Source organism: Thamnophis sirtalis, unplaced genomic scaffold (assembly GCF_051295495.1).
Source record: "Thamnophis sirtalis isolate CommonGarterSnake01/CBP01778 unplaced genomic scaffold, rThaSir2_p1.2 scaffold_5, whole genome shotgun sequence".
NCBI lineage: Eukaryota > Metazoa > Chordata > Lepidosauria > Squamata > Natricidae > Thamnophis > Thamnophis sirtalis.
The window spans coordinates 56,878,919-56,951,007 of NW_028261385.1; the positions used below are offsets into that span (position 1 = coordinate 56,878,919).

Consider the following 72,089-nt stretch of genomic DNA (forward strand, 5'->3'; position numbering starts at 1 on the left):
GAAGCATAAAAACCATAAAGACCAAAAATGCATTTGGGAAGAAATTGTTATTTCATGAATATTGCTACACTCAGGCTAATTCTTTCGAGGGACTATTACTATTGCTTTGGGTTTCTAAGCTATCCAAGGTTAGACCCTGCTGATTAATGGAGTCATTAGAATTAATTAAATGGACATCTTGCTGAAGCAAGAAATGCTCCAATATCAGTTGTCTTTGTGAGAAACAAAGTATGAATAAAACTGTTTTCTCTGAAGGCTTACTTGTGGACCTCATTTAGAGACAAAAGATCTAAAAATCAAAGATTTTTAAAAATGTAAGTTTCTAATCTGATTGCAGAGAATTTTAATTACCTTTAGCAAGATGATGTCTATTGTTTGACTCTGAACATAAGGTAAGAGCTATTAGGTGCCCAGAAAAATCTAGATTCACCTGAGATTTTGAAATCCCCAAGACAGCCAGGAAGAACATTCAAAAATCAAGTTAATTGTTCCCTTTTTCTGAGCTGTGAGAAGTTCAGGTCCTGCCCAAACCACTAGCCCTTCCCAGCCATTCAATCAGATGCCAAGTAAATAAAGTTATATTGTACCCATGAGTACAAGTTCATGAAGGTTTCCTTACAGGAAAGGGACTTTTATTTTAAGCACTACAATGATGACTTTTCTTTCCTATTGATATAAGACTTCGCAACCAGTTCCTTCCAGGCCTTTAACATAGAGATGAGGTTAGGTTAGTGGAATTTGAGTTGGATGGTTTTTATTTGGCCTTCTTCACGTTCATCCTTAGTTCGTTTTTTAAAGCTTGGCTATCATTTGAGTTAGCATATGTACTAAATTAACTGCACAAATAAAGGGATTGCATTTTTACCAGCTCTAGTTTGAAACTGAGAATCCCAAATGAGAAAAACTGTTATACAAATACTTATGTAAGTCACAAAATTGTTAGCAATAGCAATAGCACTTATATAACCTCACAGAGCTTTACAGCCCTCCCTAAGTGGTTTACAGCGTTAACATATTTCCTCCAACAATCTGGGTCCTCATTTTACCAACCTCAGAAGGATGGAAGTCCTAGTCAACATTGAGCTGCTTAGAATGAAACTCCTGCAGTGAGCAGTGAGCAATGAGTTAGGCCTGTAGTACTGCATTCTAACCCCTGCACTACCACAGCTCTTAGACTAATTAACACGCAAGTCTGGTTTATTTTTTGACCTTGAGATCTGGTCACAGTACTGATACACTTGCATTCAGATGCATTTCCCCCCACATTTCTCTCCCAACTTAGTTATATGTGCAGGCTTCCCTGCAGAAACTAAAATTAATTTGCGTTAGTTCTCATTTGCTGATAAAGAAAGTAGACAAATAGCAATTCTGATAGAAAACTTCTTATAGGAGATAAAAGGTAGGACATATGTAGATTTGCCAAAAGATATAGTCTTAGAATAATTAGAGAGAAGTATGGGAAGCAAAAGTGGCATTAAGAGAATTGCTGACAACTAAAAGAGGCAACTCAATGGCTGCTGAAAATTTATAATTTTATTTATGAGCTACTAAACCTAGTTGGATTGGGTAAATATTAAGACTGCTCAAGGGTTTTTGTTTGTTTGTTTAAACAGAAAAAAACTGTTCTGTGAAATGAATTGTTGGACACGGGCTAGAGAAACAAGTAAACGAGTAAAAGAGAAACATACATTGCATGATGTGGTCTACCTTATGCAGATGATTCCCTAAGCCAGGGCGTCAAACTTGCGGCCTGTGGGCCGGATCATCATACTCTGGCCACCCCCACTCCCAGTTCAGCAAAGGGGAAAAAGTTGTGACACATCATGTGACATCACCATGACAATGTGAGTTTGACATCCCTGCCCTAAGCACTGAGGAGAGTGGAAGTCTACTTTTATCTTAACACTCAGAAAAAAACCCACCTGTCACCTGAGAGAGAGAAAATTGCCAAAAATGTCTGTAAGCGCTGTCTTAACTTTATAATTAAGAAGTTGAGTTTAAAAATAGTGCATTGTATCCATAAGTTAAGATCACATCATAATAAGAAATATACATGCTTAAAACATTTTTATATAGAAAAAAGTTCTCACCTTCCAGTTTAAGCCATTTATCAAGTGAAGCATGAAATTCAGGAAGTAATTCACAATGGAGTACGATGCAATTAGTTGCCTGCTAAGTGAGAGTAAGAAAATGAAACTGCTCATCCTTCTTTCCTTAATATCAATAGCAATAGCAGCAATAGCAGTAGACTTATATACCGCTTCATAGGCCTTTCAGGCCTCTCTAAGCGGTTTACAGAGAGTCAGCATATTGCCCCCAACAATCTGGGTCCTCATTTTACCCACCTCGGAAGGATGGAAGGCTGAGTCAACCCTGAGCCGGTGAGATTTGAACCGCTGACCTGCTGATCTAGCAGTAGCCTGCAGTGCTGCTTTTAACCACTGCGCCACCTTGGCTCTAATATGCTTCTTAATAAAATGATTTTTTTAAAAAAAATAAAAATAAAAAATCCTCCCTTTGTAATATCATTAATCAAACTGGATGAATGAAGATGCCATTGTCATAGTCCTAATATAAGAAAAAAGATTTGGCAAAATGAGAAATGCCGAACTTAGAATCTGCAGCTGAATCTGACCAGCCTTCTACAAGACAAGCATTACCTTGCAGAGGAAATAATTATTACATGTTGTTCCATGCAAAGACAGATACTCCATGAACATACATGGAGGTGTAACAGCTGAAACCCATGAAAAACCAAGTGAATATTAGATTTGACAAAAGCAAACCATTAGGAAATAAAAGGGTACAGGGCCTCTTTTAGGCCCAGTACTCTTCAACATCTTCATCAATGATTTAGATGAGGGGGTAGCTGGAGAACTCATCAAATTTTCACATGACACCAAGCTGGCATGAATAGCCCATACTCCAGAAGATAGGCTTAAGATGCAGAAGGATCTTGACAGACTTGAACATTGGATAGTATCAAACAAAATGAAATCCAATGGTGAAAAAAGTAAGGTTCTACATTTAGGTAAGAAAAACCAAATGTAGAGGTATAGTATAGATCAGGTCTCTCAAACTTACAGACTGGATACGTCATGCACTGGCCATGCCCATGCCAGTTTAGTGAAGGGGGGGGGGGAAGTCCCGATACATCACGTGATGCCACCATGATGATGTTTGACACCCCTGGTATAGATGGTACTGTCTCAATAGTAGTAACTGTGAGAGAGATCTTGGAGTCCTAGTGGACAATCACTTAAATGTGTCCCAGCTGTGTGCTGCAGCTGCCAAAAAAGCCAACACAGTTCTAGGCTGCATTAACAGAGGATAGAATCAAGATGATGTGAAGTGTTAATACCACTTTATAATGCCTTGATAAAGGCCACACTTGGAATATTGCATCCAGTTTTGGTCACCACAATGTAAACATGATGTTGAGACTCCAGAAATAGTGCAGAGAACAGCAACAAAGATAATTAGGGTACTGGAGGCTAGAACGGTTGTTGGACTTGGGTATGTCTATTTTAATGAAAAGAAGAACTAGGCGTGACATGATAGCAGAGTTCCAATATCTCAGGGGTTCCCACAAAAAAGAGGGTCAAACTATTCTCCAAAGCACCTAAAGGCAGGAGAAGAAGCAATGGGTGGAAACTAATCAAGGAGAGAAACAACATAGAACTAAGGATTTTTTTTTTTGACAGTTAGAACAATTTGACAGTGGAACAACTTGCCTCCAGTCTGAATGCTTCACCATTGGGGTTTTACGAAGAGTTTAGAGAACCATTTGTCTAAAATGGTATAGAGTTTGCTGCCTAAGCAGGGGATTAGACTAGATGACCTCCAAGTTCCCTTCCAACTCTGTTATTCTGTTAAAAGGAAGACTCTTCTCATATTTAGTAGATTTAGTTATTGTGCCATTAAATTAAAATGTGGTTGTGCTGTTGTTATAGGGCTAATATTGCTCCAGTGGGACATGAACCCCAATCTTACATATTAGGCAGGAAGTACACTTGAGGAAATGTAACTCAGTGATGGTAAACCATTTACTGCCTTCCTTCTGATAACCACAGAATTTCATGGGGACCATCTGCTTCAAATTCAAAAGAAAAAAGATCAAAATTTTACATTGGCCTTAATACCAACCATTTCTAGTCAGGGACAGTAATTTTAGCATTAAACAGTATGCAGTCAAAAGATGTAAGACAAAGAGACTGGTACTTGAACAATGCCTCTCTAGGCCAGCAAGACTCAGCCTCCGGGAGAACCATCTCTCAAATCTGCTTTGTTTGGGAGGCAGCATTTTGTAAACAATACTTTGAATTGGGGCCCTGTGACTGAATTGCTATTGAACTTTAAGTTATGATTCAGCACACCACTCTCAGAACAGAGCACAAAACATTAAACACTGCCAGATGGTAGTTCAAAGTCCATCAGATACAGATTCCCTTTTCTTCTCTACAAAGGATTGGCAAAGCTTCAAATCTGGGATGGGGATGGGGGAAGGGAGACTCCATTAGATAAATGGAGCTGATGTGGCTGTTGTCTTGCTAGGCTATTCTAAGAAAGTCATCTGAATGGGTCAAATTGCAAACAGAGCCTGGATCAAAAGACGGCTAAAGCAGTAGCAGGTCAAAGTGATTCACGCTATGTCAACTGGATCAGCAGGAAACCCTGAGCTACAATGCAGCTGCTCTTAGGAAGGGGTTTAACATTTGGCTAATTAGAGGAAGGGAGCTTCTCTTCTCCTGCAGGTTAAAACAAAACAGCATTCAATTATTTTACTGCCTAGTTTATCAGAACTCATTTGCTGCTCTATAAACCAGTTGGGAAGATGCAGCATTTTACAAGAAGGGGGAAGATCCTTGGGAGAAGGGAAAGACCACAGCACACACGTTTTGTGCTCCAAAGCAAGTCTATCATTTTCCTTGGCTCGATTATCCAAAACCAAATTTATGCACCTTTGCAGACTGAACTCAAGTATAATTTCATCAGATGCAGGGGAAGGTGATTATCTTTTTATTGGTGTGTATAATGCAGTTTCTTATTGGCAGGATGACAATCAGCTCCAGAAGAAAATCAACACGAGGTATGCTTAATTTTAATTCACAAAGTATGCTAAGCCATGTGGTAGGTTTTTTTTATAGGCATATTGTGGCAACCTAGCCTACAGCTGCTGGTTGTCTTATCTTGTAGGAGCCCAGACTATTGTGGTATATTCATTGGATTGTAATTAAAGCATAGCTCAATGTGCTATTTGAATTTGTCTAGTATCCAAGTCTCACCTTGCACCCCAGATCTACAGAATGCGTTCACAAACATCCATCCATATTCAGGTATATAACCACAGCTGTGTAAATGAAGTGTGGACAAGGTTGTGGGATCGCTGGGGCCATGTTATCATTCTCGTTTTCTTGCAATTCTCAACTTTACTGTTTCCTGGTTAAAGCCTTAGCAATCTCAGCCTATTATGGATCATGAGAGATGAAAAGGGATAAATGATGTCTTTCATCCTGTCATTTTAATCAGAGTAATAAATTCTTACATTCTTTTAGTTTTGTTTTAAGGGCTTTTTTTGTCATAAATGTAACATCATCAATTGAGCTTGACTCACAGAAGTGAATTCCCGTTGGCTCTTTTTAGCCTCCAAACCTGGAAACTCTTGATATTCTCTTATCCAAATTATTAACCTGGTATGGCATTGCTTAGCTTTTCAGTATAGTCATGGGTAGGATTCTATAAACATTTTCATTAGGCAAAATAAGAGAATTATGATAGCCAGCAAATGTTGGAAAAGAAATATGTAGAGAATTTGAAAGAAGCAGCACTTTCTTCACAGGCCATACATTATCTTGGACTGCTCCAATCTCATTGAGTGATTGAAGCATGTGTTCTCAAGCTTGAAGCATGAAATCCAATATCAATCACATACTGCACAGAAACAGAAGTTCTGATCTATATTAGCATAATTACAAGATTAATATTTCACTGTTAAGATATAAGAGAAAACATCCAACTCTTTTAAAAAAGATTATAATCCAAGATAGTCTTCTCACTGTATTAGGTATTGGGAAATGACCCTACCTTGGTTTTTTTCTCCAAATCCTTCATCGTCGGCTTCAAAATATGTACTTGTACAAAGAAGATTACTAAGGTTTAATAGAGATGAAAATGAATTTTGAGTGAGGGATTTAAGTTTCAAACATTGAATTAGAAAATTGTCTTCCTCATCTTAATGGATGAAAGTTAATATATGGGGTTTAACAATCCATGACATCATATGCTTACTCAATTCAAGACCCAGTATGATCAACAGACTTTACTCCAAAATAAATGTGCATAAGAGGTTGCAACTTCAACTTCTATCTTTAGATCAGAGATCACTGAGAGTTCATAATGTAGAGTGAATTAAACTGGAATGGGGAACCTCTTGCCAAATTTAACTGTTTATATCTTCTTTTGTTCAGAATATTTTTCAATACAATGGTCTCCTTTCATCTTTCTAAGAAAAATAAATTTCCCAAACTTTCTCAAATTTCACCTATATAATGTCATCTCATGTAGATTAAGGTGTCCATATCTGGGCTACAAAATATAGCTACTTACTGGGTCAGTTTTCTGTAACCCTTTGCTTCCCCAAATGGTTTTCCATCTTTTTGCAGCCCAGATTCAATTCTTCAATATTTATCTGCTATCAGAATATATTACATTAGAAATTAGATTAGAATTCTTTATTGTCCAAATGTGATTAGACACACAAGGAATTTGTCTCCAGTGCATAATCTCTCAGTATACCTACAACAATAGTGATATATCATTTTAAATTTTAAATTGGTTAGTGTGCTATAACATTTATAACCATTATAACTTAAAATTATGTTACAAACGGAAATTTCCTTATGAGTATAGAAGGTTTACATTCTAGAAGATACAATGGATACCAGGGGCCTACTTTGCAATAAAAATTGGCTTTTTAAATGAGAGATCTGCCTTCCCCCCCCCCTCAGCCACAAACATTTCTCTTCTTCCCTCTTTATCAAGGGTTTAGGCAAATAGAAATTCCAGAATAAGTCAAATGCTGAATGTATCAAAGCATTTGATCATTTTTAACAATTCAGCACATTACACAGGCGGCAGATGTGCTGGTGAAGTGGGAAAAGGACAGTCTCTCTTCTCAGTCCTGTTCTACTCTGTGTTTCTATTCATGGGTAAATCAGCAAACGTTACAAATGCCTTGACTGTGTAATGGATGGGTTCTGGGTTAGTTACTGTGCTGACAACAGGTTTTACATTCTATTGAGTTAGGCACGACAGAAGGTGAATAGGGTAGAATTACAGGAAAGGATTAATGAAGGGTTTCTTGCTGAACATACTTGCAGTGATGTTCTAAATCGCTATACCAAGTAGGAGCTGATTCCCTCCGCCTCCCTCCCTCTCTCTCTTTTTCCCTTGTGCCTTAAGGCTCACGGAGTAATAGCCTAAAATAAGATCCTTTAAGCAAATTTGCATCACATATTGTCTATGTGAGCCACTTCATTGGTTTCCACAGAATTACTTCCCCAAATGCTCTTCTTTTTTTTCTGAAGCAATTTTTGTACTTGAAAATGCATTACAAGGAACATTGGCTGCAGCTACAACACCATTATGTATAATACAACAAGCAGTGTTTTAATCAGGAGGAGCCATAACAACAAATACCCTATGCATACGGTGGCCTTAATCCGCATTTCCTGAGATGCTTCCTGACTTCTCAAGGGTTATAATTAAAACCCATTCCTTTGGCCTTTTCAAAGTATTCCTTTTTATTACTAGGTTTTAAGGATTTGCTCATAAAGACTGCTGTAGCTTCTACATGAGATTTGGGAGAGTGATTAAGATGGTTGGTTGAAACTGGGGAGACATAGGCTTAAATCTAGTCTCAGCCATGAAGCTCTCTTAAGCCACCCTTGTATTTCAAAATCCTTTTTATTTTGAGGGAGTGCTGGGTATGCACACTTGAGCTCCTGACTAATAAATAAAATATCTATACAATGCTATAAGTCCTCTCCAATGTCCATCTTCCCTAACTTGTTAACCAGGGTTCCCAGCTTCTAGCTAAAACCAACCCGTTTTCCTCTGATAAATTTCAACTTATTGCTATATATGTACATATATAAATACCCATGGTAGAAGCCATACTTGGAAAACAAAAAAGGATTATAACAATTAAAATTTCTGTAAAATTATTCATAGATAAATTTAGTATCTATCCTAATGTGTCTATCATTTTTTCTCTAACACATAGAAACATGCTAATACAGTACATATACATTTCCTTCAGTAGGTTCTGAGCAGTTCTGGAGAACCAGTAGCAGAAATTTTGAGAAGTTCGGAGAACTCGTAAATACCACCCCTGACTGGTCCCGCCCCCATCTATTCTCTGCTTCTCAAGTCCTAGCTGATCTTGAGGAAATGGGGATTTTGCAGTAACCTTCCCCTGGAATGGGGAGAGAATGGGGATTTTACAGGATCCTTCCCCTGTCACACCCATTAAGCCATGCCCATCAAGCCATGCTATGCGCACCAAACCACACCCACAGAACCGGTAGTAAAAATGTTTGAATCTCACCACTGCCTTATATCTGTATGTATTTTCTGAGAAAAATATCCTGGGCTCTGCCTATATTCCAGTCTGGTCATATGACTGGGAGGAGGGGTGTTTAATGTGGATCAGTCATCAACATTCCAAACTAATTTTTTAGCATATTTTTCTTTTCAGTTCCTTACCTATTTTTTTTAATCTTGCTATTTTTTCTGTTGTCTTTCTTTCTTCCCCATAACTAATGTGTTATACTTGTTATGTGTTTGTAAGACCAGTAAAAAAATGTATTCATAAAAAATGAATGGTTAAATACTAGAGCCTATTTCCAGATTTCTCTACAAATAAGATTTGTCTTTTTCAAATTTAAACCAAATTTCATGCTGTGGCAACAGGACTGAGCTGATGAAACAGCCACCACCAGACACCTGATCTAATATTGCATGCCACACTCACCCATTGCTTGCTGCCCATAGTTTTAGCTAAGGAAGATAAATTGAGTTCTGGTAGTGAATATATTGGATAGATTCTTACATTATGTCAAGCTATCATGGACTTTGTATGGTTTTGGCTTAGCGGATTGTTTGAATTCAGCCATTAAGAATTAGAAATCATAATTCATGGTTTAGTTGAGTAATTTGTGAATCCAGAGTATATGTATTTCAGAAATTAATACATATTACGTGTATGGGTTGTTCAGGGAGGGGTAGCACCTCTGGTGAGTGGCATGCTGTGTCCTTTTAGGGCAGTTCATTTTAGGGTAGCTTTTGGGGCAGCTAATCCACCTTTGGTCCCCACCTGTGACTCAGCTCTCACCTGTGACTCCTAGTAGCTGTAGCATGTGCAGAGGCCACACCCAAGGCAACAGCTTTGACAGGCTGTCCAAACCAGGTTGAGAGTAGCCATTGGATCATTGACCTTCAGTGAAATAGGGACTTGTCTATCTCAAGCATGTGAATACAGATTCTGGTGCATTGAACGGATGAAACCTTTTAGAATAGGACAAAGGTCATGCAAGTGATGTGGTATGCTAAGAACATGGTAAGACACAAAAAATGCCCTGGTCAACCACTGCACCATGCCCATATCCAACTGTCTTGACTCTTGTCCTGCTATTGGAGCAAGATGGAATCTGAGAAGAGTGAGTGAGGCTGATGCTGCACACACCTCTCTCACTTTAATCCAATTCACACACAAGTCTTGACATCCCCCACAATTAGATGTCAAGGTCCTATTCAAATATGATGGACAAACATCATCATTTTAGAAATCTGAATTGAATCCTACCTTCTTATTCTGGGAATAGGTTGGTGTCAAGGAGCAAAACAAATCCTTAGCATAACACGGCTGATTTAAATAAAACCATGTGCCTGAAGAGCAGCACCACACACTACAAATAAGGTATGTGCTGGAAATGCCAGGCTTTAATTATCAGTGAAGCAAAGCTAGTTATTTGTGCTGTGAGTGGAATCTTTTGTGGTAGACTTTTCAAATACTGACAGTGCCAATTCCATTTTGCTTAGCTCATTTACTCTGCTTCTAAACTTGTAAAATTAATCATTCCTGGCAACATCAATTTAGTTGTAATTAATCATACTGGGAGGAGCAAAGAAATTGCACTGATGTGAGTCATATTAACAACATTATCTGATTGCTCTGAGTGTAATTTACTAGTAGCCTGATGTGCATATACAAAGCTTCTGCTGGTGTTTTGGCGCACAAAGAATTATGCATTGTACAAAATGCATTAAGCTGAATAATAAATGGTCAAAGTGGTTAAACAGCATATGTATTGGACTGTTCTCTGTCTTATGTATTTGTTTCCTTGTTTGTATTCAAAATGTTCCAGACATTTGGCTTGTTGTACTTCTCCATCTTTCGTATTTTTGCTTCAGTCAAGATATGAATATAGTGGGTAGATTATAGCACAGCACTAGGGATGTCTCTTATGCAAATTTCACTGAATTAAGACGGTGCCATTAGAAACAGATGAGTGCGTATTTCAGGCAAGTATATGCAGGAGAATATAGGAGTGAATGCTGCTCTTTCAATAAGCCAAACTGAAGTACTCCAGATATATTAGGACAGGAACTGTGGTGGTGCAGTGGTTATAATGCAGCATTTCAGGCTAATTCAGCTCACTGCCAGGAGTTAGATCCTGACCAGCTCAAGGTTGACTCAGCTTCCCTTCTTCTGAGGTCAGTAAAATGAAGACTCAGATTGTTTGTGCAATATGCTGACTCTGTAAACCGCTTAGAGAGGACTGTAAAACACTGTGAAGCAGTATATAAGTCTAAGTGATATTGCTATTGTTATTGCTACTTAGAGTTCCAAGCACATTGGAAACAATGGATGAAATGCCCCACAATGCATAAGTCATGACTTATATACTTATTGGGGCTCAATAAGTCACATAAGGGCATATAGATCTCTATATGGAATTTACTGTGGTAACAACATACCACATGCAAATCATTTTGACATAATCTCAATTTGCTGCAGACACACATGATTCACATCTAGCTTCAAGAGCTGATGATAGGGATATTGACATTGTTCAGTATCTTGGCTGTTGGCCCAGGAGAATAGGAAAAAAAGAAAAAAGTCTTCTTTTCAAGCCTGACAGGATTCTCCATTCTTGAGGAGACATATAGTATACTCACATGCTTGTGAATACTTGAATCACATTTAGTGAAAGTTTTTTTAAGGAGCCTTAATTGTGGTTATTATCAGATTCTGGCCAAAATAAGGATCTGACTAACTAAGTTCCTAATGATATTTCACCAACCAAAGTTAATCCAGGTTTATTCAGAGATGTCTTTAGCCCATTAACTAATTTGTGAAACTGCTGACACTTTTTCTTAGCTGTTTATATTTCTGGTCCTATTAAAAACATATTTCATAGCTATTTTATTATATTTATTACAGGGCTGCCAAACTCACAGCCCTCAGGGCAGATGCGTCATGTACTGACCATGCCCACCCCCATTTTAGCAAAGCGGGAAAAGCTGTGATATGTCACGTGACAACAATGTGTCATTGCGAGTTTGACTCCCCTGATTTAGTACATTTTATTGCTATTAGGTATTCTAGGAACCATTTATTTATAATAATACCAGTAAATATTAACTTATATTACAATATCATACATCATCTACTATATTTTTAGTGTGACATAATCTCATTTATTAAATTTGTATCCTTCCTTTACCCTTTTTATTTGAAAGGTTTTCCAGAAGAGATCAAATAGTGTTGTAATCCTTGTTCAGACCTTCAATATTTTTAGAGTAAACTCATAATCTATAACACAGGTGTGCAACTAAAAAGCTGTTTGATTATTTTCATCTAATTTACATGTATTTTGGTGTGCTGAAAACAAATAAAATAATGAAAAAACTCCTAGACGTCATGATTTGCCACAACATGCAAAATTGTCTTCAAATTTATCATTTTTTTAAATTTTTGGTATTTTTTAATATTATGGATTTGTAACCAAATTTAAAGTCCAAATTACTATTAATTAATTCACATAAGTGCATTTAAGATATAAAATGCCCCCCAAAACCTTAAAGGTTTGTCTGAGTTATGTAAAAAAAAATAGCACTGTAAATCTGATGGTCAGCAATATATACATATTATATATACATAAGCTAAGCAAGTTTTAAGTCTGTGCTTCTAATGGTAGAAGGGGTCAATTATAATTAATGTCATATCAAACCAATAATTACACAACCAGTGCTTAAGAAAATGTGGATTGTTTTTGTATTTGTGCTATGTGTGTCTGTTTATATAATTTTTAATTACTGTTAGGCACCCAGAGTTGTGAATCTGTGATGGATGGTGATAAAAAAATGAATGAATGAATGAATGAATGAATGAATGAATGAATGAATGAATGAATGAAATTAGTGTACAAGGGAAGATGATTTAAAGCCTATCCACAAATTCAGACATTAGGTAAAAGGAATGTGTCTTCTCTACTTACACATATTACTAGAAAACATACATATACCCTTCAATCAGACGACAGCTCCTAGTTACACATACAGATCTCACAAACACCTTTTTAGACTATCTTTTGAATGTCACATCTTTTATGCATACATCTACTTGCTTCTAAAATATACCAACTTTATTAGTACTTAATAGTCTGAACAAACTATAAAGATCATTTGTTCTTTCTTGCACTTTTTAACAGTATCGTTAAATAAGAGAATAAATGGTTTTCAATATGATCCTAAACATCTTTCTCAATAGAAAATCTGTTTTAATGTACGGAACTACTTGCTGTAAAGATATGACTTAAATTGTCTACATCTTTAGTTTTAAACATGTGCTCATTTATTTATAGATTTCTATTTTAGCGTGACAGATGTGTGAGAGAAAATGGCATATTCTCCTTGGTGCCAACCAGGAGATAATTTGGCATGGTTTCAATCTGTGTTCAGAAAGTTGCCCACAAACTATTTAAAACATCATACCAGTTTTCATAAAGTGACACTAGTTCTCAAGAGGCTTGGCTTTAGAAACACAAATGTGATTTCAATCAGACCAACACAGATGTTGGAGTTGGATGAAATGCGCTTACAATGTCATTAAATTTATACATTGCTACTAATAAAACTAATGGGCCAAACTAGGGGGTCTGCTCCAAAAGGAAAATACACTGTGTTTCAAACTCAAAAGAAAACATTCTATCTCAAAGGTTCTGACAAACACCTTCAAATTGGCTTTGATTTTATTCAAAGCATGCTTAATCATTTTACATGTCTGTATTTCAACTAAACAAAACTTAAAAACAACATTGTTCAACACTGGAACATTTTGAGCACGGGAAATAGTGATCACCTAAAACAAGATTCATAAACTAATAAAATCCATGAAGAACTATAATTTTCTGTTGGCATGTGGATTTGAATATTGGATAGCACTAGCCTTTCTTGAACTCCTTCCTTACTTGTACATCAGGCATTTGTCCCATCCATTGTGTTCACCTAATGGGTTTTTCCCTCTATCCTGTCTCTTGCATTAAACATATATCAGGTGTTGGAGATATTCAACTTGTACAGAGACTTGGATGTAGTGTGCCAGGTTATCCAAGCAAAGGACAGTCTGTTATTCCTGGTTTGTCCAGATTGTATCCCGTCAAGGAGGCAGTGACTGCTCACATGAATAACAAAGGTCCTTTAGCATCAGTGAGCCAAACCATGAAATAATCTAAAGGTGATTTCACAGGGAATAAATATTTTCCTAAGAGCACTTTGAAGAAGTGAGCCACATTAAATAGCATCAGCATCTCCTTGGACATGTGCAGCAATGGAGGTTCTGGTTGAGCAGGAGTGCAGTTGAATAAGGAGCATGTTATCTCATTTTCCTCAGTGCATTTATTGCTATTCTTCAGTGCTGGGATTCACTTATCTTTGCTACCATTTCGCAAATGTGAGCGCATGCACCACCTTATTCATATGTGCAGAAGGCCGTACATTACATCGAGGCAGATGGACGGAGCCCCCCCCCACTGCAGCCACTGCTACCAGTTCGCATGAACTGGAGAGAACCAGCTGAAAACTACCTCTTCAGGGATGGGTTCCAGCAGGCACTACTGCTGGTTTGCTCATGTGTTCGCTTCACATGTATGCTCAGTGCAATTAAAATTGTTCTGCTCATGTGCAGAGCTGAAAAACAAGATGGCAATGCTGATGGTGTCGCCCGATTCCACCCGACCCAGGCTGCCAAACCATTACCAGTTCAGCCGAACCAGTCCAAACCGGTAGGAACCCACCACTGCATGTCTTCTATTCTTCCATTTTCATCGTTTTCATCTTCAAAACCCTCTTTTCTTTTTCCTTTTTTCCTCTGTCCTCTTCTTGCTTGTAATAATAGTTCCTGCTGCCCAAGAAAAACAGTTTTTGCCAAAATTGTTTCCACAGTCTACCCAACTGTAAGGCCCCATACCCAAACACTATAGCCAGTGGCTATCTCAGTTCAGGAAATTTAATGGTCAGGAGCTGCAAAGATTACTTTATTCTGAGCTTTTCTTTGTTCAAGCTGACACCTGACAGGAAGGATTCTGCTTTCGCACAGCCAATATTTTTTCTGCTGTGAGTTCACATGATTTACTTGACATAGTTCTATGTTCCACAGCCTGTTCACCCAATATCTCAGACTTTCAATAATCATTAGTTATTTATTGATCATACAGCCAATATCCGATGTCAGGTTTTTTTGACCACACAGTTGGAAGAGAGCAATCAGACAAATTTGGATCTGAAAAAGGAAAAAGGATAGAGTCAGATTTGGGCTTGGTCATATCACCTAAAAGAGAAGGGGACCTTAGAATTTTTTCCACCCAAATGATTGTTTTTTGGGTGGAAAACAAGCAGCCCTCTTTTGGTTCATACATTAAGCAAAATGTTTAAAGTATGTTTCATACACAAACCACTGAAACTAGCTGTTTTCTGTTCAAAATGATTCATTTGAACCATTTTATACATCTCTAGGTCAAGCTAGTATTTAGAAAATGAGTATTGGAAATTGCTATGGACCTGAAATTTTTAAAAGTGAACAATGATAAAATCTGAATATATCATTACATGGCTAGCATCAGCAACTAATAAGTCAGGCAGGTGTGTGGGACCAATAAGGTTTGCCGTACTGGTTTATTCCTGGTTATCGGCAGGTCTTATGTATAAGCCATCTTTTCCCTATTGTGTTTAATTGATTAGTTACATCTTGTACTGGAAACATGGTGAAGTGGCTTTGAAAAGCATGGTTTAATTTTGCCACAAGAAAAACATTCTCATGATCTTTGGTATCTGCCAGAAGATTAAGAGATTTATATTCCCGGTGTTCAAACCTCTTAGTCCTGGAGGCAACTGGTGTATGAGACAAAACTCTCTAAGGAAATGAAAAAACTTCTGAGGAAATAAAAATGGTGGAGCCTAAGAAAGGCAGAAGATGGAACATCTCAAGTCTCTCATTTCTGTTCTGCTGCATTTTACAAGAAACAATTATTATTCCATCTGCCGGTCAATGTCGGCTGGCGACTCCCCGGGGGAGGGCCTTCTCTGTAGCTGCTCCGGCCCTATGGAACGATCTCCCCATGGAGATCCAGACCCTTACTACTCTCCCGGCCTTCTGCAAAGCGATTAAGATCTGGCTCTTCCAGCAGGCCTGGGGCTGTTGATTTATCCAGCCCCATTTTATGTTATGAATGTTGTACGATTTTAATGTCTGTACTTTTTAATTTTTGTATGTTCCCCCTCCCTACTTTATTTGTAAGCCGCCCTGAGTCTCTCGAGAGTGGGCGGCATACAAGTCCTAATAAACGTAAACGTAAACATATTTCTGCTGATAGGTGAAATTGGGTAGGAAGGAAGCCACCAATCACTTTCTTGAAATTGTCTAGCAATGAAAATAGTAAGGACAGCAACCATACCTAGCCTCGATGCTGAGTGCCATAAAGCTCAGGCACCAGGACAGTGCACTTGTGTGAATATATGTTCCTACTTATTGAGCTATGGCAAGAAAGCATGTTAAAACAGCTGTCTGCATGCCATTTATTTTATACTTTCATTATGTGCCTAAGTAGAAATTTACTTTATGTCATACCTGGGGTTAGAAGCATCCCAATTCCTAAAACTATATATGTCCCTTTGGGAGTGATTTATTTTAAATTTTCAGAATTCAGCTGTTTCTTTGATGCTATTGTGGCAACAACTCATTATTAATAAAATGTTCTCTTTCAGGACCAAACCAGGTTAAAAGGACCAAACACTGCAAGTATTTAATACACATATACCTGCACTTCTTGTTTCAAGAACTTGTATAAAGTTTAAGCTCAAGGCACATTTAAAGAGGTAAATAATAAAACTCCAAATAAAAAGTTGATAATGGAAGTGCTGACTGACCTACAAGCAGCCCTGGCAGAAGAAGCTCTAATGAAGTCCCAAAGTACAGATGAATAGACAGTGCAGTATATTGTGGAAAAAATTGCTAAACATATTGCTTAATTCTACAGGAAAATAAATATTTTGGACCTTTTTGGAAGAAGTTATCTAATTATTGGATTGGATTTATCTCCACTGCAACTATCCATCAATGCATATTACAAAGTGTTTACTATTTAACAATAAAACAACAGAAGAAAAGAAATGTAACATGCACAAGGTGATTAAAGATAAGTCAGCTAGATATCAAAGGTTTTTCAAGGCATTCTATTTTTGGCAGTTTATAGAAAACCAAAAGCATGCAGGTAAATTTAATTATTAAAAGAAGACTATTCCAAACTACAGATATTGCTTCTGAAATATTATCTGCAAAACTCTAGGTCCAATGCTTTGTGGAGGTGATGGACTACTAGCAGGTTGTCTCAGGACAAATGTGTGAAATAGTCAGGACCTACTACAGAACACAGTCTTGAAAACACCTCGCATATGGCTTCAATGAATGATAGCAGCACTACGAACTGCACTTCGAAGCAAATGGGGAACCTCTGCAGGATCTGAAGTAGAGATCTTATGTGCACATGTTATGTGTGCCAGTAACTAACAGGCGGCTACATTCTGGATCAATTGCAGTTTCTGGGAGGTCCTTAAAGGCAATTGCTGGTAGAACACTTTGCAGTAGTCCAGAAGATAATGAAGGCATGAATTACGTTCATAAGATTCTTGTGGCCTAGGAAATATTGCAGCTGGTGCATTAGCCAAAGTTCAAGAAGGGTTCTATAATAAATTATGGAGGCAGGGAAAGAAACAGAAGTGAAAGTATTCATAAACAATCAGAGAGACTTATCTTATAAATTCAGATGACAGGAAACTGAGGAGGAAACATTGCAAATTATTCAAAGAAACTTTACCTTAATGAACTTATTACAAATGAGGGTTTGGAATTCCTCTGTAGCTTTCAGGATTGAAACCTACAAATCTTGACTAACTTTAAAGATATCTTACTGAAATCCATGCAGTTTCTGGTCTTGTCCAGCTGTGAAGCTTTCCATGGGTGCCTATCGGGTGGGGACAATAAGTCTAGGAGAAACTCCCTCAAGTCATATTTGCACTTCTTCAATGCCACTTCATCAATAGACAATGTTTGACATATCAGAAAACAGCAAACCCATCATACTTGTTTAACTTCAGCTGTTCTCTCATTCTTATGTTTACAACTTCTAGACATTGACTCAAGATTTTGAAAGTTTGTCCTGCATGTCTCATTGTTGTGATGTGCAATTATCATTAGATATAGAAACAAACCTGCAGCACACTGCAAGAGAATGGCCGCTTGGCTAATTTCTCCCTCCTCCCCTCTCTATGGGAACCACTGCAAAAAGTATCATCCGTCTTCACACTCTGCAAGTAGATCAGAAGAATGCAGTGATCAATGAATTCACATTCACTCATGTACTACTTTCTTAACCTATGCCCAGATTCAACAAGGACACCACTTAGCAGGGTATAAGTCCCCACTAATTCATCCTGTCATAAGGGCTTTCCTATTTATTGTCTTACTCTATCTCAAGTTGGTTCATATGACCCAAAACACATGCCTCTAGGCCAGCAACAAGCAACAATAGAAAGACATCAACCCATCCTTGAAGCATCCTTGAAGCAGGCCTTAGATGGATTTCCTTTTGAATTTCAATCTCATCTGGCAGCAATAAATTGGTTCACAATAAACCCCAACTTCAAATATTGGTATCCAAAGTAACTCCAAAATATGAAGAGTGCTCAGTCTATCACTGTAGTTTTTCTTCTTAGATATTACAGGGAAAGTAATTCATGTTGGCATCCACAATAGTTCTAGAGTCACTCCAGAGAAGTAGGTATTGGCAAGTATGTACCCTCAGTTTCCACTTCAATCAGGGGTTTCAATTCAATTGTACAGAATGTGAAGGATGTATGTTTTTATTTTATTTTTTATAGTTTTCTTATGTATGATGTACACTGAAGATGGCATTTAATTTCATTGTTTGAGGTGCAATGACAATAAACTAAACTAAGCAAAACATTAATCTGCCTATAAGAAATATACATTTTCACTTACACTCCTGTTATTTCCTCACATCTCTTCTTCTAGTGTTGCTGGAACAATCCAAGAAAACCCCAAGTCCAAATTGCTCCACATACCCATGTTCCTTCAGTCCCAAGGATAACCAGGAATACAGGAAGTCATACCCAATGAACTAGTCCTATTACTCCCTTTGTCTCCTGGTAATAGAAACTGAGGTGGTTGTGCAGTGGTTAGAATGTAATATTTCAGGCTGCTTTGGCTGACTGTTTGGCAGTTTGAGTCTCACCAGCTCAAGGTTGACTCAGCCTTCCATCCTTCTGAGGTCAGTAAAATGAGGACCCAGATTATTGGGAGCAATATGCTGACTCTGTAAGAGTGGGCTGTAAAGCACTGTGACACAGTATATAAGTCTAGGTGCTACTGTTATTGCTGACTAGTTTTGAAAATCTACAGGAACCACAACTGTAACCTAGCTAGCCAGCATATATAGCTACTGGCTACTGCTTAATTCATTCTGTCTTGCTTCTTGAATTGACCCACTCCATGAAGGATTCATGTTCCACAGGCCTGTGACTAAACTCCATACCCATATGACACAGCAAAACTGTTCTTCCTTTGTTCTTCCCTTTCTTCTCCAAACAACATCCTTCTCAAAATAATCGACAACAATTCATATCCCATTAGCTGTCAAAAAACTCCATCACAATGCCAGATATCTTTTGAATTTAGATCCCTCAATTTTCCATTGACTGAAGTATCCCCAGCAATCTTTTAATAATATCCATCTCACAATGTAGTTGCCAAGGAAGAAGAGGTTGATGAATCCACATACTCATATTTCCCCCAAAAAACACCCCCACACACAATCTGAGGCCATCAGCAGCTCCACATTGTTACAGCCAGATGATTTAGCATCATTATAGGCCAAATTTTTAAATTTCAATATTGTAGGTGCTTTTTTTTTGCTAAGCAAAGAAAAGTGATCAAAGTCTCAGATAAAAGGATTAAGATTCTTTCTATTATTTCATCTCTTAAAATAACAACGCTGGATTTAACTAGAACATTATAGTATGAACAACTGTAGTATAGAAAAGATAAAAGATGTCATCTTTGAATAAAACTAAAAGCTCTGCCTTAAAATTCAATCAGAAAGTCAGTAATGATGCTGAATAGCACGAGGGAAAGGAGTAAAGAATTGGAAAATAAATTGAAGTACTTCATACCCTCCTCTAATCAGAACATTGATGTAATTGCTTAAAAAAAGCTTACTTCTAAGCTAAAGTGGACAAGATTATGGTTTATACCCCAATTTCTTTTCCAAATTCTGAAGATGTTTTTCTTAAGTGTTGCATTCCATTTGTAATATATCAACTTACTAGATTCATTTTCTGATAACTACTAGCAGGTCCTTTTGTAGTGATCAGCAGCACTTCATCTCTGATGTGCCATTTTGCTTTGAAAACAATTTTAGGTTTAAAAAACTCTATTGGGATACTATGTGTTCCAGTGGTGGGTTTCCAAATTTTTTACTACCAGTTCGTGTGTGCGATGCTTCTGTGCATGCATAGAAGCTGTGCCTGCTCAGAAGCATCTGGGTGGGTGGGCGGAGCCTCTCGCCACCACTACTAACGGTTCGCCTGATCCAGGCTGAACCAGGAGCTACCAACCTCTGATGTGTTCATGATCAAATGACAGGATGTTCCAATTCAGTTTCTTCTTGTTGGAACTGTCCCTGATGGCAGCATTGTGAGTGGTGTTCTCAGTCATTCTTTAATGTTTGAAATATTTATTGTCACTCTAACTCTAGTTGAATTTGGGAATTATGGTTCCAAACTTCAGGCTAAATTATTTTTAATTTGATGACTGAATTGGAATAAATTATCTTGGTTATTTCTTCCATATGTTTTACATGGTTCTGGATTCTTTGAAGGAATAGCTGAATTTCTTAGCACTTTGCCATTGCTGGTAGACATATATGACTAATTCTCCACCAAATCTATTGACAGAGATTCAGTTAACTAATTTCTCTAAATTATTCCAAATTCAACAATTTTTCAAAGGCCTATTCTTCTTTGTAGTGACAATGTGACAGCTGCCTAAGAAGACCAGTTCTGACTTAAATGAGTCATGGAAGAATATATTATGTATTTTCTTGGTTAACTTATGTGTAACTAAAGAAACTAGAGAGATCATAGATTTTTGAAGGGTGGATTGTATAATGGAGTAATATAGATCCCACATAACTAAATAAACACAGACTCAATTTTGCTGAAACTCTCTTCTCCCTTGAAATGTTTTTAATGCAACTTCTCTTTCAACAAAGTCAATGACAAGTATTAAAGAAAAACTGTAGGAGTATTTCTCTACTTTGCACTGATAATTAGGTTAGTTGAAAAACTAGAATAACAATCACAAAAGAAGAATATAACAAACATGGACACAGACATATGCATACATTTAACACTTTCATTATACCAATGATACAAACTACAGTAATCACTAAAAAGTATTGAAGGAGAGATATTGTAGTTTATTGATTTTAAGAGATTTTTTGAAATTCTTTGTAATTCACCATTTTAATTTCTGTAACATGCATAGCTTTTTTGTCAGGAAACAGCTTCTGTATGTAAAATCAATATTTTTATGAAATCACATTACTGATACTTCCCTGAAACTATACAGTTCACCCATGTTATATTAGTGTGATGTAGGAAAGGAATAAATCTTTTATAAAGCAAAATAGTATAATTTTAAAACTATTCAAGCAGACTACATACTATCATTACTAAAATATTTAGTTTGAATGAACTGACATTGGCCCATAATTATACTATGGTGGAACTGAACATATCTAATAATTTTAGACTATTACAGTAACAGTGAAGTTATATTATTGATAATGACTGCACTGAGATTCATGAATAACAAATTGTGTTTTTCTTCCTGAACTATTTTGGATCTTATCCTTATCAAGCACCTTGAAAGTTCAGACGTTTTCCAAGTAATTGCAAATACCCATACAAATAGCAACCATTACCATAATCCAAAATAAAGCTTAAATATGAAATCTGGGCCCTGGGCCCCTGGAGGTGTGGAGAATTAGATTCAGGGGGAAAATATCCAAGATACATTCTTAAGGGAGAAAAAGTTGAGCAGCACTTCAGAATGCTGCTGTCTCATCTAGTTTTTTTAGTTTGTATCCATCCTGATTGTGTGGTCTAATAGGGAAAAGCTATTAAAGAATTGGCAAAAATACAGAAGCTATATTTTGCATACTCCTCTCCTCTCTTTCCCATTTATTCTTTACAACCCAATGAATAAAAATATGGTATGTAAAGGAGTTTAGAAGTCTGTCACATTTAGAAACCTACCAGAGATCTTCTATTTAGGTAGATGACAGTTTCCTAATGTGAGATATGAAAGGAAGGAAGGAAGGAAGGAAGGAAGGAAGGAAGGAAGGAAGAAAGAAAGAAAGAAAGAAAGCAACAGAGAGATAGAGACAGAGAGAGAGAAAGAAAGAAAGAAAGAAAGAAAAAAAGAAAGAAAGACACAGACACAGCAGAAACCCAAATATAAACAAGGATTTAGAGATACAAATTGAAATGTAAAAATGGAGAGAGAAGTAGAAAGATTTTTCCCCATGATATCAGTTGTCTTCCGCTATGTTCCATGTCAAATAGAGAAAATGTTGATTATGAATGTTTACATACATAACTAATAAAAATGAACCAAGAAATAAATATCACCTATAAATTACATACATTTTGTTTGGTTTGTTAGAACAACTGAGAGCATTTGTAGTCTCATGTTCAGTTTTGGTTTACTTCAAGAAAGAAATAACTTTCCTACAGGAGCTTAATCATGATTATGTTTTTATATTGGTTATTTGCAAGAACCACTATGTATTTATTAATGATGTTATTTCTTTGACTTGCATATTCAATGGCATTTTGATGTAACCAAATAGATTGTTTTCATCTTTTCAACATGTTGAATATTGTCATACCAGCATGACTACCCCCTAGTGCTATGGAAACTTGGCCTCCTTAAAGGAAAATGTGTGCCTAAGGCAGAGGGAGGGGGAGGAAGCCTCAGACCATGACCCATCTGGAAAGCATGCTTTCCAAAGGATTTTAAAAATTCCAGAAAGATTAAAAATAAACTTGGATTGTCTCTTTCATTGTTTCATGTGTTTTATTAGTTCATTGCTTTCTTTGTTCTATTTTATGGCTGGGCCATAATTCCTCCAAGTTGTTGGTTTTTTCCCCCCATTTTGAAGTGGATGTCTGCATTGACCGTCTGCCTTAAAACACATTTCAGCACTCTACTTGCCTCTAAAATCACTTTTATGCTATCAGGATCTCATGCAATATGTGTGATTTGAGGATGATTGGCTTGGTTTTTCTGGTGTGAGAATGGCAAAATGTTGACTTATGTTTGAAAATTGTTAATGGAATTTCAGCCTGCTAGACAATCACATTTAAGTAAGAAGGAAGTAGATATGTTTCTTTATTTAATTTCCAGAAAACTGATTATAGACAATGTCCTCCAGATGTGAGAGACTACAGCTCCTATTATACACATTGAGATACAAGGAGACATAGTCTTTTATGAGTTGGAAGTGGTGGAATTCATTCTTATACTTAGCCCACATCTTTTTTGCTCATCATTGTACCATTCCTAACCCCCTTTTTTTGAACCCCCATCTCACTATTTTAAGAATATGGACAATAAATGAACCCTGCCCTTTGGGGGAGACTGAAACATTGGCAGAAAGTCAGAAAATGATGTTGAAGCTGAACCCACAACCCTAATGAATTTGTGATAAAGGTTCTTACTAGTTTCTGTTCTATACAGTTTTTACATATTTATACTATTATGACACTACACACATCTGCTACATAGGAAAGATTTTTCATGAACGATGCACAGTATCCTATTTATTCAACCTGCCTTGCATGGGATGAATTACTAAATATTTTAGGCCAGTATCATGCCATACCAATTTTTTTTTTTAAAAAATGCATTTGTTACATAATCCAAACCATCCTTTCATAAAATGCTTGACCAAGCTTAAATAGACCAGGGGTCTCCAAACTGGGCAATTTTAAGACTTGTGGACTTCCAACATGCTGGCTGAGAAACTCTGAGAGTTGAAAGTCCACAAGTGTTAAAATTGCCAAGTTTGGAGACCCCTGCAATAGACCAAGTGTGAGTCTGTGCTGGCCTTGCTGCCGCCGCCACGGCCCTCCCAGCCCCACTCCCTTTTCTTCATCGTATTTTGGCTTGTGGCAGTCCGGGCGGCCTTTGCCTCTGTTCTTTGCTTTGATCCCACCTTCTTTTAAATTAGCGTAATTATTTTATTGTATTGCTGTATCCTTTTAAACTATAGTGGGGTATGTTTGTGGATAATGCTTGGTTGGTATGTATGAGGGGATTGAGAGTGCAGCCTGGAGCCCCCTCCACTGAGTGCAGAAGCAGAAGTGGATGGGGGCCTTGATCCACCTCTCATCCCAGAGTGTCTGATTTGAATGGCCTGACGAGTAGAGCGGGGGCCTTGAGAGATAGAGGGGAGTCTACAGGCATGGGGCTGGAGCATTACGGTAATGACTGGGAGAGGCAGGTACGATGGGAGCTTCAGGGCTAGCCATTACCGGGGAAGGAGTGATCCCTCTTTCTGGCCCTGATAGCTCAAATCGGGAATCAGGTGACATGGGAAATCAGGGCCCTGGTCTCAGGCTGCTGCTGCTAAATGCCAGGTCTGTGGTCCATAAAGCTCCCCTCATCCGGGACTTACTATTAGACGAGGGGGAAGACCTGGCATGTAATACTGAAACTTGGCTGGGCCATGAGGGAGGAGTCCCCCTCTCAGAAATGTGCCCAGAAGGGTTTCAGGTGCTCCACCAGCCACAACACCAGGAAAGGGGTGGAGGAGTCGCAGTTATAATCCGGGAATCATTAGTTCCTCACAGGATCCCTGTTCCATAGAATGTCGGGTGTGAGTCTCTCCTTGTGAGGTTGGACCTAGGGGGTCAAGTGGGCTTGTTGCTGACATACCTACCTCCCAGCTGCGTCACAACAGCCCTGCCTGCGCTCCTAGAGTCAGTAGCCAGACTGGCGGTTGAGTTCCCTAGACTTATAGTACTGGGGGATTTCAACCTGCCATCTCTTGGCGAATGCTTTGATGGGGCCAAGGAGTTCATGGCTTCCATGGCAACCATGGACTTGACCCAGGTAATTCAGGATCCGACTCATGTGGTGGGACACACGTTCGACCTTGTGTTTCTCTCGGAGCAGTGGAGACGAGATCTGGAATTAAAGGGGATTGAGATCTCGCCCTTGTCATGGACAGATCACTTCCTGTTGAGGCTTGATTTCCAGAAGCTGCTCCCCCACTGCAGGGAGGTGGAGCCGATTAAATGGTTCCACCCCAGGCACCTGAGGGACCCATTGGGATTTCAGATGGAGCTTGGGGAAATACCTGACTCCCTTGCCCACAATTCGACTGAGTCCTTGGTCGCTGCCTGGAATACTGCAGCGGCTAGGGCACTAGATCGGATTGTGCCTTTGTGGCCTCTCCACGGCAGTGGATCCAGGAGGGCGCCTTGGTTTACTGAGGAACTCCGGGAGATGAAGCGCCAAAAGAGACGCCTAGAGCGACACTGGAGGGCTAGTAACTCCGAATCCGACCAAACACTACTAAGAACCTTTATTAGGCCTTATTTAGTGGCGATACAGGCGGCAAAATGTGCCCATTTTGCCACCCTTATTGCGTCCGCAGAATCTCACCCGGCTGCCCTGTTTAGGATAACCCGCTCCCTCCTGAAAGGGAGGGATGTGAGTGAACCCTTACAGGGAAGAGCTGAGGAATTTGTTCAGTTTCTGTCGGACAAAGTCACTCAGATTTGGACGGACCTGGACTCCATTTGGACAGTGCCAGCAGAGATGCCGAGGGAGAGCCTTGATCATATTTTGTGGAGTGAGTTCCAGTTTGCCACTCCTGAGGAAGTGGACAAGGCCATTGGAGTGATGAGCACCTCCACCTGTCTACTGGACCCTTGTCCCTCCTGGTTGGTTTCGACCAGCAGGGAGGTGACACGAGGCTGGATCCAAAGGATTGTAAACACCTCACTTCGGGAGGGGCCTTTCCCGCAATCTCTGAAGGAAGCGGTGGTGAGACCCCTCCTTAAGAAGCCTGCTCTGGACCCAGCTGTCCTTAAAAACTACTGTCCAGTCTCCAACCTCCCATTCCTGGGGAAGGTTGTTGAGAAGATGGTGGCCTCCCAACTCCAGCAGACCGTGGATGAAGAGGATTATCTAGATCCCTTTCAGTTTGGTTTCAGGCCTGGTTACTGCACTGAAACCACTTTGGTCGCACTGACCGATGATCTCTGGCGAGCCAGGGATAGAGGGCATTCCTCTATCCTGGTGCTTCTTGACCTCTCAGCAGCCTTCGATACCATCGACCATGGTATCCTTCTGCGACGGGTGGAAGAGGTGGGAGTGGGAGGCACCGTTTTACGGTGGTTCTCCTCTTACCTCTTTGGCAGGTCGCAGTTGGTGTTGGTCAGAGGACAGAGGTTGACCCCTAGGCTCCTGGAATATGGGGTGCCACAGGGCTCAGTCCTGTCCCCCCTCCTATTTAATATCTACATGAAGCCGCTGGGTGAGATCATTCGTCGGTGTGGGATTAAATACCACCAGTATGCGGATGATACCCAGCTGTATCTGTCTGCCCCGTGCCAACTCAGTGAAGTGGTAGAAGTAATGTGCCAGTGCCTGGAAGCTGTCAGGGTCTGGATGGGAATGAACAAGCTTACGCTCAACCCTGACAAGACTGAGTGGCTTTGGATGCTGCCTCCCAAAAATAGTCCAGATATTCCATCTTTAATCCTGTGGGGTGAAATCTTACACCCCTCAGAGAGGGCCCGCAACTTGGGTGTTCTCATGGACCCACAGCTGACATTAGAACATCATTTGTCAGCTGTGACCAGGGGAGCTTTTGCCCAGGTTCGCCTGGTGCACCAGTTGCGGCCCTACCTGGACCGGGAGGCACTCCAAATGATCACTCATGCCCTCGCCACCTCAAGACTCGACTACTATAATGTGCTGTACGTGGGGCTGCTCCTGAAGAGTGTTCGGAGACTACAATTAATCCAGAATGCAGCCGCGTGAGCAATACTGGGTGTACCTAGGTACACCCACGTTACACCTACCCTCCGCGAGCTGCACTGGCTCCCTATTGGTCTCCGAACACACTTTAAGGTGCTGGTTATTACCTTTAAAGCCCTACATGGCCTAGGAACTGGATATCTCTGTGACCACCTCCTGCAACATACCTCCCAGCGCCCAATAAGATTGCACAGAGCGGGCCTTCTCCGAGTACCATCGACTACGCAGTGTCATCTGGCAGCTCCTCGGGGGAGAGCCTTCTCTGTAGCTGCCCCGGCCCTTTGGAACGATCTATCCCCTGAGATCCAGACCCTCCCCACTCTCTCGGCCTTCTGTAAGTCTGTTAAGACCTGGCTGTTCCGGCAGGCCTGGGGCTGTTGATCTGGGTTGACCTTCAGCCCCATTAAGATCGAGTGCATGTTGTGTCCTTCTTTTAATTTGTTTCTGTCTTGTATTTTTAAATTTTTTAAAATACTTTTAAACTGTTTTATGTAAGCTGCCCGGAATCCTTCGGGATTGGGTGGCATACAAATCTATTAAAATTGGAAATTGGAATAACAACTGAAATATGAGCTTTTGTTATCAAGAAGACCATATCTTTCTAAATCTATACAACAGACCCAATTTTATCTTTATATGATATGGAAGAACTAATAGAAAGAAGAATAAGCCAAAAGGAACCAGTCATCACATCAATGTGTAAGTAAGCTAACAGCTCCTGCAAAGAATCTTAAAATATAAAATTTCTGATATAATAATCAATGAAACAACTTGCCTCCGGAAGTTGTGAATGGTTCAACACTGGTAGTTTTTAAGAATAGATTAGACAAGCATTTGTCTGAAATGGTATACAGTTTTCTGCTTGAGCAGGAGACTGGACTAGATGACCTCCAAGGTCCTTTCCAACTATTCTATTCTATTCTATTCTAAATGTATCACCATAAACAGAAATGGGCAGTAATTTTCATTATTTTTCTCTTCTACAAAACATTGATGAACTGGTTCATATTCTGAAAGGTTTTGCTATACTGAAATAATAATAGGTTTTTCTTTTCTTTATCTGCCTTTATTCCTTTATTCATTTTTTTCTCTGTATGTGGGTGTCACAATCATGTACTTCCAAAACAAATTGAGATATGACTGTGGCTCCACATTATTGTAGGAACTTTAGGTGTGAAAGGATCACAATGCTGCTCTAAGTTGAGCCCATTATGTAAAAGCCATTTCAGAGTTAAGGTAAGGTCATGTTGGCTTCTGACACTTAATCATAACACCATTGTTCTTGACTTTATTTCTTTGGAAATAAAACAACCATCAAATGGCAACAATCAACACAAGACAAACCCAGCTGCAGAACTGCAAATCACTACTCCTAATGATAAGTAATTATTTTAGATTCTTGGCAAAGCTATTGTCCAAACAAAATTAGTTACTCCACTGACAAATCTTTTAAAGTCAAAAAGAAAAATGTTTCTCTAATTGGCTGGGATATCTAGCTGCTGATCTCTTGCTTTCAATTTTTCAAACTAGGGTAATAATTATTATGAAAAAGTTCTTTCATAAAACCCTTATAAAACCGCAAAATACATCAACATAGAAGGATAGTACTTATTAATATGGGTTACTCATTCATTTTAGTAGAATCTCTGTATGGGAGTGTCCCACCTGGTTGTGCTACAACTTGGAGTTTCTAAATGTGATAACATTACATGAGTCACATTCAGGGGTAGTATACACTTACCTTCCCTACTGGTTCACAAATGTGAGTGCATGCACAGATCCTTCCACGCATGTACTTTTGGTGAATAAATGGTCTAAATGGGATGCCATAGGGCCGTGCATCAATGGGCAGAGCCACCCGCAATTTCCGCTACCGGTTCGGTGATCCGGTCTGAACTGGTAGAATACCACCTCTGATCATGTTCATGTAAATGTTTCAGGCTACCGAAAGACACTGTAAGGGACACTGCCAAATGTATAAATACAATAGCAACTATAGTGGCCTTGTGGGGAAAAAATCCTCTGTTATGTTTATGTGGTCAGCTAAAACACTATAATGTTTGCAGGCATTGAACATGAAATCTTTTCAGGCGATAGGGTAAAATGGAAGGCTAGATAGAGAGCAAACTTTTTCATGATGTCAAAAATATTGCCCTGGATTTTTAGAAACAATAGAATTATTTGAACTGAGCTAAAAAGGCACTGAATTATTACTAAGAACTGGTGAGAAAATATGCTCACCTAGCTGCATTTCCCAGGAGATAATTATATCTATATTTATCTCACTCTCTATATATGTGCAAACAAATCAGTTTGTGAGCTGTCATCTTCAGTGTCAGTATATGCAGTATGTATAACACTTGGACCCAAACCTTTCTGGGCTGAAGTTATATTTAAAACCTTGAGACTATGCAGCCATTTAGCATAAGACAAGCAAAGCTAACACCCACCATGTGAGAGTCAGAAGCACGGATGGGAACCCAGGTGATGCTTGAGGCTGGCACATTGCATTGCTTTTAATCAATGAATTTTAAAAATACTAAATAAACGAGATAGCGTAGAAATCTGTCGGAGAAGCAACACCACATTGGAGTTCAAAAGAATACTATAAGATGTGTCTGTGTGTGTGTGTGGCATCTGTCTGTCTGTCTATCCATCTACACACACACACACACACAAACACATTTGTATGTATGTATGTATGATGCATGTATGATGTATGTATGTATGTATGATGTATGTATGTAACACACACACATACACAAACACACACACACAGACGTAAAAAGAAAACCAGTAAATAAATATTGAGGCTCTTAACTGCAGACAGCATTAATTATTTGCTTCCTTTGTTCTATGATGTAGACAGATGGCATATAGTACAATCTAATCATGATTGGTTATGGCTGGTACTTATATTTTATAATGTCTTATTTGGTTTGTTGACTGACTCTTGATTACTTCCATATTGTTCTGGATTGGTTTAATGTCCCCCAAGGCTTTCTCCTTGCTGTACATCACTTTATCACACTTCCTTTGTCCTTGGTTTCTTTTAGATAGGAAACTGTCAACATTCCAGTTGCTTTTCAACACTGCAGGTTAGGATAGATTTCTAAAGATTGATTGTTGCACAGCTTTTGTCCATAATTCTATACTCTTATAAAATTATTTAAAAAAAAATACAAATTAGGCATGTGTGCATCCAGGTATTGTGCACATGTCTCTCCATAAAGCCATCCAAAAGCTGAAAATTCAATTCTAGAAGGTTAACCTAAGATTTAGGATAATCTTTTTTTAAGACACTGTGTGTGAAAAAGCATTGCTATCTATCTTCATCTCTCTTTAGTGGAACTGAAAGTGTCATTGTACGCTATTGAAAATAAAACCTACTGTGAAATGCAAGCTAGTAAAAACAATACCTTTTTATTTGATGCTTAAAGAAAAAATTCTGAATAAGGGAGAAAGAAAAGAAAGATGACTGTGTCACACTTCTATTGAAGCTTGCAGTGCACACACTCAATTCACACTCACACACACACACATATATGTTTTTTTATTTGTGCTGATAAATAAATAAAGGGAGACTAGTATAGATCTATTTCAAGCTATTTAGCTCTCATCAGCTAGCCATACCCTTACTGAGATTCGAACCTGTGCTGTATTGCATCCTAGGCAAACATCTTAGCTATTATGCCACAGGTCTCCTCCTTATCAGCTGAAGCCAAGGAAGAAGGTATATATTTAGTGTCACAACTCCTGGTAAGCCCCAATTATGGGAGGAAGCTAACTGCTTCCATCATATATATATGAATCTGCTCCCCTAAGTTTCAAGTTTTACTATATCAACTATTGCCCAGGTTTGAAGATCAGGGGTATGCATGTTTTCTACATAGTAGTAATAGAGATAATTAGCACAGGTAAGTGTAAAGTTTTAGAAAAAAACTTTGAAGCAGGCAACAGATTTCAAAGCAGGCAAACATCTGCTATACAGATAATGGGACCAAGGACATGATGAGATTATATTGCTAGGGGACATATTGTGTAGATGATATAGAAATAACAGAAATCAATCAATAAATATGAAAAGTTACTATATGCTTATTTGTTATTTCTTTATCAAAGAATTCTTAGCTCTTCAGCACGGACCAAGGACAATTCTCTCAATTGAAGAACCCATTCTTATAGCTGCAGACATTAGTACTTTGATGTTACTTGGCTTCTTACTCTTCTGTTTTCATTTTATACTTTTGTCATATCGACTTCTACAGTGATATCCTCATCATGCTCATCAGGCAACCAAAACCTAACCTTGCATCTAAATATAGAGAAAACTATATTCTTTACTGAAATCCAACTACTGGTAAACCCAATAATAAGAAAGGACAGTTTCTTTAAAAAATGTACTCTTTTCCTGAGTATGATTATACTGAATTTCCTATTCCTTTGTGGGAGTTTTCCTTTATCCTTTTAAGTATTGTAGTTAAATAATAGCTGGTCAAGTGTGGCTAGATGTTTTTCTGTGTCTTCAAAATGTAGCCAGAAAGTACATTTTGAACTTTAAAAAAACGAATAATGACATTTTGATGGCTATAATATATATCAAGAAGGAAGGAAGGAAGGAAGGAAGGAAGGAAGGAAGGAAGGAAGGAAGGAAACACAATATTGTAAATACTTATATACTAAAGATATTCTTGTTTTCTAAAGTACTAAAATTATCTTGCTTTTCCTTTTGTGTCCTGCCTGTGGAATGGTAGTGATTAAACTTCACTTGCAGTGAATTATGAATATGATATTACAATATCCTTAGGGCAACCACTCAGAAGTGTTACTAACATTTAATTATATTTAACATGCATCCAAATTGCCCTTGAGTTGCAAAAGCATGCAAAGTAGCTTGCCAACTCCCACTGTTCTACTTTTTTAAATAGTAGATGCATGTTTAATTCCTGCACATGTTTGTTTTCTACAGGTCTCCTTGGTTGAAGCATATTATAAAGATTTTATCAGTCATTTGATTAAACACATTCTGCACTTCTATATAAAGGTATGAAATTAAAACAAATGGGCCTGTGCTGACTGGCAAAAACATAATACTCCCTGAAATAAAAGTACAGATAGGTTCCACACTTCCACAAGAAAATGAAAACATGAAAGGCTTTAAACGAAATTTGGAGAGCAACAGACTCTGATTCTTTACCAATGATTTAGATGAAGGGGAATCATCAAATTTGCAGATGACATTAAAATGGCAGGAATAGATTCAAGGTACAGAAGGGTCTTGACAGATTTGAACACTGGGCACTGTCTAACAAAATGAAATTCAATGGTGAGAAAAGTAAAATTCTACATTTAGGCAAGAAAAACCAAATGCATAAGTACAGAATAGGCTCAATAGTAGTAACCACAAGAGGAATCTTGGAATCCTGGTGTACAATTGCTTAAATATGAGCCAACAATGTGCTGCAATTGCCAAAAAAGCCAACACAGTCCTAGGTTGCATTAATAGAGATATAGAATAAAGATCACACTGTTAGTACCACTTAATGATGCCTTGGTAAAACCACACTTGGAATATTGCATCCAGTTTTAGTCATCATGATATAAAAAAGATGTTGAGACTTTAGAAAGAGTGCAGAAAAGAGCAACAAAGATGATTAGGGGACATAGGCAAAAACATATGAAAAATGATTGCAGGAATTGAGTATGTTTAGTTTACTGAAAAGAAAGACTAAGAGTAATATTATAGCAGTGTTCCAAGATCTAAGGAACTGCCCCCCCCAAAAGAGAGGGATAACCTATTTTCCAAAGTACCACAAGGCAAGGCAAGAAGCAATAGATGGAACTAATCAAGGAGAGAACCAACCTAGAACCAAGGAGAAATTTCCTGACAGAACAATTAATCTGTGGAATGACTTGCCTCCAGTCATTAACACTGGAGGTTTATAAGAAGAAATATGATAATTGTTTGTTTGAAATGGTGTAGGTTTCCTGCTTGAGCAGGGGCTGGACTAGAATACCTCCAAGGTTCCTTCACACTCTGATTTTCTATTATTGCAATAGTCCATTCACTTACTCTTTCTTGACCTGGCCTAACCTGCAGGTTGACCCAGTGGAATCTGCATGGATTGACAAACAGAAGATTTAAAGCTTTCCCAGCCCTCATACATAGACTCCAACTAATCACTTGCATCTCACAAGCATCCTTATATTTGGCTAAGTAATTGAAATTGAAACGGTCTTTGGTCGCCAGGATAAGCTATCTGTCCTCTGTTTGCTTCCTGTCCCCTTGTAAAATTGAGTCACAGTCAAATCTGCTATCTTAAAAATAGAATTCTTCTAGCTGGTTGTTGTTAGAGTCTCTATTACAGAAAATGGAATGAGGTCAGCAAAGCATCTTCTTTAAAATAAACAATCTAACAGCTGTTAACACTGAAGGGATATTTGGTCAAACTGCTGACAAACTGCAACAACTGGCAGAAAAACAGCACTGGTCTTAACTTGGCAGGGAATCTGCGGGCAGTTGATCGCTGACAAAAAGGGAATGTCAGATAGATTTTTCTCAGAGATTCGTATAAAAGACAGATTCTCCAACAGCCTGCTGAATACTATTTAACATATTGAGCTCTGGCTTTACTCAATCTAGTACTTCATGTCATATTTCAAATATACATACCAAGTAATATATATGAGGTATTTGAAAAGGCCCATAAATTTCGAATCTTTGAACAAATCAAATTTATTCACTGGTAGAATTTTGTCGTCCAACATTACACTAAAAATAAATGATAATAGGCCATATCTGTATATAATCATTGTTCCTTCTCCTTTTCTGATCACTTCATTTTGTAAATGAATTTTCCCTTCAAGTAAACATAAAGCAGTCTGAGGAATAGGGAAATGTTTCTCAGGAAATGAAAAGAGAGTGAATCAAAATAAAACAGGTAGCACCTAGGATTTGTTGTATTTTTGAAATTAATTTTACTTGCTCTTAGCCAGCTTAAGTAGTGTATGAGTCCCAAAGGGAGCAAGTATACCTTTTCTATAAACAAAAAAATAAGATAAATAATAAGCAACAGAAATAGATGACATACTCCTCAGTAGGATTTTTTCAGGCCAAAGAAAATGCTACAAAAGAGTAGATTTTCCAAAACTCTTGATCGGATTTCATATACTTTTCTCTCTTTCTTTTGTGCCTTCCCACTCTTTTTCTTTTTTTTAAAAAAAGAGAGAATATTAAGTTTCAGACCCCATAGCTTTCTTTTCTCCCAGCTATACATACCTAGTTCCTTCAACCATTCCCCATATATTTTTCCTTCTTGGTCCCCCATGATCTTGTTGTTGTTATTTCTGTTGATGCATCCATCTTCTATTCCTTATAAACATCTTTTTTATTCAAAACCACATAGAAATGTTGCACAAAAGAAGATCAAGGCCTTTTTGTTATCATTCCAAAATGCTGGATATGGAATAATGGATTTTAGCTATGATAGGCAGAATCTGATTGTAAAAGTTAACAGCAATTTAAAAATAAAACCAATTGCAGTATTCAAAAACTGTACAGGCTAATTTTGTCACATATTTGCTTTGACTGAATAATTCAGACCATCAAGTGTATTTGATTTGATTTGCTGAAGCAGTTTGATTGACCACATGTCAGTGCTATAGGAAATGGCTCCTGTCAGACCTCTTCTGCAGTGTACTCCAATCAATTTTTGGAGTTTTTTTTACAGTGATAGTTTCATCCACAATGGGAGGAGACCAGCACCCCCCAAAGAAGCATCCTTTTTCTGCTCTGGTCGCTCAACTCTCAACTGCTGAAAACTTAGGACTGTTCACAATGCAAAACAAACATTTTGGCATTTGGCAGTAACTAGGAGAAGGCAAACAGTACAAAAGACAGGCTTCTTCTGTGCTACTAGATCTCTTCATATCATCCATTCAAGATCGATCAGATTAAAATATCCAATGTCATAGGTGTCAGTATAACTTTTATTTAAACATATAGTAACATAATGATACAAATCTGAATGTGCTTCCCTCTGCCGCTTATCTTTGTGAGAACTAGGGAGAGGCTTACCTGTGATGCCTACTTATGTTACATTTCTGCCTCACACTCAGCACTCTTTTATCTGACTGTTGTCTTGCTAACTTCTTTCTGTCCCTCAAGGTCCTTTCTTCTTCCTGCTACATTTCATCTCTTTTGAACTATCAAATACAGGAAGCCATTTGAGGTAAACTTTATCTTGTAGGAAATTAACACCCACCCCTCTCCTAGAAAAATGAAATATTTTAGGAAATATTAAAAGGGCAGAATATTTATCCTAAAAGGGAGGCAGAAACTCATCCACCTCACCTTTGTCAATGGGCCACTGAGACAGTCTATTCTACATAAAGATCTACCTCCTTCAGGCAGAGACATAGCAGGAATTGCTCAAAGCCCTTTCATTATATCATCACCCAGCAAGAGTCAACCAAGCTTGGGCCTCAGGACAGTCCCTGCATGGCCCCATGGAAGTCTGACAACCAATCAGAATACAAACTCAAATTCAAAAGTCTAGAAAGGGCATAAAACTCAGGCACTCTCAGCATCGCTTCCCTTTTTTTCTTGACCCAATATCTTCAAGGTATGTGGTCCTGTCCACCATTAAAATCATTTTCCCAAACAGCCACCATGTTTCCAGTGTCTTTCTCCCCACTTGGAACTGAACCCAGATGAACATTTCTTCCAACAATCTAGAAAATGTAATTGAGAGGGAACAACTTGCAAAAGCTGTCCCATGTCTTCTGAAATCAATGCAACCCATGAAAGCTTAAGCATATTGGTGGCAAGTAAAACTAGCTAAAAGGGCTTATAAATGACTCTACAAGATGCTATAAAAAGGAACAACAAATCAGTATTAAAGTCTACCTCTCCCACATAGAACAACTACTGTATTTTAGCCTTAATGTATAAATGCTAAATGGGAAGATGTTACAAGGCACTACTCAACTTTAGAATATCTTCGTGGTGATTATAATGCATTTAATGCAATAAAAGCGATTTCAGTCTAAGTCAGAATTTCCTTACAAATTCTGAATTTGTTCAGGGTCATGCTGATATAGCAGGACATGCTGTCTTTATTTTTCCATTTAAATTTCAGTTAAATTAATTAAATGGAAATTTAATCAAGGCATTCCTAGTAGATTGATATACTTATTTCAACAGCAAACCTTATATAGGTTAATGATTTTGTTATTTTAGACAATTACCTTCTTACAATGATATATTGGCATACGGTATATACTAAAGAGCATATCACTAGGTAGATGAGGCCCCATAGACTGCTAGTATGCTAAAGGTCTAAAAGGGTCATTCAAACTTAATGAAATGTAGTTGATACTTTAAAGTGTTCCCCGTTGTAAAATCTAAATTAACCAGTGACTGCAGAAGAACAGTCTGTTTTAAACATTTATCAAGACATATTTTTGACTTCATTTATCCTTAAATCCAGCTAGGAAAGATTTGCTCAGTTATATTACTACCTTGTTTGACAAAAAAAAAGAATGCAAGTAAGATGGAACATTTTAAACACTCATGCCGGAAAACAAATGAGAAACAGTGGAGTATTTCAGGGATTGGTTCAGTTGTAGAAAAAAAGAAAAACATATTGAAAAATTGAGGAAATAAGTTCATCATGAAAAGGAAGATGTCATTTGCTCAAACTGGATTTAGAACAGGCCAGAGATTTATTGCTGATATACTTGAATTATTGAGACAGACAAATAACATCAAAAAGAAGTAAATATTGGCTTTATTCATTAGAAAAGCCTTAGCTGTATTGACTATGACAAGCTATGATATGATATGTGCTTAAGAAAATGGGAAGCCCAGAATATTCTTTATCCCCATAAGAAACCTATAGAGACATCTGGAAGTCTATTTGTAGATGGCACATGGGGAAAGAGATTGGTACCATGTCAGGAAAGTCTGTATAGTCCTTCCTTCTTTATTCAATTTATATGCTGAATATATATCAAAAGAAGCTGGCCTGGAAGATCAGTGTGATTTTTAAAATTAGAGGAACAAAATATCAATAACTTGAGAATGCTGATGACACTGATACCCTGTTTCCCTGAAAATAAAACCTCCCGGATAATAAGCCCAATCGGGCTTTTGAGCACATGCGCTAAAACAAGCCCTTCCCCAAAAATAAGCCCTCCCTGAAAATATTGCAACACAGCAGCAACCATAAGGTCACCATTTTTGGACAAAGTGTGGAAGAAAAAGGTGCACAAGCAGCAGGGATGATCGTAGCCTGGAGAGGATTGTCAGGAAAAGATCATTCAAAAGTGTTGGGGACTTTCCCAAGGAGTGGCCTGAGGCTGGAGTCAGTGCATCAAGAGCCACCACACACAGACGGATCCTGGACATGGACTTCAAATGTCATATTCCTCTTGTCAAGCTGCTCCTGAACAACAAACAACATCAGAAGTATCTTACCTGGGCTAAAGAAAAACAGACCTGGTCTGTTGCTCAGTAGTCCAAAGTCCTTTTTTCTGATAAGAGCAACTTTTGCATCTTATTTGTAAACCAAGGACCCAGAGTATGGAGGAAGAATGGAGAGCCACACACTGCAAGATTCTTGAAGACTAGTGTGAACTTTCCACAGTCGGTGTTGATTTAGGGAGCCATGTCATCTGCTGGTGTTGGTCCACTGTGCTTCATTAAGTCCAGGGTCAATGCAGCCGTCTACCAGGAGATTTTGGAGAACTTCATGCTTCCTTCCGCAGATGAGCTTTATGGGAATGCTGACTTCATTTTCCAGCAGGACTTGGCACTTGCCCACACTGCCAAAAGAACCAAAACCTGGTTCAATGACCATGGATTGCTGTGCGTAATTGGCTAGCAAATTCACCTGACCTGAACCCCATCGAGAATCTATGGGCATTGCCAAGAGAAAGATGAGAGACATGATACCAAACAATGCAGAAGAGCTGAAGGCCGCTATTGAAGCATCCTGGTCTTCCATAACACCTCAGCAGTGCCACAGCTGATAGCTTCCATGCCACACCGCATGGAGGCAGTAATTGCTGCAAAAGGGGCCCAAACTAAGTACCAAGTACATATGCATGCTTATACTTTTCAGAGATCCAATATTGTTCTATATACAATCCTTGTTTTATTGATTGCATGTAATATTTTAATTTCCTGAAATTGTGGATTTGGGGTTTCATGAGCTGTAAGCCATAATCATCACAATTATGAGAAATCACGGCTTGAACTATCTTGCTTTGCATGTAATGAGTCTATCTCATATATTAGTTTCACCTTTTAAGTTGCATTACTGAAATAAATGAACTTTTGCGCAACTTTTTTCGAGTTTCACCTGTAAATATAAAGAATACTAAACTATAAGTTGTCCTCATCTTATGACTGTAAGGCAGCCTGCCCATTGCAATTGGAAGGCATTGTGGACATTAAGTCTTGCTTAACAATCACAAACCCTGCTTTCCCTGTTGAGGTCTTTAAGTGACCCCACCAACCATTAAGTGGAACATGCAGTACATCAGAGGTGGGGGAGACCCTGGAAAGCCTAGCCCAGGCCCATACAGCAGCACCTTTCTAGCAAATCCATGGGCTGCTCTGGACCTCTCAGAGGCTTCCCCATTTCATGCTCTGTTCTCACCATCTGACTTTTCCACAATCCTTGGGTCTGCTTTCCTCCTCCACTGGGTCCCATTCCTTCCTCACTAACCTAAGATGACAATACAAGAAAAACTAAGATAAGATAAATATGATAAGTTGCATCTGATTTCACAGGCTTGAAACAGCAAATTTCTGAAGTGACTGGAAATGAATATAGCAATAGCAATAGCAATAGCAGTAGACTTATATACCGCTTCATAGGCCTTTCAGGCCTCTCTAAGCGGTTTACAGAGAGTCAGCATATTGCCCCCAACAATCTGGGTCCTCATTTTACCCACCTCGGAAGGATGGAAGGCTGAGTCAACCCTGAGCCGGTGAGATTTGAACCGCTGAACTGCTGATCTAGCAGTAGCCTGCAGGGCTGCATTTAACCACTGCGCCACCTTGGCTCTATATAACAACTCTATGAGCAGGGCCAACTCATTATCTTCCAGGAACAGTGTGGGAGCAATGCAAAGTATCTCCTTCTGTATTTTTGGCAAGAGTGAACAGAGATTTAGGGAAGATAATATGAGAATAGGACTCTAAGGGAAAAAAAGAAAAAAAATATTCTCAATGCAGGTTAGCAACTGGAAAAAAATTATTGTCTCCCAAGTAAAAATGTATCGTAAATATACATTTGGTTCAGACATGTTTAAATTTCAGCCATAAGAGTGTTTCTGTGGCATTTTGAGAGCAGAATTTTAATCCAGAATAAAAAGTTTATAAATCCTTATCATATTTTGTTGCTTTAATATATGGAAAAAGAAAGGAGAAAAATTGCCTAAAATAAAAGGTAGTTTTTAGCTTTCTAAATTGACTATTGAATTTTCCCTCAGAAATGATAAATGATGAAAAAATTAAACTCAAAAAATTCTAACAAAAGTTACAAATGAAAAATGAATGAAATGAAAGATGGATTAACTGTAAGGGGGGGGGGAGGAGATATTCCAGCAGTTTAAGCAGCAAAAGAAACATTATTGCATCCTAGTCCTGTGGACTAATTCACCAAGATTGAGAAACTATATTCTCACTATAGCATGCCCTACATGCTATATATAGGAAAGGGAGATGGGAAATAGGGAACTATATGTAAATTAGCAAATTTTTGTTGAACTGCATATTTCTTATCCAGAAACTCCAACAGAGTTTGTAAAATGCATGTATTATCTTTTCTAAACCACCACAAGAATATGTATTATCAAGGGAATTAGCTATCTGCATGATTTCTAACAATACAGAGATGTGTAGTTAACAGTTTGATCACATAATATGAAGGTGTAGAAGAGGGAGAAAAAAACATAAGGCTGGCAGTGGAAGCTGCAATGTAATACTATTGTAACCTTATTCCTCCCCACCCCCACATTTATTCCTGTGAAGAAACTCATTTGCATGTTGAGTCTAGCTGCTATTTATCTTTGATTATAACCGCTATCATATGTGAAGCAGCCCGTGGATGCTTGGTACATATTATCTCCTCACAAACCTCTTGTGTTTGTAGAAATATTTGTGTTATATCACCATGAAATTCACTAAAAATACAGCAAAGGTTAAATAAAGATGGCTGAAGCATTTCCTGTGTGAATTCAAGGGTGGAAAAAGATGGTTGATCCTTGGTTGATCTCATTGTACAAGAGCTAATCTCTTCTTATGCTGAAATATAGATATGATAAGCTTTTCTTATCAAGTGATGCTATTCTCTCATTCCATTTGCTAAATTAAAATGGGCGTAGTGAGCTTTGTGTCAGAAATCATTCATAGAATGGGAAGGGCGGTATTCTGCATAATAAATGTGAAATACTCTGTACTTCATTAAAAGGATAACTGAGGTAATTGTGAATAAGGCAAACAAAGAGAAATGTTTATTAGTGCATCAAGCTAGAGCACGGGTCAAACTCGCCATGTCTCATTGATGTCATGTGATGTATCATGATGTTTTTTTGCCTTCACGGAGCTGGGGTGGGCCTGTTTGTGACACATCCAGCCCGCAGGCCGCCAGTTTGACAACCCTGACTAGAGTAAGAAATGAGGAAATACTGCTAACTAAATTTCCAAATTTGGATCCAAGATTTTGTCAGGTGCAGGTTTAGCCAGAATTAATTATTCGAAGAAAATAATTTCAATTTACAAAATCTAGTTTTAGATTTTGGCCTAATGCCAGAATTATTCATGGAGGAGAGGTGAAAAAGGTCAACAACTGTGTGACCAGAGCTTGTCCCTTTTCCACGTATGTCACATGGACAAAAATATTTAGCACCTGCTGCTTTCCACATATACACAATCCTGTGTCAGGATGAAAACATGCCAAAGCCTTCAGTGTTCAGTAGGCAGTCTTAATCATTTGGCTTTTCCTCATTTTCACACCCACTCACAATAAATCTGCTCATTGACCAAAACTAATTCACATTAGATTTAGACCATATTTATTTATTTATTTGTAAAATTGACCTTTGGTTTGAATGGGCAGTTTTTCCTTTTTCTATTTGAACCATGCACCAGAGAATGCAATCAGGAGATTCCTATTGATTGTTCCAAAGCAATTTTGTGCCGGTCATGGTTGTACTGGATTTGCAATCATTCTGAAGAGAGCTGATATTGACTGCATCTAGTAATTACCATCCTCACATCACAGCCCGCAGTATCCTTCTTGTCTAGGTTACTATGGTCCAAAATCTTTTTTAAAAAATATATCTAACTGCATCAAGGTTAACACTGGAAATGGTATTCTCCAGCTTTTTTTCAGACTTACTATTAACTTCAGCTTGAAACAGAAAATAATATCCATCCATCCATCCATCTCTTTGTTTGCCTTTCTTCCTATTTTTTCTCTCTTAAAAAACTATGAGCTATTGCCCTGGTATGATCTATCATATAACCTATGTAAGTTAGAAGCAGCCCAGTTGAATTACAAACATAATCATGCCTTAGAAGATATATTCAAATGTCAGTTTTCAATAGTCAACTGTTATGCTTCAGTATTAACCATTCATATTACGCTTCAGTCATAAGGCTCCTTTTGTTCCATACCCCAACCTTATTGTTTGATTGTTGGTATTGGCATCCCTCACAGCTGCTTCTTTACAGTGGATGGCAGTTTTGAGAACATTGACTCACAGTCACACTGTTCTGGAACTCATCACAAAGAACTTTATCCTGCTTTCAAATTATGGCATATCTTCTTTTCTGATTTATAGTTAGACTTCACTTTGCTTTTAGGAAAATTATTGTGTTGCTGTTTTAATATTTTCAAAGGATGAACTTCCATTTGTTATTAATAATTACTTTATTATTGTTTGTATGCTGCCTTAGTGTCTTCTTAAAAAGAATTCAGAATAAAATACTAAAAAATAGTAGTAGGCAACAGGAAAGCATTTAGGTAGATTACGGTAGTCCTCGACCTACAATATTTCATTTAGTGACCATTGAGTATGTGAAAAATATGAACATTGAATATATGAACAATAGTTGATTTAGGGGCCACAGGGACGTGCAGTTCCTGGGAGGCAGGTGAGGCGTGGTCTCACCAGTGTCATGAGGAAAAGAAAATTAAATTAAAAGGAAAAAAGGCTAAGGTAGTTGCTGCCAGAATGACTCTGCTTAGTGCTAACTGCAGGGGGAGGCGAGAGAACTACAGGCCTCCTTTGCATAAGGAATTTTCCACCTTTTAACCCTTGCTCAGAGTTTAGCAAGAGTTAAAAGGTGAAAAATTCCTTATGCAAAGAAGGGACGTGGTTCTCTGGGAGCAGCAGGTCTTGCCTAAGTTTGACCGAGTATATAAGTGTAGTAATATGGGACATCATTTTGAAATGGTCAGTTTCCTATAGAAAATTATAGTTATTCTTGAACACTTCCCCAAATTCACTGCAACATGTATGTATTATTTGGTTCACCAGTTGAAACAGAAATAGTTCCCTGAAGAATATTTAAAGTGGTAAAAAGAAGCTGACTTCTTCAAATGAGGAGCCCGGACGAGGCTGGAGCGAGAGTCGCAGAGGTGAAAGGCAAAGAGGGGTGGGGGAGGGGTGTTCCAAGAGGCCCCTCCTCTTTTTGCACTCTGCAAGCCAGGCCCGCAGCAGCAAGAGGCTCAGCTCTGCTTCTATCGCCCCCCCCCGCCTCCGCTCCAAAGAAGCCGGCCACGGGCAAGTCTCCGCAGCCCCGGTTCTGTCTCCAAGCAGCCCCGGGAGGAAATGGGCCAGCCCCACTTCCCGGACATTCCGGGAGCGGAGGACCCATATTCCGCTCCCCCTTCCAAGCCCCGAGTGGCCAGCCTTTCGCCTCTGCAGCTATCGCTCCAGCCTCGTCCGGGCTCCTCCTCAGTGGGCCTGCTGGAGCTCTGGGAGAAACCAGCGGGAGCCGAGGCTGACCACTCGGGGCTTGGAAGGGGGAGCGGAATGTGGGTCCTCTGCTCCCAGAAAGTTCGGGGAGGGAAGTGGGCCTGCAAGGTGGAAGTGTTTGCCCTGCGGGGTGGGCAAAAGCCGAAAGAAAGTGCCCCACTGCTTCTGTCTGACATAGAGGTGACCCGCACCCCGCAGCTGGGTTGGACATAGCTGCAGGGCACAGGGTGCCTCTATTTCGGACATAGCTGCTGTGGGGGTGGGGGTGCAAAAGCTGCTTTCTTTCTTTTTGCCACACCAGCGATAAGCTTCACCGCACATCACTGAGTGGCCATCACTGAAAAAAGTGACTTATGACCATTTTTCACACTTACAACTGTTCTAGCACCCCTATAGTCACATGTTCAAAATCCAGTCAGTTGGCAACTGACTCACATTTAGGATGATTGCAGTGTGTTGGCATCAGGGGATCACATTTTGTGACTTTCTGATCAGCAAAGTCAATGGGTAAACAAGATTCACTTAACAACTGTGTGACTAAGTTAACAATTGCAATGATTCCTTTATGAACTAGGTCAAGAAAGGTCGTAAAATGAGGCAAAACTCACTTAACTAATGTCTCACTTAGCAACATAATTGTGGTTGTACCTGTACTTGTTTTATCTTCTGCTTTTTCTCATTCACCATAAACAAAACCAGACCTGTGTTACTATAAAGGAACATCATACTTAGGCATCATAGCTAAGCACAAAACTCTAAATTTTAATGTCACAGAAAGGGAATGTGATTCACTATAATGGGGGCAATCATATTACCTGTATTTAATTACATTTTTAAAAAATAAAAAAGCAATTTAAGTTTTTGATTTATTCTGCCTGTTCCTGGCTCCATCTACATTTTGGAGTTCAGCATGCCTGCTCAAGAGCTAATTAATTGTTTGACAGAAAAATAAAAGGAAATTTGTAGCCCTGGCTACAAATTAGAATTAAGAGACAGGAAAATCAACCTTTCAAGCCATTTTAACATTTGTCATCTTGAAATGGAGGAATACAGCTGAATTGTTGTGCTAGTATAATTTGCTTTCTCTCAAGAATTCTGGCTTAACTACAGTATTTGTATTATAATATATACCTTTTAAAGAAATAATGTACTTTGTCACAAACCTCTGTGGATCCCCAGGAACTGTTGTTTACATACCAGCAACATGACAAAACCAATTATTTGAGGAAAAAACATGTTCTCCTTGTGGATTCCCTGAATGCCTCTGATTGGCCAGTGAATGTTGGACTGATAGTTCTTTAGCTTAACTCAGTATGACGCCATTGTTTCTTCACTTTAATGAAGATATTTCTTTGAGGGGGAGTATTTAAAACAGGACTTCATTCTAAATGGATTTTTGAGCTGTTCTTGGAGTGAGGATAATATGTGAAATCAGAGCCAAATTATGATATTCTAGTGTTTGCAGAGTTATGTCTTCACATTTAATTAGGTTAAGGGTTTTTAACAGTAGCATGCTAAGAACAGTTAGCAAAAACTGATTACTGTAAAAATAAGAAAATAAAAACTCCATGGTTGGATAAATTCTTCCTTTCTTCCTTGCTGCTAAGCAGTTGTTTGCTGTCCAGTTATTTGTAGTACAGATCTTTCTGCAAAATCAGGTTTTTTTAAAAAAAGAATTGGAATTCTCCCATTAATTATTTGTTTAGTAAACTCTTTCCTACATTGAAACAAGTTGTCTCAAGAGAATTATGCTGTTAAATTAGTACTTTCTCTGCACACCATTAATGAGCTTAAATTGTTTATGCATTTTTCTTTCTGTTGTTTTTGGCAACGGAGCTTATAATTTGTCATGATGAAACTATTCTTTGGCAAAACACCTTTTTTCCCTCTGAACTTTTAGCATGATATCATCTACAGCTGTTAATATGTATAATGTAGTCTAAAAATAATAGTCATTCCAGTGTATGCTGGCTGTCTTGCATGTGAAATTTTTACAGAATTGTCATCTGTATGTCAGCCTTGTATGTCAATGACTCAATTAAAAATAAATTGAGCTATTACTAGAGTAATGGAGTTTACATTTGTAAAAGGTGATTCATGCAGTCAACTAGTTCAAATATATGTCTGGATTCAAATAGCACACTAAGCCATAATTAGATTTGTTTGGTTTGATTTAGGATAATATAATTTGGAAGCCATATTGGTGACAACGGGGTGTTGTCCAAATCCAGGTTACTATTGGTTGTTCACTAAAATATGGTTTAACAATCTATTAAAGCTCATTTAGTCATCATAGTGAAGAATTTGGCTGGTATTACAGGTTCAGGAAATGGAAAATGTAGAGAAGCAAGAAATAGAGACCAAGCTATAAAATACATTGCTCTTGTGTGACTACATTACATTTTGGCCATGGAAACTGCCACACTGGGATTGAGAATACAGTACATAGCAAAGAATTAAATTCTTTATTTTTGCTCAACATCACCCCAGCATGTCAATGAAGATCAGGATATCTGTGCTCCCTTTTAAGGAAAAAGACCAAAAGAGATATTACAGCTATACAGGCAGTTTGACCTTTACAAATTTTATTTTGAAGTGGTGCCTTTTTCGTAAATTATTGGGAATTTCGGATAGAAACTGAAATGTCTATGGTTTCAAATTACTTTGCAGAATTCATATTACTTGAGACCCAATCATGTTGGGGAATCAGGAAGTAGCTTCTGTTGGCTTAGGAAACTAGACTATTCCTTATTGTTGTTGTCCATCTTTTAAAAACTATCTTGCATTATTCTGTATTGATATTGATATTAACAATTGCTGTGATTATTTGAGAAGTCAATAAAATCATGCTAAATTCTTGGACTTCTATTCCAGCACTGCTCAGGTGCACCAGTTTTGGGGTAGATGTTGTTATTATCACAATGGCATCATACATAGTTCTAAAATAAACAAACCAATGGGCTTCTCATGTTATTTGGCCATGTGGAAATATATGAATGAAGCAATTTTCCCAGTGTAATCACAAACACTGTGTATTTAATTGATTTCTTGAAGAAATGAGCAAATGCAGATTCTTCCCATTTTTTCTAAAATTAGACAGATAAAGCTACATTGATAGAATTTATATCAACTCTAAAATGCTTTTAAAGTAACATCAAGAAATGCCATAAGGAAGACTGTCTGTCTGTCTGTCTGGGTCTCTATCTATATCTATCTACCTATCATCCATCTATCCATCTATCCATCTATCTATCCATCTCTCTCTCTCTCTCTCTCTCTCTCTCTCTCTCTCTCTCTCTCTCTCTCTCTCTCACTCTCACTCTCTCTCTCTCTCTCTCTCTCTCTCATCTATCTATCTATCTATCTATCTATCTATCTATCTATCTATCTATCTATCTATCTATCATCTATCTATCTAATTAAATTTCTTCTTGTAGATGATTGCTAGCTTTTAAACCATTTTGCAAGCTCTGTGCATATTTCAGTTATGAGGCATTTGTGTTCATTAACATATTTAAGAATAATTCTAGCTGCTTTGACTCCTAGAGGTTATTATTACATTTCTACAAGAAATAGAAAAGAAAAAAAAATAGAAGGCAGAAGCTACTAATTAGATGGAGAGCAGCCAATCAATAAGCAGGAGTTAATTAGACGAAGAGATGAATGAACTAGTATTCTTTTTTCCCCTTGTCCCTATTTTTAATTTATTTATTAATTATTTTTAAAAGAAAAAAATCCAAACAGAAGGAGAGAGGAGAGAACAAAAATAATTGGTACAGAAATACAATCTCTATAAGTGAACAAAGAAGTTACTAAGATTCAACAGTTAATGATGAGTGCAATTTTTAAATTATAAATTAACCATAGAAACATTACATTACATTTAAGTAAATTAAATTATTGTAACAATTAGAATTTCAGTTCTGAGCTAGGATTTATTGCAATCAGGGACTTAACATTATTGAAAAAGTCCTGCTCTAATATACAGACCAATTCTTAATCACTGTTCAACCCGTATATTTTGGAACCCAGGTTGCATGGCAAATTCTCCTACATTTCAAGCACCTGTTCCTGTTCAGCACTGAAAGGTCAGATACGGAGTAATCAGAACAAGATGACCATTTCATATCTCTGTTGGGATTTAGTGCTTAAATTGGGTTTTCACATATGTAAACAAACAAATAATCAAGTTATAAGTTGCTAATGAGAGAGAGGGAGGGAGGGAGGGAGGGAGGGAAGATGCTTAAAAACAATTAAATATATAGTTGCTTTCCGGATTAACAAAGAGATATGAAGAACCAGCATCTATCATCCAAAATTATACGGGATTCTGAAATGACTATCATGGACCCTGCCTTAAGTAAAATCTCTCATGTGTGCATTGATTTCTGCTGACTCCGTGTGTCTCCACAATGTTTTCTTAATAAAAGAATGGGAAGTGATTTGCCATGACCTTTTTCCAGGATGTTTTTATTAGTATGATTTCAAAAACTGTAGCCCTGAGATTTCCTGATAATTGCCCATCCAAATACTAAAGTATCCCTTCCTGCTTAACATTTTCAGGATCAGCTAAGGTTGGCTAGATGCTTTCTGTTTTGACAGTGGAATTAAAACCATGAGATACTGCAAAATATCCCATTAGACCTACTTGGACTAAAGCTGTAGGTTTCTGCCCTTGGCCAATCAATAAAAATAAGAAAGAGAAACAAACGGCCATCCTTCATGCCCCTCTACACTGTGCAATGGGGCATCTGTAAGACTTCTTCGGGGTATAAAGTACCCTTATTAAATTTGAATGCCGGATCAGGTAGCTCAATATCTTCAGATAATCTGATATTCAGAGAAGAAAAAAAGTATTGCTTACTGAATGTTTTCCTGACAGAAGGCCATGGGTAGGGTTCGTATTGCATCTGGATAACAAGGACCTTAAAATATTCAGTGTTTGGATAACAGGAGGCTTATTGTTGTGACATATCACAGATCAGATATAGACAGACAGAATTCCTTCCTTTGATTTTTTTTCTCATGGCAAACAACTGACTAAAAATGCCACTGTACGCTCTAATGAGGGCTTATAGGCCTATCACAGGTTGAACATGAAATTGTGCTCATGTCATTAAAAACCCAACTAGGCAGAAAGCTCAGAATGGAGCCATTGACAAAATGCAAGGAGCGAGCTTTGTGGCTTATCCTTAATTAGGTGTTGGCATTGCTTCTTGTCAAACAAGGGAAAAAGAGTGTGTACTGAAGCACACTGGTGCAAATACACAGCATAAGTTATAGTGCTGGAAGGAATATAAAGTGCATTCAAGCTGGCATTGAAAAGGATTTAGGTAAGCACTCGAGGTAACTAAAATAAAGCAAGAACAGGAGAGAAAGGGAGAGAGGATGATAGCAATAGCATTAGATGAATTGCAGTGGGGTCTGCTTTTATTACAGCTTATCAGTCTCTAGCCAGCAACAAACCAACTTTCTCAGAGCATTTCTTTTCTGGGTGTTTCAGATTAAAGGTCGAAGGAAGTCAGATTTATATGTTCTCTGCATCTCTATGCAGCATACACCCTGGCTTCATTGGTATGCGAAAGATGAAACCTTCGCTTTTCTCAGATACAAGCTTTCTTCTTGTTAAGGCACTTTGGTTTCTTCCCCCAAACAATTATTTTGGGAGAAGAGGGTGCAACAATGCAGCTTTGAAAGGTCATAGTAGTACTTTGGGCATAAATACACAAGTGACAGCGTGCCAGATTTCTGTGTCTGGAGTGTAGCCATCCTCTTCAGCTATTCATTGATTTCAGATTTTAAAACAGGGACTATCTGGATTTTCTCAAGACTCTTTTAATACAGATTCCAGAATATATACAAAAGCTATGTGTTTTACATTGTGTATCTATCATCTGTGCACATTTCAGTTTCCAGATGGTTGTTCTTAAGAAGAAAAGTGTGTGTGTGTGTGGTGTATGCTGTATGTATGTATATATAGCTATAAAGAAAGAAAAAGATAAGAGAAAATACCATTTGTATTGGAAGCTACATGAACCAGGCATTTAGTGTTAGTGTAATAAGTGTATCTTCCATTGCTGTGGAAATGTAATATTTCAAAAGAAAATGTGATTGCAGACTAATGTGGGAAATGAAATGCATGCTAAATAAAAGGACTTTTTGGCTCAAAAGGGAAAGGGGAAGCTGATGTTTATGGTTTTATTAATATAAGGATCATGATTCTTACATGTATATTACATGATTTCCCTTCTTGGGGAGAGGGGTCTTGTTACAGAAATTAATGGAATGCATTTTATTTACAAAGACAATTGTTTCGTTCCCTCTTTTACATTCTCTCTTGTCCAGTTTTCATATAAATTCTGTTAATGCAAGTGGGATCTGTATATCTGGCCCTGATTTTTATGCATGTATGATTTCATGCTGAAATACAACATCAGTTTATTTTGCACATTTCCCCCAGAATAATTCAAGTGCCTCCTCCTTCTCTTCCTTCTTCCTGGAAAGATTCAATTACTTCTAGAATGTGATGTAAACATCTGCTGATGAACACTCTGAAGCATATTTTTGTTCAGTATGATCCCTCTCCCTCCCTCCTTCCCCCCACCCCATTCCCAACAGCAGAGGGTAAATTCAAGGCGGCAACTCATTCTGCCTCCAGCACTGAGCTGTTGGCAGGCTGCCAACCAATCTCCATTTCCCAATGAAACTCTGAATCCATCTGCTCCTTTAGCGCAATATATTCCACTTCAGGTCAAAAGCAAGGAGCCAACGGTATTAACATTACACTAATCTGTAAAGACATTTTCACTAGCCTAGATAGGCTAATGTTACACCAAGCTTTAAAAGCTTCTCGGATAAGGAAAAATAGTAATTGTCAGAGAAATATACTGCACAAAGAGGATATAATACAAGCTTGAGAAATGAATTAAAGATGCAAAGAACAACTGAGTCGTGCAATTAAAATACCAATAAATTCTAATCAGGATGGTATGAAAACATCTTGCAGTATGAAAATGCTAGCGATCTGAAAAGTGCTGAAAAATAAACAATAAACATTAGTTGGCTAGGAATAAAAGAAATTTAAATTCAGCTACAGTCTTCAGAAATGCTCATACATTTTGTAGGATCAGTGGATTTATTTGTTTCTTAAACACAATACCCATCTTCCGAATTTTACAAAATGGTAATTAAACATTACAACAGAATTGTTCAAATCAGAGTGGCTGCATCATCACCATCACCATCGTCTGTCATCTTAAAAAACATTTTAAGATTAATATCTGTAGGCATATAAAAAAAACATTAAAAACAACATGTCTGAAAACACTTTATTTAAAAAAAAAATCCATTTAAGCTGCCTGAATTCTAACCTCCACATTTCCAAAGTAGAGACAGCAGGGGGGTAGTGAATTGCTGGGGAAATGACAGGAAATTAGTTACACGAGGACCCATATTGTTAGACATTTGGTTCTTGTTTCTCTCCCTCTCCCCCCCCCCCCATTAGATTCAGATACTCTTGTAAGCAATTATAGGATGAGATTCCCATTAGATGACATGGAAATATAATGCTCTGAAATTGAAGATGCAATCACCTCTGTGCTTCCACAATTGAGGTGTCATTTATCCAAAGAACAAGGATTATTTATATTGGGTGAAAATTACTTTATCAGTTTGGTTGCCCCCTTGGTTACATACAAACAATTTTTGACAGGTCTTTATGGCTTAATACCTGAAGATCTTGAGTTTATAAATTGATGATCTGCATGCAAGTTATTCTTTAGTGCAAACTGAAAAGAAATCCTATTCTATGTTGGGATAAATAGAATACAGATATACAGAGAGCTAGATATGGTGCACAGGAGATTTTGACTAAAATCAAGACAAAGATCATTTATAAGATTTTGATTTGAGGGGAAAGGTCTATGACAAATTTAGTTAAAATACACTGCCTGCAATCCACTCAGCCTTTCCAAATGTTTTGTGTTCTAAATACCATAATAAGCATTGTCCCCGACAGGCAACTTGTTCAGTCTAGCAGATAACAAATGCAGTTTGATGGCTGTTGGGCTGGCCCTTCCATGTGTGCTAGGAGCAAAAGGGTTTCCATCTTCTGATTATACAGCTGCCAGAAAGTGCTCACAAAGCTGTAATTGCTTCAGTTATGAAACATCTTCACCTGCTAGCCAAAGCTAAGTTGAAACCTGGGAAATTGCACAAGTGGCTGTTTCCCTGCCAGCTTAATTTGAGCTGATGCTGCTGTTCATTTAACTCAGATGAATAGAGGGTGTAGAGGTGAGATTTTAAACAGAAATGATGCCCCAGTGAATATTTTTTAGCAAGGAAGCCACCTTGAAGATTGGGCACTTTGCAAAGAATACTGTAATCCAAAAAGAACACAGATAGAAATTCAGTCTTATATGAATTTACTTGTGTTTGTGTATTCTACAACGTCTGAATGGGTGACATTTAAATCCACTTTTTCTCCCCTCAATCAGTCTACCCAAAATATGAACTGATTGCAATGCATTCCTAGTGCTGTGACGAATATCATACTACATCAACCTGGCAAGATATTCAATTATTAGGGAGTCAGAAAAGGCACTAAATTTTATTTAGCTTTTTTTAGTGGAGTGTGTTTTCAATGAGTATAAATTACAACATTCTGCTTACTTTTGACTAAATAACAGATATTTCAATGTTTGATTTAGAGGTAATATGTGCCTGACATATGTATTACAGATGCAATTTATCACATGCAGGATAGTGTTTCAATCACTTTCCCCTTGATATATGATTGATTTGGATGAACCTATAGACATATCTACAAAGGAAGGCTAAAAAATATGGAGCAGATAATCCTCCCAATCTTTGATTGTTATTGGTGGACATTCAAAATATTTCCAAGTAAAAGGATTTTGTCCTGAACTGTAAAATTTACTTACATGGTCTAGGCCACCATTTCTCAACCTTGGCAGCTAGTGTGGACTTCAATTTCCAAAATTCCTCAACCAGCTGGATGGGGAATTATTTAATGGCTGGCTAGGGAATTCTGGGAAGTGAAGCCCAAGCATCTTCAAGCTGCCAAGGTTGAGAAACACTGATCTAAGCCTTCATTTATGAAATCGCTTCCAGTACAAAGGAAAAAGCCAAGGCTTAGCCAGATCAGTCTCCTTGGCCAAATCATACTTTCTGGTTCTATCCTAATTGAATGACATGAAATAAAAGTTGAATTCCTTGAGATGTGTCTGCATGCTATGCACCAATGAAAAACCTCTAAGAAAATAATATACTGTACATTTTTAAAAAAATATTGGAAGACTACAGCAATATATAAATTTCCTATTTTTATTTTAGTCTGTAAAAATCATCCCTTCCCGCCCCCTGGAAAACCCAATATTTGCTATATTGGTGGCAGATTCTATAAGCTTGCACTTAATTACCTTATTAATTTGTAACAAAATGTGAATGTTCTGCACTTCTACATTTCTTTCTCATATTCTCTGACTGCTCTTCCAGAGTCACTACCAAATTGCTGATCTAACACATTTTTCTGGCTAAATTGGAGCATCAAATTATATTCCCATCCATCAAGACACCATTCATGTTTTGACTAGATAAAACTCTCTTTAGGCAGATTCATAGAGTATTCTTCTTAATACAACTTATGCGAAATAACAATCACAGCAATAACAAGTCTGGTTCTAAAAATGATGGGTTTAGCATCCTCTTCACACAATAATGAGGCAATACTTGATGCTTATTGCCAATGTTAGGGCAAATTTAAGAAATAAATACATACAGATTTGCTATTCAGTTGTTCATGAATGTGGAACCTTAATTTATCATAATGACTAATAGCTATTAAATGTCCCATCACTAGTTAAGGGCCAATTAAACAACAAAGTCCTACAGCAGGGCCAGCAATCCACTGAAAAGAAAGCAAATGTTTGTCCAATCTTCAAAAAAGAATAAACGGAGAGTACAAGGAACCATAGACTAGTCAGACTAGCATTGTTCATTGGTAAACTTGTAGAACAGATCACAAAGGGATTGGTGTGTAAGAATCCTGAGAACAACAGAAGATTAGGTCTGTTGCAATATTTTGGGAGAAGACAGGATGACTTTTTTTTACTATTGTATTGGTCAATCATTATATTCCTTGCTTGTTTTTGACTTCTGATGTCTACATTACTGATGACAATAGGGAAGACTGTCCAAAATAATTTGAAAGAATTAAGAAATACTGAATAAATATGCCAGGGAGATTGGAGATTGCATTTGCATCTGCCACCTCCTCATTTAATACTTATACAGACTGACTAGTTGTATGATTCTGGTATCTTAGATAGACTTCAATGTCCTAGGCACAAAGAAGGCATTATTATTATTATTATTGCAACAACAGAATTGTATCACAGCGGCCAGTTGTTTCACTGGATTTGGCATTGATTACTAGTCGGGCCCCATCCAGGGGCCTAGGATGTCGTAACGTATTTTCGTAATATGCGTGCAGATCCAAGCAGTGCGGCTTTTTGCATTTGACTCAGAGGTGGGTTCCTACCAGTTCGCACCTATTCGGTAGAACCGGTTCGTCAAATCTGCGCCGAGGTGGCGCAGTGGTTAGGGTGCAGTATTGCAGGCCACTTCAGCTGACTGTTATCTGCAGTTCAGCGGTTCAAATCTCACCGGCTCAAGGTTGACTCAGCCTTCCATCCTTCCGACGTGGGTGAAATGAGGACCCAGACTGTGGGGGCAATATGCTGACTCTGTAAACCACTTAGAGAGGGCTGAAAGCCCTATGAAGCGGTATATAAGTCTAACTGCTAAATCTACTGAACCGGTTAGAAGAGGTTCCACCAGTGGACCCGGAAAGCAGGCCACACCTACAGAAGAGGTTCCAAAAAATTTTGAAACCCACCACTGATTTGACTGATGGTGATTTTGTCAATTTTTAACTGTTTTAAATGTAATTCCAGTGCTTTTGGAATAGCACCCAGTGTGCCGATTACCACTGGAATTACCACTGCTGGTTTGTGCCATAATCATTGAATTTTGATTTTTAAGTCCTGGTATTTTGCGATTTTTTCATATTCCTTCTCGTCGACCCTGCTATCACCTAGTATTGCAACGTCTATGATTGTAACCTTATTTTTCTCAACCAGTGTGATGTCTGCTGTGTTATGCACCGGTATTTTGTCCATTTGTATACGAAAATCCCATAAGATGATGATGATGATGATGATGATGATTGTTGTTGTTATTGTTATTATTATTATGTGGTCCTCTGTAAGTACATCACTTACTGATACTGACTTTCAGTTGTCAGTAGTTATGGTGTTAAGAGATTCTTTTACAGAATCTTCATGGTGTTCCTGGATTGTTGCTACACTTTCTGCTCCTGCATACAAGATTTGATATACATTGTTTTGCTGCAGCTGCTTTTCAAATGGGAGGATGATGTATTCCTGTCAATATAATAGGCATTGTAAGACATTCCCAGGGAGCCACACCATGTTGGATAAAATACATTAGCTGCCTATATCTAGCATATATCCTAGGCATGCAGCCATCAACTCTGCTGACAGTTCAATTTGAACAGTTAAAGCTCCCAGGTTAATTCCCCCATCAGGATTTTTTTCTAGATGCTTTTTGTTTAGAAAATGTAAGATGCCTTGCTTTTCATTTAAATTCATGTATGGTAGCTTAATAGAATATGTAACATGATGTGAAATATTTTCTTTTCCTTTGCTCCTTGCCGTGCAGCACAGTTTTCTACTGGATATTGGTTTCACTGGCCACCTGTTTTCCCAGACTGAAAGGTGGAATTGCTAACCTGCTAGTGACAACACTTTTTTTTTAAAAAAGGGAAAGCAAACAAAAAGCCACTATTCTGCTGCTTTTCCTAGTGCTAGTAAGCAGAATAAATCAAATGTCAATAAATGCAGCTTTGAGAATCTATTTGAAGCCATTGTTGCTAAGAGCTAAAAGGATAAAAATGGAACTAGGTTAGGCACTCTGGGGAGAAACTGTGGAAATGACTTGTAACTAAGAGGATGTGACCCTCTACATAATTCATAATCATTAGTCTAAAGTGACACTTCTGCAGCATATGCACCACTGTTTTTCAAGACGGCAGATTTGAGTTGAAATGGCCCACTCAGCAGTAGTCACTTTGTGATCAGGTTTCTCTGAAAGGCAATTCTGAATTCTACATCTGCTCTGCGTGTGCATGCATGTATGTGTGAAAAAATGAAAGATTCTGGTTCAGCCTCATCATTTGTGCAGTGCAGCTTAAGGATTGCTCAAGTGATCCCTTAAAACTGCATAAAAGCAATTCAGTTTTGCTGTGAAGAAAACATTGCTTGCTGTACTCAGCATACATCTGCATGATTTCTCACAGCTAATTCAAATTTAATGCATTGATAATTCCTCTTCTTCAGAAGTCACCCGGCAGTAATCTGAAGGTTATAAGATGATACTCCAATTTCAGTAACACATCTAATGAAGCTTTACATTACTTAGAACAGGGGTGTCAAACTTGATTTCATTGAGGACCGCATCAGGATTATTTGACCTTGGGGGTACAGGGTGGGCATGGCCAGGGTGGGCATGGCATGGGCAGCTCGACATCACTCATGTCGGGGGCACCTGTGGTGGCCTGAGAGCTCTGCCAGTGAAAATGGATTCCCATTCTCCTACAATCTTCTGCCAGTAAAAACAGAGCTCAGGTGGGCTGTGGCGGGCTGGTCCTTCCCTGTTTCCAGGGCAGCCCCGCAGGCCAGATCTAAGCACTCTGCAGGCCAGATGCGGCCAATGGGCCTTGAATTTGACACCCCTGACTCAGAAGAACCTCTAGTACTGGAAAATAAATTGAGACCTAACACTCTGGTCATTACCAAGTCAGACAACTACAGAAATATGGAATAGCTACAGAAATACTTCAAGCAATAGAAGAAGAATAGGTAAAGGTTATAATCAAGCTAAACCAGCAAATTTGTAGAATGCACATTGGCTAAATCCTGTATATAGACTGACCATTGGAAGAGGTCACTGTCAAATGAAAGAGACTATCATGCAAGCTATCATATCCTTAATTTCACATGCAAGCAAAATAATGATTAAATTCATCCAATGCAAACAGAGCCTACATGGAAATGGAAATGGCAGATGTACAAGATGGCTTTTAAGAAGCTGATTGCCGATGTCTGTTTAATAATTGAGAAAGCCAAAGAACAGCCTCAAAAAGTCAATATGGATGCTGAATATTAAGCTGTGGGATGCCTTTAGAAAAAATTAGAAATCCCAGAACATTTTCTTGCCCTCAGGAAAAACTATAGACAATAGTTTTTGAGTACATGGCAAAATAAAGTGGCTCCCAGTTGGCAAAGGAGTGAAACAAGGCTGTATGCTATCTCCTTATTTATTTTCCCTTTATTTGAATATATATTGAAAAACAAGATCCGTTTGGCTTCAAAACTAGAACAAAAATTACCAATAACCTATAATATGCTACACTCATGACACTACTCTGGCGACTGAAAATGTAGTTGATCTGTAAACGCTAGTTAAGTCAAGGAACATAGCAAAGAAATGGAGTTAAGATTAAACATAGCAAACTAACAACAATAGCTAAAACAATCAGCCTTAGGACTGATAATAAAATATTAAAGGGTAGATAGTTTCTGCCTTTTAGAATGAACTATCAAGAGTAAAGGAACCAGCAGTCAAGAAGAAGGCAAAATAGACAAAATAGCCATGAAGACTTTGGGAAAGATGGAAGAAAATTTGGCTTTTGAGTAGCAAGTTAGAAAGAGTATCAGTGTTTTTGGACTTTTGCATTAGAAACTCCAGGTAATATCATGGAAAGCTATGTAAAGAACAAAAAGCTCATTGTGCAAATTAATCCAGAATGATCACTTAAGACCAGGAGTGGGATCCTACTGGCTTCACTACTGGTTCTCTGAGCGCACATGTGCAGTTAAGATAAAATTGAACTTCCGCATTGAAAACAAGGAAAGGAGCAAGGAAAACAGCTGAGGAGTGGCAATTCAATCTGCCAACCCTGATCAGCTGGGCTTCAGGAGCAGAAATAAAGATTTGTATAATGCAGGGGCAGGCAGGCAGGTCCACTTTCACAGAAACAGAGAACCGGTTTTCTCTCAGCTTGAAGTCAGAGCTACCAATTCAAGTGAACCGGCCAAACCAGTAGAATACCACCTCTGCTTAAGACACAAATAACCATGCTCAAATCATACTTTGGACATACTATGCAACGACCTAGCTATCTGGAGAGTTTTATAAAGTGGAAGAAAAGAGACATTATGATGATTTGCAGTAAAATGGATAGATTCAATTAAAGCAGCAACAGGTACGCTATTGGAAGGTCTGAAAGACTAGGTTTCTCTGGAAAGATAGGAAAAAAAATCTATCTTTGGGGTCACTAAGCACTGACACTGACTTGATGGCACATAATCAATCAATCAATCAATTGAATGCTGTCTAAAGCAGGAGGCAGGTTTATAATTAGTAGAATTAAGAGGTTTCTGATTGACACATTTCTATTATCTTGGCAATTTTCAGCTTAGCAGCAGGTTAATATCATAAGCGAAAGAAAGTGTTTTAATTATGTTAGTTTTAACAAGCAGGAGTTTTGTAATGTAAAAAATAATGACAGAAATGTAAGGCACTTGACATAGAATTGACAGTAAATGGATTTTGGCATTTTCCAGCTATTGACTAACACAATATAAATGTACAATTTATTAATTTCTTAAATATTGCGTTACAATGAAAAATTTTAAGATCAACTGAAATTCCTGGCTGATTTCATTCTGGTGAAACATTTCTTTGAATGAGTGGTCTGTGTAAAATACTTACAATGATCTGACATAAAGAGCAAAAGAACATGTTGTTGGCAGCTTCTTGTTTCTCTGAATTAGTTGAATAGGCTCCACAAGTGTATAAAGCAGTAGCAAGAGTTATTTTTCCACCAAGAACAGCCTGAAGAGAAATGCTAGTTCTATAAACTTTTGGTGACCTGCTAATATGGTTATGTGAATGGTTTACTAAAGCCATTCTCCCAAGTAGGCTAAAGGTTACTGATGGTGTCTTTTGCAAGCAGCTTAACTAGGACTATCATATCTAGCCTGTAATTATCTGGAAAAACACTAGATGGCAATAATGAATTGCAATTTTCTGTACTCTTTGCTGCTACTTAGTGATCTTTCAGATTATTACATCCCAGTATGGTAGGGAATGTCACCCAGCTAATCTCTATGCTTGTTTTAACATGTTCCATATTAAATATTTTAAGGACATTGTTACATTTTTTCAGAGATAAAAATAAGCTAGTATACAAGCTGTATACTTTTTTGAAAGCTTTCCAAGTTGCCTTTAAAAGGGCCTACACTGCTCTTTATAACTCTGATCTTCATTACATGCCACACATATTAGGTTCCTGGAAAAAGAGGCATTTTACTGAATGACTTGTGAATGTCAAGGATGACTTATTACTTTCAACAACTTTAAAAAGGAAAGGTATATGATTTCTTACAGTAAATCCTGTATGACAGTTGTTCTATTGAGTCAATTACATTGCTGTGAGTTTCCAACTGACTTATTTTTCACACTCTTAGAAACTGTTGATACAGTTCTACAGAGCAAATATTGAGTCTCTCATTTGTACTTCTTTAACTGTCTGGTTTGATACAGTAACCAAAGAAGGACAGGTACAGATTGCAATGGATAATTAGGAGTGTAGAAAAAACAATTGTAACCAGCCTGCCTTCCATAGAGGATTTGTATATTGCGTAGATCAGAAGGAGAGCTGAGAAAATATCTACAGACCCCTCACATCCTGGACATAAATTGTTTCAATTCCTCCCCTCAAGACATTGTTGCAGGACATTGCATGCCAAAACAAAGAGGTACAATAATTTTTCTTCCTGCCATCACTCTGTTAACACTGAATTCCCACAGTACTGTCTTATGTCTAAGGATATTTGCACATGTAAATATTGTTTATTTAGCCATATTATAAATAAATAAATAAATTTGCCCATGTAGTATGACTGTAATATTCTCATCTTCTCCACTGTATTTCCCCAATAATAAGACAGGGTCTTATTTTTTTTTATCTCAGAAATAAGCACTTGTTTAAAGTTTGCAGTTTAATTACATTTATATGCCGCCCAATCACATAGGACTCCGGGCGGCTTACAATACAAAATAAATAAAAAAGAATAGAAGGAAAGAAAAGATAGATTTAAAAAACACGTCATACACTCTGTTCTAAGTGGGGCTGGACCGTATTTTGGGGTCAACAGCCCCAGGCCTGCTGGAACAGCCAGGTTTTAGTGGCTTTACGGAAGGCTGAGAGAGTGGGAAGGGTCCGGATCTCTGCGGGTAGATCATTCCACAGGGCCAGGGCAGCTACAGAGAAAGACCTCCCCCGAGTAGTCGCCAACCGGCATTGCCCGGTTGATGGTACCCGAAGGAGGCCCAACCTGTGAGATCTTATAGGTCGTTGGGAGGTATATGCAGGAGGCGGTCCCGCAGATATGCAGGTCCTAAGCTATGGCCTTATTTTCGGGGAGGTCTTATTATGTTTGACGTGCAGGAGACAGCAAGTATGGTCACCTCATGGCTGCTGCTCTGTTGCAAGATTTTTGGGAGGGCTTATTTTCAGAAGAGGGCTTATTTTAGCGCATGTGCTCAAAAGCCCGATTGGCCTTATTATCCAGGGAGGTCTTATTTTTGGGGAAACAGGGTACCAACCTCTTCTTATTGATTTAATTATTAGGATTATTATTAGTCTGTTGTTTTGCTTGTACCCTGAGAGCTTCTGTACCAGAGACAAATTGTGTGTGTGTCTAATCACACTTGGCCAAATAAACTATTATATTCTATTAGGAAGAAAGAATGAGCTGACAATTAACTAGCAAGAAACCAGTAGCTTGACTGATAATCTTTGCTACCTCTCTGATATATCTAATGCAGAAGGAAGCACATTTGATAGCAATAGCAATAGCACTTAGACTTACATACCGCTTCACAGTGCTTTACAGCCCTCTCTAAACAGTTTCACAGAGTCAATTTATTGCCACCAATAATATGGGTCCTCATTTTACTCACCTCAGAAGGATGGAAGGCTGAGTCAACCTTGAGCTGGTGAGACCGAAACTGCTGACAGTGGTGATCAGCAGACATAGCCTGCAGTACTGCATTCTAACCACTGCGCCACCATGGCTCATCCCACCTTCATGCAGTTGAAAAGATATGGCAGCATTTGTATGATTGTGTACATAATGCATGTGGTACATGTTTGCAGTATATAAAAGCAGAGCTAACTGTAAAAACAAATGGAAGAAATGCTTTAAAGCTCATCTGATTTCAAATTCAATGAAGGAACCTGAGCTCTTTCAGATTTCCAGGGGAGTCTGTAGAAAGATGGTGATGCCATAAGTTATCTCTCATTACCGTCAAGTCAGTAAAATAAGTATTTACTGTAATATTTCTTTGAAATAGCATGATTGCAGTCTGGTTTTAGAATGAAGTAGATGGCTTTGCCAACTACAACAATGTATTTAAAGTTGGGTAAAAAATACTTCAAAGTTGAATGGCAGATCTTGAGATCTTTAACAGTAGGAAGATTTTGAAAGTATTGTATCCTGATATCTTATTAAGATTGTGAAATGTTTTCTATTTTGTAAGCAGAGTAGTAATGCTTGATTTTTTTCCTGTTAAGTTTTATTCTGTATATATTCTGTGTATACTGTATATACATTTCACACACACAAAAATATACACACACCAATGAACGTTGGTGTTGGAGAAGATTTTTGAGAACCACTTGGACTATAAGGAGATCAAATCAATCAATCAATTCTAAAGGTAATCAATCCTGACTGTTTTCTGGAAAGGCAGATACTGAACTGAAAGTCAAATACTTTGGCCACTAAATGAAAAGAGAGAACCCATTGGGAAAGAAACCGATGTTGGGAAAGATTGAAGGCAAAAGGAGAAGGGAATGTCAAAGGATTTGATGGTTAGATGGTGTCATCAATGCAATGAATGTGAATCTGGGCAAACTCACGGTGACAGTGGAGAACAGGGAGTGTACTCCTTATTCATAAGGTTGTGTAGAATTGGACATGACTTAGCAACTGAACAATACAACAACAAAATACACACACACACACACACACACACACACACGAGAGTGGAATGGGAGGAATCCTGGAATCCTTTTTCAAAAAGAACAGTATTAGAATGTTACAGAAGAGCAAACTGACAAATGATGCAAGCCATTAATTTTGTATAACTGTTTTAATCTGTGGAAGAGATAACTGGCAGCCATTCGCTCTGAAAGCCGGTAGCTAATAATTATGGAATGATTACTTCAACGGCTGAAGTCTGCTTCTCTCATAAGGAGAGTCTTTTCAGAAAAGATTGAGGTTTTGTAATCTTCCTTGGGCATAGTAAATATGAGGGTGAGCTTACTGTTCTGCCTGCAAACTTGCACCCCAAAATTTGGCTTCCCAAGCATGTAGTTCAAGGCTACCCACCTCCATAACAGCTTTCTTTATTATTGTAACTATCCATCCAAAGAAATCAATTTTGGAGGTGCCTCTCACTGCACTGTTTCAGTTCCAAAGGCTGCACTGAATGACAAGGAAAGGCTTTGTCTGGCCTCAAACAAGGAAAACAAACCAACATTTGCTAACTATCTTGTGTGTCTGTGTGTGTGTGTGTGTGTGTGTGTACATATACATCTATGTGCAATACTATGTGTGTGTGTGTGTGTGTGTGTGTGTGTGTGTGTGTGTGCATGCGCGGACACATACATGCATTGTGTTTCTCCAAAAATAAGACAGGAACTTATTTTCTTTTGACCCCTGAAATAAGTACTTGGCCTTATTTTCAGGGAGGTCTTATTTTTTCTGAGGTGCAGGAGGTGGAGAGCGTGGTCACCTCATGGCTGCTCCTATGTTGCAATATTTTCAGGGAGGGCTTATTTTTGGGGAAGTGCTTATTTTAGCGCATGTACTCAAAAGCCCGATTGGGCTTATTATCTGGGGAGATCTTATTTTGGGGGAAACAGGGTGTGTATATGTGAGTGTATGTATGTATGTATGTATGCATGTGTGTGTGTGTGTGTGTGTGTGTGTGTACACACACACACACACACACACACACACGGTATATGTACCATTCAGTGGTGGGTTTAAAAAAAATTAGAACCTATTGTGTAGGTGTGGCCTGTTTTGTGAGAGTGGCTTGGTGGTCATGTGACCGAGTGGGTGTGGCCAAGTTGGAAAATGTGGTAAAACTCACTTAACAAAGCTCTTGCATAGCAACCAAAATTTTGGGCTCAATTGTGATCATAAGTTTCCTTCCTTCCTTCCTTCCTTCCTTCCTTCCTTCCTTCCTTCCTTCCTTCCTTCCTTCCTTCTTTCCTTCTTGTGTCTCTCTCCTCCACTTATTTTCTTTCTTTCCCTTCCTTCCTTCCTTCCTTCCTTCCTTCCTTCCTTCCTTCCTTCCTTCTTATCTCTCTCTCTTTCCAACTTTCTTTCTCATTCTTTCTTTCTCTCTCTCTCTCATGCACACACACAGACACACACAGACACACACACACACACACACACCATTTCCCTCATGTCTGCAACTCACAGCTCTCAATGAGAAGGAAGGACTCCTGCCTTGGGAAGGGGTTGGACTAGATTACCTCCATGTTCCCTTGTATCACTCTATGTTCTCTGTCCAATTTAGTCAGAAACAGCCCCATTCACTTTAAAGTTGGTCGCAAACTCCACTCACCCTGCGTGTGCCCTGGTCCTACCCAATGCGGTGAGCTGTGGGGTGGGGGAAAGGGGGAGTCTGTGGCTCCACATCTCTCAATCTTCTTCCCCGTCTCAGTTCTATGGGTGGGAGGTGCTGTTGCTGAGGTGGTGCAGTAGTGGCGGCAGTGGCAGGGGAGTCGGGGTGCTGCCCACCGAGCAGCGCAACCCACAGCAAGCCCAGGAGCTGTAGCTGCCGCCGCTGCCAGCCACCCTGCACTGCTATTGCTCATTACTACTCAGGCCGGAGGCCGGGTATGCAGAGAGGGTGTGGTGGCAGAGATGGCAGCAGAGCGGAGACAGTGCTTTGGTGGGTGCTGAGGGAAGGAAGGAATGAAGGAGGCTGCAGGCTCATTTGCCCTCGGCTATACAACCTCCTTTCATTCTCTGCTGCCTGAATGAGTGAAGTAGGCAGACAGAGAACGAAAGGAGATTGCGTAACCAAGGCAAAAGAGCCTGCTTCTTTCCTTCACATGTTCGGGCAATGGGGTGGGGTGGGTCTTTCTCGTAAACCTTCGGACAAAGAAAGAAAGCATGCAAGAAAGCCTCCCCCCCACTGCCTCTCAGAGGCAGGGCGATTGATGAGCCAGTCAATTAGTGAGTGGTGGGCGAGCAAAGCATGATGCGGATGGGTAGAGAGAGTGAGCAAGCAGCAACCAGACGGGCAGGGGGAGCGAGTGAGGGGGGGGGCAGGCTGGAGGAAACGTTCCGGTACTGTGCCAACGGACGAACAGGTTCCAAAAGGTATGCTAAATTTCATGAACGGGTTCTAGCGTACCGGTGCGAAGTGGCTGAAACCCGCCTCTGATACCATTACACATAGATGTACATGTGTATATAAACATACACTGTATCATTACATAGTAGTACAAGTACATATGCATATATCATTAAAGATTCTAAGTGATTTAGTAGCTGAAGTCTAATAACATGAAATATAATAACAAACTGAAAGTGTTTTTTAAAAATATATGGCCTTACACATCTACTGCATTAACTGTTTTGTACAGCTATCAAATTTAAACCCACTTGGCAATAAAGTTAAAATATCTAGAGAGATTTCAGAAATAACTGTTGATCCATACGTGATAAATGCCAGGGAACTGCTGGCTAAATAAATAAATGTTACAAGTGCTTTTCTGATATTGTTTTATATAATGGAGCAATCAGTTTGTTTCACAGGAGAAGCTTCTGTGCTGGGGGTGGGTGTATGCTTTAACCTACTGAGCAGACCTCTCTCGAGACCTGTGAAAGTACAAGGCTATTTACCGAAATGAACTGTGAGAGTAAAAGAAATTACCCTCTTCCATAGCTGGTATTTGTTCTGCATCTCCAATCTGGTTACAGCATGCATGGCTGTCTGTTTGCATTAATAGTACTTACTGCTTCACCTTCTAGCAGACTGACAGAATGTAGGTCTTATCCAGAAAAGGAAGGGGACTATTGTGGCTTCTGAGTGTTACAGAAAATGCTAGGAAGTACTAGAAATATTGGTTTCTCATTTATATCTTCCCAGTTACAATTCTGAGCTATCAAGTATGGACTGCTGTGCGTTTTTGCTCCTTCAGCCCCCATGATTAACTAAAGGCAATACAATCATGATATTTATACAAAAACAATCACAAAACCATTCAAGCTATAAATGGAGCTTATAAAGTATATGAACTGGAGGAACATATTATGGTTTGAGCCATTTAAAGTTTTTTTTTTTAAAAGCAAGGGTTTATAGGTTTCTAAATTTGCTTAGCTCATAGAAAAGATGCCAGCTAAAGTAGTCACCATTCACATTTAGAAGTATTAAGTCTTCCTATACGGCGTGTCCAATGCATTATTAATACTTCTGGCACTAAATCAGTCACATAGTTACATTCTGATGGAATTGGTTTGACAGTGACCTAAAGCCCCTTGAGGCAGTGTGTCAGACACCCTACACACAAAGAAAGATGGTGCTATTTATACAACCCTATCAATGTACACAGAAATGGCCAGCAATGCATTTCCACAACTAAGCTGGTGAGCCAACAGCATCTATTCCTGGAGAAGCCTAATTTGGTCATGACTTCACATGCCTTAATTGTATTCCATTTCAAGAATTGGCATGTTGTAGTGGTTAAGATATTGGACTAAGGTTGGAGAAACCCAATGGACGTTTCCTGGATAATTCTGGCCAAGTTGTTCTCTCCAGTGGCTGCTCAGAGAAACAAGAAGGAGTACTGCTTCGAAACATCCTCATGAGCTTCACAAGAAGAAATATTTCCAGCATTATTCCAACTCCTGATTATGAGCCCCTATTCATAAATAACTTGGAATGAGATCATATTAAAATCCCCAAGATCTTTTCAGTTTTCCTCTCTGTCAGAAGTCAGGTTGGCACCTATCAATAATTGGTTGCATAAACTATTGGTGATTATTTTTTTCATTGTGAATACTGAAATAAAGTTAAATTTCTAGTCCACTAAGTTTCTGCACACAGATATGAGAAGAAGGGACTTCTTATCCTTCATATCAAACAATAATAATGTCTTCAGTTGATTCTGAAATCAATCAGATTATAACTTTTTTGGAAGAAGCTTCTCTGGCTTTGTACCACAGTTTGATAGGAATGTCGCTTCTGAAATTCCCACCAAAGGCACATGAACTCTATCTTAGTTTCTTTAAACCAACATGCAAACATTTCCAATTCAGTGTGTTTGAAGCAGATTTTACTTGGATATTTTTTTGCTGTTCTTTCTTCTTTTAAATTGAGTTAGTCATTCAGTGGCAAGAGCTTTAAGGACAACATACAATAAAATAGAGAGCTAGATAAATTAATTAAATCATCACCTGTGAAGTCTTCTTTAACATAATGGATTCTGCAGTGTAATGGGTGGTTTTGTTTATTTTAAATGACACTGTGTGTAATGTATTTTTGCTGCAAATTCTGTAAATGGTATTCTCCCCATTCTATATGCATCACTTGTCCTCCAATATTAAAGTATTGTGTCATTGCTGTAAAGGGATGAGTCCATTATCGAATAAGCCATTTTATTTCGGCTACTGAATCGGATTGACTGAAGGATGGCACAACTTCTTCAATTACATATTAATTCCCACCCAAGCTTTCCCTCTACTATCTCTAGAAGAGATCACCGACTCAGTGGCATGTGTTTGATAAAATTGTCTTAAAATCTGCCTTTCACTTTCCCCTTCATTGTTCTTCCTCTGCAAAATAAGCATCTGTTCTTCTATCTCATTTCAGACACTTCATATTTTTGTTTGTAGTTTTGTGGGATTAGGGGGCTTACTTCATCATCATGAAACTTAAGGATGTTATGTGGGAGGAGGGTAATTAAAAAAAAACCAAGGCATTTTGCCCTGACAATTAAAAAAAATGATATGGAATATCTCTCTTTTCTTTTTAAATTGTACCCAAAATGGTCATGAAGAAAGAGAGATTGGACTAGATATGGATACACTTTTTCATCAAGCAATAAATAAACATCAAAAAAGACCTAGAATCTTTTCTTAGTACATGAAAACATTCAATTTTTAGACATATATGAAAATGATAAAATGATTTTTAAAAGCAATCAGCAGAAGTAAAAAAAAAACCCTGCACATAGCATTGCAAATTCAGAAAATAATTGCTCAGACATTTCATGGTACAAAATGGCTTCAATCAATCCTTTGTCCCCCTGTTCACCTTTTGAAAATAAGTGTTTTCTGTAACTGTTTTATATATGAAGGATATAAATGTGTGTATATACATGTGCTAGTGGTATATAATACTGAGAATATTATTATATATACAGACACATAAATGCATATAAATATATTCTGCTTCGTGTCTTTCCAACCTTCTGCAATCTTCATGGCTGCCCACTGTGTCTGAATTAAAAGAAGCCCTCTTTCTTTCATACAATGTCTTCATACAATCCTTCATACAATGTCTTGCCTTGCAAACTGAATAGTTGTGTGGGAAACTGCAATCCACATGATTGTGCAATGAAAAACAAAACAAGCACACACACAGACGCACACACACACACACACACACACACACACACACACACACACACACACATCCTTCGACCCCTGGGCTGCATTATGATTTTGTCTTTTTGATATCAGTATGATTTGCATGGCAGCTTTCCAGCTTCATGTTTAATTTCAAAGTGAAAGCTCAGCCCTATGTAGTTTGACATATGTCCATCATGCAACAAAGACAGGCAGAGAATAAGCAGGGGACTGTAGGCGATGCAACTACATTAACAAGTTGCAAAATGGTAATGTTGAATTTTTCTTTATCCATCTAATTAAGCGTAGACCTTTTTTTTTTTTTTGAAGAAAAAACCCCCGACAAGTTAAACAATCAGCCAATTACAATTAAAGCTGTTTTGAATCATGGCTTTTGTTAAAAAAATATTTCTACTGGGAGAGGACAGATTAATTATATTTCATGTGCTTTGGTTTACAACTACTTCAGTGGTTTCTATTTGATGAAACAAATCAATAAGCATTTTGGAAGCTGTAAATGTCTTACAGTAGCTGAATACATTATTGTAACAGTAGTTTGTATATGCATACAGCACGTGCATGAAAACACACACACACACACACACAAACCCATCCTTTTCTCTCTCACATTGCCTCATCAACATTGGCCTTGTGAGCTGCAGCTCAGGAGTGGAGTGTACCAAATGGATGATGTTATTGAAGCAGAGAGCAGCAGAAGAGGAGCTGAGGGAGAAGTAATCTGGCATTGTATGACAAAATTACATTATTATCTGAAAGCAGATTGGTTTACTTGCCCTGTACTCACAAGCTCCTTTCCCTTGATAATCATCTTCACACTCAACTGCACTTCATAGCTTGTTTACCATGTTGCAATGATATTTGCTCCCTACATTTATTTGATATTGGCCATTTTAAAGCATTATCACTTAAAGTCATTCCTTTAACTAAAGAATGTGAAAACTGTAATAAATACAAAGACAACATACTCATGGACATATTTTTAAACAGAATACATGATGAAGTATGAGCAAAATGTAGCAGTGTTAATAAAAACAAATGTCACTCATTCAATCACTATACAGAATAGTGATTAAATGAGTGACATTTGAGGAAACTAAAATATATATTCATAATGAGCTAATATGGAACTAACTCAATCCCCAATCATTTAATGTGTTAAATCTAACCCCATAGACCAATTGTTCTATTTTGATACAGTATGTTATTTCAGTACAATGATACTTACTTAGATTCATAATATTCTATTATTACATTTTATCTTAACAAGAAGCCAAGAAATGAGAAAAAATATGCATAGAAAGACATCTACACCAACCACTCACCCCAGACTGTCATATCATGCATTTTGATTGTCCTATCACCTCTTTATTTTATTTATTTACTTTGTTTATTTCACTTTTATGCTGGCCATTTCCTCCACAAGGAGATTCTGGGTGGCTTGATTGCCTTAATAACTCTTACTATTTACATTCTTAGTCACGTATCTATGTTGGACAATTGGACTTCGTTCCCACATAGCCAGTCCTGTTCATTTAAAATTGACCTATTGCCTCCAAGGTGGTAAAGGCCTTTGGCATTATGCATTAGATCTTTCTAAGTCTAGATGGGAGATCCCACAGAAGATTGTGGAAAATAAAAAAGATCCTATAAGATTTTCATATCCAGAACGACAGGCAGATACTAGCCAATCAACCAGATATTGGATATTAGATAAAGACCAGAAGACAGTAGTAGTGATGGATGTAGCAGTACTAAATGACAGTAACATCAGGATAAGGAGTATAAGAAACTGGACTAATACCAAGGCCTGAAGGAGGAACTAGAGAGGGTGTGGAAAGTAAAGGCCGAAGTGGTCTTAGTAGTGGTAGGAAAACTCAGAGCTGTGACTACTAAACTGGGAGAGTGGCTCCAATAGATCCCAGGAATAGCATCCAAGGTCTCTGTTCAGAAGAATGCAGAGAACAGCTAAGATACTATGCATAACCTTCAAAGTCCCATACCTATGGTAGAGGACCCAAGTTTGAGGAAGAAACAGACTTCCCATGAGAAAGGATTTTTAATTTTTTTATTATGTATGCTGGAACAAAACATAATTTTGAATTGCGGCAAAGTTTAGTTTAACTGACTAAATTGGAGCCCATTCAGAGCAATATTATATCCTTTATTCAGTGTGGTCTTGAAAAAACAGAATGACCATTGATTAAGATAACTCAATGTCTGTGTAAGCCTTACACATTTTCTAGGCTGGATACTTTCATCTTTACTTTTCAGCCCATTGTCCAGTTACTATTCAATGTTTATTTCAACTTGATCTTCTAAAACTAAGTGGCCTGGATTACTTGCATTTTCTGGTCATTTAACAAAATGGTCTCTTTTAAAATGTTTACTCAAGCAGGTATTTAAAATGAATTTTTAAACAAGTTCTCATACCCTGTTAGTGGGTTTAAGAGCAGAAAAAGTTTTTTAGTCATACAAAGGTCTTTGATTCTAATTCACAACTCTATACTGTTTAGTAATTTCTGAGAAGCATAATATCAGGTTTGCTATATGTCTTATAATGTATTTAATTGTTTATTGTTAAAATACTCTTATCATATGATGAAGTAAATTAAATGTTTTTCATCTTTGTCTTTAAAATGACAAAGTGACAAATTCACTAAGACTCAAACATGTTAAGAATACTTTTTCAGTCAGTATTCCTGACTGAATCAACATTTATAAGTTTATCCCCTCCATCTCTTTCAATCTCTTTCTCTCTTTCTCTATGATAGATATATTTTGTGAGATGCTCATTCAAATATATATTCTTAGCCACATCCTGGAGCAACATTTTTTAAAAAGAAAAAATAAATTTTGCTGAACAAAACCTTCTAAACATATATTTGTATATGCATTATCTGGAGAAAGGAGTTCACAGGGAATTGCAGGGATAAAATAGGATGCATTTCCCAGTTAAAAGCTTCCGCTGGAATAATTGACTCATATCTTCAGGAGATAATGTAGATATAAATATCTGTTTGTATGCAAACATGGAATTATATGCTTCAATATGTCCAATGCTTTTTGGATGAGAATAACATAATTTTGTGAATGACTATATTTATTTAAGCAGCAAGAGAAAGGAAGACAGAATATTATTACTCAAGAGATCTACACTTTGATAAGCAACTTCCTTCTTCTCAGAACATTTTAACTAAATGGCATTTATACTTCCTGCATCCACAGCCTAAAGGAAATAATTTGTTCTTTATTCTTTGTTTAAATCTTAAAATTGGTTTTCTTCTGCTACCTGTTTAATATTTCAAAATAGTGTCTTAGATGAGAAAGCCACAGGGACTTTTAGACATGTATTTTATAATATTGTAGATAAGTGTCTTAGTTTACCAGATGTGATGAGACTTTAAAATTTGTAAATTCATATTAACAAAATAAGAGTAGCATAATTTGTTGAATTGAACTAACCAGGCATGCTACTATTTAAAAAGAATACAGGACAATATCCACTGTAGCATCTACCCCTCTCCCAGAAGAATGAGATATTCTAGGAAATATTAAAAGGCAGAATATTATATTTCCCTGGATGAGAAATGGAGAAACATTTATGCAGGGAGCAGACTCACTCTTAATAGCCCCCACCCTCCTCAATAGCCCACTGCAGATGTCAGCATTTAAGAGATAAAGAGATAGCTAGGTCTATTCATAAGCAAATGTCCTCATCCAAGATCCAACAAAGGTAGGATTAGCCCTCTACCCATCTAGTAACAGAACTCACCACATGGCACCTGGGGAGATTACATCACCCAGCAAGATTCAACCAAGCCTGGGACTCAAAAGACGACCTACAAAGTTACCCCTGCATGACCCCATGAGAGTCTGACAACCAATCAGAACACAAGCTCAAATTCAAAACCCAACAGAAGGCATAAAACCTAGGCATTATCAGCATCTCTTCCCTTTTTGCCCAGGATACAAGCCATGTGATCCTGTTCATCAATAAACCTTCTTTCCAAGCAACTTCCATGAATCCAGTGTCTTTTTCCCACTTGGAACTGAACCCAGATGGACATTTCTTCCAACACCACATTTTTTGGTCTGTTCATAGATGGGAGAATTGCAAAGACCATTTTAGAAATATTTTGAAAGAGACTAATCTTAGGGGACTTGGAAAAAGAAAATCTATCAGAATATTCACTTTAAAAAAACGAATTCAGCTTTATGATATACTGAATATGACATTTGTCACTTGGCATTTCATACATAAAGAAATTCATTCCAATGGACTCTTTGGTTCATAATCAACATCTCCATAAAATGTCAAGTTTTTGGAAGATGAAAGCCAGGTTGCTTTGCAAAGTTCTAATTCTTAACAGAATCTTCTATTGCCAGGGTGGCAAATCTCAAACACTGGCAGCCTAAATGTTTCAAGCATGATAAAAGCATTTTGTTTGCTTGTTTGTTTGTTTTATTTTTCTCAAAGATTCCTGACTTTGCAAAGTTCAACAGAATGAGAAACCAAACAAAACCAAAATCTGGAAAAACAGAGACAATTTCTATCTTTCACTCTTAAATCACATTGTATTGTATGAAACATTTGATTCAGTTCAGTGCATCTTTTTTTCACTTCTAATGATACAAGCACAATTTTAATGCTTGGTTATAGTCCAAGAGATCTTGAATCAGTTTAATAAATATACTCTTAACCAAGTCAATGCACATGTCAACTATAGTCTCTTATCTTCAGTTAGTCTGAGAAATGATACTAAATTCATGTTTTTTTTAAAAACAACAACACATTGTTAAGCTAAGGCTGGAGGCATACATAATCTTTCTTTCTTTTTTTCTTTCTTTTGCTTTGAAACATAAAGATGAGACAGCATATAGTATAACCTTTTCCCCTTCTTAAAGAGAATGGAATTGTTCATCATTTGAACATTGGTGGATGAATATCAGCTCAGAATAAAAGAAATATTGAATATTCAGATAAAGAAATTTTGCATTCTGTGAATTATTTGGTTCTAGTTTATTCTTATTATATTTCTTATACTAATGCCAGATAATTTACTAAGCCTTTGCAATAACTAACCATGTAAAAAAAACCTCAATAATAATTGAAGCAAAAGGATGGCAAAAATTGGGCAGGAAAGATGAATCAAGTATGATAGAAGATTTCAATTCATTATGAGATGAACTAGGGGAATAATTAATAACGGAGAGAAAAAACTGGACAAAGTTTCTGTAACTTGTCACTGCCATTACCAATTGAAATTCAATTATGCATGGAGTTATTTGTAGAGTTAGGAGACAAAAGGAAAATGCCAAGAGAAAGGTAAGTAGCCCAGAGAAAGAAAAATAGTACTTTTTAAACATGTTTTTCTGCCTTGGTTTCAAATCCACAACCATCTAGAGTATATTTAGGCTAAGCATATAAGCATTATGATGTTACAACAGCCATGCCACTAGACACTTGAGACCTTTAG

General features: G+C 38.0%; 1 pseudogene; it reads left to right on the top strand.

Moving 5' to 3' along the window:
• Window positions 1-24,460: 24,460 nt before the first annotated feature.
• On the top strand, window positions 24,461-27,139 carry LOC148045388 (uncharacterized; annotated as a pseudogene).
• The last annotated feature ends 44,950 nt before the right edge of the window (window positions 27,140-72,089 follow it).